This window comes from Olea europaea, unplaced genomic scaffold (assembly GCF_002742605.1).
Source record: "Olea europaea var. sylvestris unplaced genomic scaffold, O_europaea_v1 scaffold1727, whole genome shotgun sequence".
Lineage (NCBI taxonomy): Eukaryota > Viridiplantae > Streptophyta > Magnoliopsida > Lamiales > Oleaceae > Olea > Olea europaea.
Genome location: NW_019234972.1, coordinates 12,998 through 83,424, shown reverse-complemented (window position 1 = coordinate 83,424; position 70,427 = coordinate 12,998). Strand labels below are relative to the sequence as shown.

General features: G+C 33.6%; 8 protein-coding genes across 10 annotated transcripts in view; 4 read left to right on the top strand and 4 right to left on the bottom strand.

Moving 5' to 3' along the window:
- Nucleotides 1–1,457: 1,457 nt before the first annotated feature.
- On the top strand, nt 1,458–8,587 carry LOC111377818 (UDP-N-acetylglucosamine--N-acetylmuramyl-(pentapeptide) pyrophosphoryl-undecaprenol N-acetylglucosamine transferase). Of its 2 annotated transcripts, none has more exons than XM_023000946.1 (5): nt 1,458–1,824; nt 1,935–2,810; nt 3,067–3,175; nt 3,830–3,965; nt 5,200–8,142. In XM_023000946.1, the coding sequence occupies exons 1-5, from the start codon at nt 1,757–1,759 to the stop codon at nt 5,274–5,276; spliced, it is 1,266 nt and encodes a 421-aa protein (XP_022856714.1). In that variant the 5' UTR covers nt 1,458–1,756; the 3' UTR covers nt 5,277–8,142. The 2 variants fall into 2 exon arrangements, with proteins under 2 accessions (XP_022856714.1, XP_022856713.1); XM_023000945.1 differs by lacking the exon at nt 5,200–8,142 and adding an exon at nt 8,164–8,587 and having other exon boundaries at nt 1,462–1,824.
- A 1,270-nt stretch (nt 8,588–9,857) lies between these two features.
- On the bottom strand, nt 9,858–13,120 carry LOC111377817 (E3 ubiquitin-protein ligase MBR2-like). The gene is made up of 5 exons (XM_023000944.1): nt 12,453–13,120; nt 11,740–11,895; nt 10,691–10,789; nt 10,393–10,548; nt 9,858–10,263 (listed from the first exon to the last, which is right to left on the bottom strand). Exons 1-5 carry the CDS (start codon nt 12,930–12,932, stop codon nt 10,120–10,122), a joined length of 1,035 nt encoding a protein of 344 aa, XP_022856712.1. The 5' UTR covers nt 12,933–13,120; the 3' UTR covers nt 9,858–10,119.
- An 8,206-nt stretch (nt 13,121–21,326) lies between these two features.
- LOC111377822 (protein FAR1-RELATED SEQUENCE 5-like) lies at nt 21,327–23,301 on the bottom strand. Its single transcript, XM_023000950.1, has 5 exons — nt 23,103–23,301; nt 22,123–23,054; nt 21,658–22,041; nt 21,449–21,580; nt 21,327–21,359 (listed from the first exon to the last, which is right to left on the bottom strand). The coding sequence occupies exons 1-5, from the start codon at nt 23,299–23,301 to the stop codon at nt 21,327–21,329; spliced, it is 1,680 nt and encodes a 559-aa protein (XP_022856718.1).
- Nucleotides 23,302–25,377: 2,076 nt separating this feature from the next.
- LOC111377816 (reticulon-like protein B9) lies at nt 25,378–28,143 on the bottom strand. The gene is made up of 5 exons (XM_023000943.1): nt 27,954–28,143; nt 27,620–27,800; nt 26,398–26,539; nt 26,218–26,287; nt 25,378–25,701 (listed from the first exon to the last, which is right to left on the bottom strand). The coding sequence occupies exons 1-5, from the start codon at nt 28,051–28,053 to the stop codon at nt 25,532–25,534; spliced, it is 663 nt and encodes a 220-aa protein (XP_022856711.1). The 5' UTR covers nt 28,054–28,143; the 3' UTR covers nt 25,378–25,531.
- Nucleotides 28,144–31,678: 3,535 nt separating this feature from the next.
- Nucleotides 31,679–37,913, bottom strand: LOC111377815 (kinesin-like protein NACK1). Of its 2 annotated transcripts, none has more exons than XM_023000941.1 (15): nt 37,770–37,913; nt 36,698–37,093; nt 36,520–36,609; nt 36,348–36,448; nt 35,775–35,891; nt 35,598–35,679; nt 35,455–35,522; nt 35,298–35,357; nt 35,080–35,204; nt 34,209–34,407; nt 33,979–34,089; nt 33,795–33,884; nt 32,732–33,679; nt 32,294–32,616; nt 31,679–32,188 (listed from the first exon to the last, which is right to left on the bottom strand). In XM_023000941.1, exons 2-15 carry the CDS (start codon nt 36,933–36,935, stop codon nt 31,861–31,863), a joined length of 2,880 nt encoding a protein of 959 aa, XP_022856709.1. In that variant the 5' UTR covers nt 36,936–37,093; nt 37,770–37,913; the 3' UTR covers nt 31,679–31,860. The 2 variants fall into 2 exon arrangements, with proteins under 2 accessions (XP_022856709.1, XP_022856710.1); XM_023000942.1 differs by lacking the exon at nt 37,770–37,913 and adding an exon at nt 37,548–37,638.
- A 2,620-nt stretch (nt 37,914–40,533) lies between these two features.
- On the top strand, nt 40,534–48,178 carry LOC111377814 (protein NPG1). Its single transcript, XM_023000940.1, has 7 exons — nt 40,534–40,819; nt 41,278–41,516; nt 43,259–43,511; nt 43,671–44,881; nt 45,576–45,723; nt 47,247–47,777; nt 48,098–48,178. The coding sequence occupies exons 2-6, from the start codon at nt 41,343–41,345 to the stop codon at nt 47,564–47,566; spliced, it is 2,106 nt and encodes a 701-aa protein (XP_022856708.1). The 5' UTR covers nt 40,534–40,819; nt 41,278–41,342; the 3' UTR covers nt 47,567–47,777; nt 48,098–48,178.
- Nucleotides 48,179–56,354: 8,176 nt separating this feature from the next.
- Nucleotides 56,355–58,958, top strand: LOC111377813 (guanine nucleotide-binding protein subunit beta-like protein). Its single transcript, XM_023000939.1, has 2 exons — nt 56,355–57,311; nt 58,698–58,958. Exons 1-2 carry the CDS (start codon nt 56,433–56,435, stop codon nt 58,797–58,799), a joined length of 981 nt encoding a protein of 326 aa, XP_022856707.1. The 5' UTR covers nt 56,355–56,432; the 3' UTR covers nt 58,800–58,958.
- Nucleotides 58,959–62,244: 3,286 nt separating this feature from the next.
- LOC111377812 (peroxisome biogenesis protein 3-2-like) overlaps nt 62,245–70,427 on the top strand; it is a 10,979-nt gene continuing 2,796 nt past the window's right edge. Inside the window, exons 1-6 of the mRNA XM_023000938.1 lie at nt 62,245–62,458; nt 62,807–62,968; nt 63,068–63,267; nt 63,358–63,488; nt 65,267–65,394; nt 68,790–69,020. Of these exons, the coding sequence (XP_022856706.1) occupies nt 62,454–62,458; nt 62,807–62,968; nt 63,068–63,267; nt 63,358–63,488; nt 65,267–65,394; nt 68,790–69,020 (857 nt within the window). The 5' untranslated portion in view covers nt 62,245–62,453. The remainder of the gene's footprint in view (nt 62,459–62,806; nt 62,969–63,067; nt 63,268–63,357; nt 63,489–65,266; nt 65,395–68,789; nt 69,021–70,427) is intronic.

Genomic DNA, 70,427 nt, shown 5'->3' with positions numbered 1-70,427 from the left:
CTACGTTTTTTTATCTATTTTCTTATCTTTATTTTTATTGTTTTCTTTTAATTCTCTAATTTTAATTTTTAATATATTTATGTCATTTATTGTTTCTTTTACTTCATTTCTTAAATTTTGTACATCATTTATTAATATTTTTATTAATGATTTTAATTCTTCCATATATTCACTCATTGACATCTTAATTTTTTCTTATTTCTAACTCATAGATTAATTTGCATCTCTTATCTTCCTTTTCGTCTATTATTTTTTCAAATCTTCTCTCAGCCGTATCTGAATCTACTAATTCTTCTTTTACTATAATAAAATATCTGCTCAAAAGTCTTAATTTTAATAATTGTCTATTATTGGATATTCTCATTTCTTCTGATATTATCTTTTATTTTTTCTATTATTAAATTTTATAATATTTGTTCCTTTATTTCTTTAGGCATTTCTTTAATTATTGTTAGTATCATTATTTTTAATTTATTATGAATAGGTTTTAAAAATATATAACTACCTCTTTCTTCTTCTAAATGTCAAGAATTATCTATTTTTCTTATTTTAATTTTCATGATCTCTATGGCCCTGATACCAATAAAGGAAGTGCTACTTAGAGCGAACAAAAATCAAATAAATTGGTAATCTATTAAAATTCAAGCAATATTTAATTTTTTAAAGACTAAAATGAAAGATTTATATATTTTATTAACTTATTATTATAAAAGGGGTATATTGGGTATCAAAATTAGCCAAATGCCATTTTGGAAAAATGGCCTCTTTGTTTGGGTCATTTCTATGTATTTCTTCATTGCCTGTCACATTCTTCAATTCATCTACCTACTTAAAATTAATTTTCAATGGAAAATCGTAGATGGAGAAATAAAGGTTGAAAATAAAATATATGAAAGAAAATATAAATTAAAAAAATGAACGGCAATTTTCTCGCTAATATTTAAATCACTCCCTTGTAATTCATTGCGTAATATTAAAAAGTGACACAATATAACTTTTTACAAAATATATAGATATAATGTCACTTTTAAAAGTTAAGTGTCACTTTTATTAACAAGTGGTATTTGCCACTAAAAAAAGTGATAGAAATCAAGAAGGTGACAAACACTACAACAAATTTCAAAAATAAATAAATAAAGTAACAAAATTTTTAAAAAAAAGTGACAATAACTTTAAAAAAAAAGAAAAAGTGATAAAAAATAAAGTGGCAAATTATAACCCACAATTTTCAATATAGCCAAATTATTCAATAAGTTCACAATTGATACAATGAACACTGGTAGTTAAATCACAAGCGCATCAATAACAATATGAACATAAGAATTTATAAGTTGGAAGTGATGAAAATTCAAAAAAGTATCAAACAATAAAAAAAATTAACATAATATTTTACATCTGTAGGATGTATTATTTTAGTCGTTAAGCCATCGTATTTCTTGATAATACTTGAATGCGTGGTCCGTGTGTCCTTCGTTGCAGCCTTCATTATCCCTCTCTTTCCGTAAAATATTTAAGGAATCATTTTGTATATCAATATTTTCAAGCCATCGTGTTCTTTCGTATCCTCTCTCATAATTTCTTGATTTTTTCTGTGTTTTTGGCCTGGACCAGTATATTGAGCCCGGAATCTTGTCCTAAATTTTTGTAATATAATGAAGTTATTGATGATGAAGTACTAAGATACCCAAGAACAACTTAGGCATGTGACACGTGTACCTCCATCTACAATCCCATCTTCGCCTTCAGCTTCTCTGTAATGGCTATCATTTTCCACTCTTCGCTTCCCCCAAGTCCCCATGCTCAATCCCGCATCCCCCTTTCAAGGCAAGCATGCACCTACCCACCCCACCTCAACCCTCCCTCAGATATGTATGTATATGTGTGAATATATAAATGTTTTCTACTTGTATTTAACTGTTTTCGCGTGTTTACAGGAACGTTAGGATCTTCAACTGTGTCTCTCTTGACCAAACAACCAGTGCTTCCTCCACCACTGCCTCTTCCGCGGCAACTGACAGCCTGCGGGTTGTATTTGCTGCCGGGGGCACTGGTGGTCATATATACCCAGCGTTGGCTATAGCCGATGCGCTCAAATCGCTGAATCCCAAAACCCAATTTCTCTTTATCGGAGCCCCCAAAGGAATGGAGGCAAAGGCTGTGCCATTTTCCGGCTACCCTTTTACCGCCATCCCTGCGGCCCCTTTGGTCCGCCCTTTATTCTCCCTCAACAATTTTTTCATCCTCCCTTTCGTAATCACGAAATCCACATTTAAAAGCTATAAAATTCTCCAAGAATTTAATCCCCATATTGTCATTGGCACTGGCGGCTTTGTTTCATTCTCCACCTGCCTTGCTGCAGCCCTTAAAGGTGTTAAGCTCGTAATCCAAGAGCAAAATTCTGTGCCTGGGATTGCAAATTCCTTGCTTTCCTTATTTGCTGATATAATTTTTGTGGCTTTTGATTCAACCGTGAAGTCTTTTCTGCGGAGGAGTAAGTGTGTGGTGTGTGGGAATCCAGTGAGGTTGTCATTGATGAAACAAGTTTCTAAGACTGTGGCCAGGCAGCAATTTTTCCCAAATGTGGCTGCAAAAGAAGGGTTGGGGGAGGCCGTGGGGTTTGGGGAGGCGAAGGTCGTTTTGGTGCTTGGAGGGTCATTAGGTGCCCAGACGATCAATTTCACACTGTTGAATTCATGTTATCAGATGCTAAACGAGTGTGAGGACTTGTTTATTATTTGGCAGACAGGTGTAGAAGCTTTTTCTGAGATGGAAAGCCTAGCGAGGAACCATCCCCGAGTGGTCCTTACTCCGTGAGTGGTGCATAACTTTGACATAAATGCAGTTATTTCCTAATTGTCAGTCTATTTAGAAAGTTTGTTCCCTCATTTTATTGCCTTTAAACTATGTGTATAGTGTGTATAGTGAGAAAGACTGAACACACATCAAAAAGGTGTATAAACAAAACTTGATCACTTGTATATTCATTAATATATGCATATTTTTCATTTTAAATTGAAGATATCTATTTTTGTTATTTGGAGCTGATATAGCTCTAACACGATGCAGGTTCTTGCCTGCTTTGGATTTGGCATATGCAGCAGCCGACCTTGTCGTTTCAAGAGCCGGTGCAATGACATGTTCTGAGATCTTGGCCACTGGGAAACCTTGTATTTTGGTATTGAACTATCTATATTTCTCATGTGTGTATTATTTGGAAGCACTGTGCCTCATACTTGCTGTTTTTAAATTCGGGAATACAAATATTTTCATACTAGTGATCCATTTAGTAGCAAGATAAGATGGAGGAATGAAAAATCTATCTGCAAAGATTTCTTTTGGTCTACAATCTGAATTTAATGATTCGGAAAGAGAGAGAGAGGCAAGTTTGCCTATGTTTACCAGTTTTTATATCCATACAGTTTATAAATCAACTATAATGCATTCCCTCATATCCCAAATTGAGTTCCTTTTAGTTTAATACAAATTCAATAAGACTCAAAGGCATTTATCCTTCTATATTTCTTTATCTCTATCTGTGTATGATAATGTCAAATATGGTGCCACCAGTTTCCATATTGGACTATGTACAGCATTCATAAAGTTGGGATATATATTTTAATATCCTAAAGATCTAATTAAATTACTTCCACCAGAATGTTTATGATTGAGTGTACCCAGGAACTGATAATTTATTTGGCACTTCAAAAGCAAAGCAATCATTCATCAATTCTTAAGAATCTAGATCTCGTGTGCCATTATTGCGTAATACGCAGTTATTATGGATCTGACTACCTGATTTGATGATTTAACTTCCTTTGGAATTATGCAGATACCATCTCCTAATGCTGCTGAGGGATATCAATTCAATAATGCTTCTCTAATGGCCGATTTAGCTGGTTCAAGGGTAATAATGGAAGATGAACTTGGCTCGACAACTCTTAGAAATGCTATTCAAGAAATGTTAGGTATGATAATTTTTCCGTCTGTGTCGATAAGTGTTGTTTCTTAAAACAATGCATCTTATATAGACTACATTAACCTTTGCTTGCATTGGTTTTCCTGTGCGCTTGTTTCTCTCATTTTTGACATTTGGGAATACAAGTTCTCTGATCATGCACTTATTTTTCAAGGATTTCATGTAAAACAAGTTCATCATTTTCACCATGGTAGAAAGACCATTTTACACTCATATTTGATTATCTTCTGATGTTTCCATTATGAATTTGCTTTTTGAGTTTCTGCTCAGGTCATAACTGTATTGTATTTTCATTGACTTCTGAAATATGCTTCAAACTGTTCCATGAATAAGATAAGAGTAAGGGATACTTAACTTTGAACCCTTGCAGAATGTTGGGCTCTTGAAATACCTTTTCTCTAAGCTCTTAGAAAGAAAAAATCAATTATTTGATTGAAGGTATTTCTTATATATCATATTCAAAGGGTCCTCTAGAGCGGGAAGGTCTCAGAATGTATATATCATGTTACCATTTTGCAAAGTCCTAGAAACTTCTGGACAGGCGTCATCAGATTATATATCGTGTTTCCACCTGGCAGAGTACTCTAAATAGTGTGGAAGGGAAGAGAGAAAGCAATAAATAGTATGGATGGTTCGGGGATTTCTATGACCTGAAAAAAATGAAATCAACGAATGCATAAAAATCTTAATATTTAAGTGTGCCGGTTGTGCCCTGTTCCATTTTTATTTCATGAGACTGTCTGGGTTCCATGTTAACATATTTGTTATATGATAAACGCGTATGCATAAATTCTTCACTAGACCAACAGAATTAACCAGGAAGAGGACAGAAAATAATTAAACAGATCTCTGTGCCCTGTCAATGTTTGGTCTGATTGTACCACGTTCGAATGACCAGAAGGTTTGATCCCACTTGAACCATTTTACCCTTGACCCTCTTTACCTTGTCCAGTTCAATGCCCAGGTTGGTTTAAAACATTGCAAAAACATTGAAGTTGGTAACAATGGGAATTACAAGTTGCATGGTTGAGAAAAGGAGAGAAGAAGGAATGTTGTCCTGAAGGTATCCATTTATAGGATCGATTTTTTGATGTTCATAATAAAATTACAACTTCTAAACCATTCATTTGTGTGCCATTTCTCTGCAGTTTGTGCTTGTTTTCCTTTACCTACAGCTTGCTCAACCATCATCCTGTGTTTGCTCTTTTATCTCGATTGCTTAGCTCTGCAAGCAGAAACAGGACAGTTCTACTCTCTTACCAGATTTGCGGGTGGAAGCTATTACACTGCTGCACGATAGATAAATGAAAAGAAACTGCAATAGTTTTGGAGAGAGATAAGCTTTTTTAAGTCCACAAAGACTTAAGACACCTTGTTTACTGTGTGGGGCCTAATCAAACTGTACACTTTTCTGATTGTCCTCCTTGAATCCAAGGTGAATATTTTAGGTGTATTCTGGGTTTAGAGGTATATAAGGTATTTTACATTTGTAATGGGTCATCCTAACACTCCTATTATCTATGAAAGATATTTAGGTGGCTGTTTTATGTGAGACACAAACTGAAAGGCATAAGGATCAACCTTGTGATTTTCTTTGTATCAAAAGCCTACATAGGTGAATGGTAGATTTCACATTAAGGGTGAATTACTTTAAATTTGTGTGGCTTGCTTGTTTTGTGATTGCTTTTCTGATTATTATTGCTGTAGAAAGTAGGAAGTAGGGTTTAATCCATAACATTCCTACTAACAGATTTCACTAGAAAATGTGAAAGGAGAACAGAAAACCAAGGCTACCTTAGTGCCGTAAGAAGAAAATTCCCTTGGTGGGTATCTTAAATCCGTTTATACCCGATGGCGCCCTTGTTGGTCCATGTCACCTGGTTACGTTTGTTATTCTTTTTTTTCCATCTGCTTTGGCAGGATAGGACTCATTAAGTCTATTGGTCCCTATAGGAACTATAAGTCCACTTGGAATTTTATTTCTACCTAGTCTGTATTCAAGGATTCTCCCTGAATTTCTTTTTCTAAGAACGACAAAGGTAAGGGTATGGTGCAAATGGAGATTAAGAACAATGTCTGGTTGGTTCACAAAGCAATAATTGCTTGGTTAACCCTCAACCTCGCTGGATAATGCTAATGACCATTCTCTCAAATCTAGTTAAGGAATCTTTTTGAAACAAGTAAATAGAACTAATATGAGGGAAGATCACACTTGAGGCACTTAATAATTGTCATGTATTTCTAAAAGATATTGAAGGCAAAGAAAGTAACCAATACCATGACGATGAATAGGGGGTCCCACATAAAAATCTAACTAATTGTAAACAAAATAATTAGCCAAAACTCTAGCAGGCTTATCAAGAGCCTTATTAGGAATCCTGGTTTTCCTGTATTACTTTGCTCTTCGTTTTCTTCAAACAGCTATTGCGCGTATTCTATGCTTTGAAAGGGACCTAGCAGTCCTTGCATGATTAAAATAAAATAAAACAGTTTTCTGTTTGTGATAGGTAAAGACATATTGATTAAAATAAAATAAAATAAAATAGTTTCCTGTTTCTGATAGGTAAAGACATATTTGTATACGCTTGTATACACGAAGAAACATAAACACACACCACATGCACAAAATAACATTTTTTAAAGCCAGAAAGCCATTACAGAGAACTTTGCTAGGATGTTTACTGTTCACAAGAAGCTGTGTAAAGGATAAGAACAGGAAATTGAAAGACATAAAATACTCAAATAGTACCTGAGGTCTCACCTTCTGATAAATGAGCATTTGGGTTCCCAACCTGGCAACCTTACATTTCGGTAGCACTCGAGTCTCCAACAATTTTTGACCAAATTAAAAAAAAGTAACTTGTTGTACATGTGACATACTTTTGGAGGGGCAAAATGGTAATTTAGAAAAGAAATAAGAAGCACGAAAATGTAGGAATAAAGGATCATCTTCTCTCCATACCCCCTCCCTGGTGCCCGTCTTGGTACCCTGAGAGGGGAGGGGCATTGGGAAGGGAACGATGGAGTGGCAGACAGTGTGGGAGGAACTGAGGGGTGAGGAGCTATAATATAGTTCTTTTATAATTTCCAGTGATGTATGTAACATGCAAAACACTTGACTTTCTAGTGTTTTTTTTATGGAATTCGACAATTTGTTAGTGGGGTCTGAAAGGTTGTGAACCAAAATGCTCATTTATGCAAAGGTTGACCCACACATGCTCTTTTTTGCATGTGATAGGCAAGAACATATTGCATACACGGCCATACAAATATACAAACATACACTTGCAAACTGTTGTTATACAATATAGCCAGGACAGTAAACTTGGCTATGATTCTGACTATTCATGAAGACCATATGTAGGAAACAATGAAAATTGAACAAAGTGCTACTAGTTTCCTTTTCCAATATTTACTCAGTTGAAAATTCTTGTGTGTGTTTTTCGTTTCCTAAGATTAATATTTAAATGCAAATTATCAGTTTCCACCTTAATATGGACTCCAACTTTTCAGAAAACAGGGTTGCTGTGTAAGATGTTCGCAAATTCTAAAAAGCAACATACACTTCAATAACATTACATGCATGTTTGGCGCGTGGTACTGAATAGTATAACGAACAAAATTTTAATTTCTATTTCTTCCATGATACTGTCTAATACTATTATATCATTTGTACCAAACATGCTACAAATGTTTAATATTCATGAAAATATTTGTGAGTTGGCCCAGACTTCAGATAGTGACCAATGAGCACAATTACTGGGGAACATGTTGAGATGGTTTAGATACATTTGAAGAAGGCGACTAGAGTCACCGATTAGGAAATATGATTGTGGTTAACCTTGAGGTCTAGGTCGTTTTAAAATCACACAGACCGAGGTTATTAAAAGAGAATTTGGATCCTTGTTGATTTAACTTTGGAGATGGCCATTATTGGAGTTGATTGGATTAAGAGGATCCATGTTGAACATGGGGTAAGTATGGGGTGAGGCTGAATTGAATTTATGACTCACAAACTTATTAGTTGGACAGAACATGATTATCGATTTTGCTCCATCTATTTAAACATAATGGGGAAGTTTTTAGTAGTAATAATTTTGCCCATTCAAACATGCCATGAAAGTTTTAGATTCTATTATGATAATCTTGCTTGTTGCAGCACTAATACATTACATAATCCTTGACAGAAAACGAGACTCTTATGGCAGAGTTGTCTGAGAGGGCTTTAAGAGCTGCAAAACCAAATGCCTCGGCCGAGATAGCTCAACATATTATCTCTCTTGTCGACTTATCAACAGCAAAGAAGTAGAGTATAAGTATCATACATTTGTTCACAAGTGGACAGAACTATCAGCAGTTTCTAATTCCGACCTGCATTCTTTCTGTCACTTAATCCGACTTCGACGTGCTTGATAGGTTGGATTGGATTGGATTGGATTGGATTGTTTAGCACTGTCCATTGATGTCATGTACTTTTAAGTCGATTTTGATGCAGTAAATGGGAGATTGTGGAAATGGTCTTGAACTTCACTTTACCTAAGTGAACATTTTGGTACATAATGAAAATCATGTAACAGAATTAGACTGTTATTACGTTGTTCTTTACTTTTATCTGTCTTTTTTCTTGTGAATCTGTTCATAAAATGCAAGTGATCCCCCACAAGCACGGAATTTTCCTGTTATTCCATTGGGAGCGTTATTGCATCTCTTCCTCAACTTTTCTCATGGTTGAAATCTCAAGTTTCTGCCGAGAATATGATGCATCCTGCATTATTTCAGAAGCTTATGTCGAACAACTTTTGTGAATAGCATATGGTAGAGAAGGTTGGTCTCCTTTTCCAATGCTTTGCCCACCAGCCGACCCTACTTTGCTTGGAGCAAGAACAAAGTCCCTAGACGGAACTAGGAACCTAGTAGGTTAGTTGGGTATCTAATCTACAAAGACGCTTTTGATCGAATATCTTAGATTAAAATTGCTTCTGCAATTTGTCCTATTTGTGGCTTGATCTTATCGTGTTTTATTTAGATAGGAATACTCCTCCATGTTTAGGCCCACAAATTAATTTACTTGTACAATTGTTGTTGACAATAATGGATGACAACATTGATGTTGTCAAAATATGGTTCATTAATTTTAAAATCAATTTTTGAAATGGATGAATGTGATGTTGACAAGTATGATTGTCAATCAATATTAGAAAAAATGATTGTTCAAGTAGCATGACTCATTTCTGTTTCGTCACGATCAATTTTGAACCTCTATTCACATAGTGATCAAGAGTATTGCATCTTCATAAAGTCCATGCTTCTAGCCTCATTGCACTTATATTTTTACACATTTGAAATATAGAAGACCCAAGATTTGACAAGAACCAAGATTAATTTGCCTATAGTCAAGTTTTTTGTAGAAGATGTCCCACAATATTTGTTCTATTTGGATTTCTTCTTGTGCTAATAATATTTATATGAAATCGTATATATGAATTTATTAGCACTGCTTACCGATTCTTGAATACAACTTTTGGGTCTTTTTCTTCGTCATTTAGAACCCATAACCATACTAAACCAGAAGGTTGAGATGGTGCTGTAGAAAAAATTGGTTGAGGACCAAATTATAACAAGGTCCCTTTTTTGAGGACTGATGGTGCAAAATTTTCCTTCGTTTCTATAGAATTGGGAGATAAAATCACACACTTCATTTAACCTACCCAATTGATGTTACAAAACCTAGGTAAAAATGAATATTTTTCAAGAAATAAAACCCATATTTATTTTCAGGAGAATTAAAATTAACAAAATTATCTTCTCTATTCTAAGCCAAAAATTTGCAGAATGCCAAAAATTTATATTCTGCAAGCAGGAGAAAAAGAATTGAGAAATAATTGAAAAGTTGTATTCAAATCAAGTGTAATCAAAGAGAGTGATAACAAAGTTAGATCTTCAGCTTATAGTGATCTCAACCGGAATCTTAGTTTCGACTTTTAATCCACACCTCGGTAGCCGACCAAAAACTGGGATGACTCGATAAAGAAAATTATATATTGGAAATGCCACATCAAAGATTTACCTTTCTATAAAGGATGTTGAATTCAATTCATTGAATAAAAATTGAAAAGCAGAAGGATATATGAGAACTGCCAGTATTATGTGGTCTTGGTTTGAGGCATAGCTGATTTTTTGCATATAGGGCAAATATTTTTCTGCACAAGCCACTGCTTTATGCATTGAATGTGATAGAAGTGTCCACAATTCAGTTTCCCTGTTTCATCATCTGTTTCGTATTCCTCCTGAGAAGAAAAGTCGAAAAAGTAATGCACCCGTGGTGGCCTGATTAGAATAACATGAACAATCGAGAAAAAAGAACAGAGAAACGGGGGAAATCAAGAAAATGCTAGAGATGAATTCTTGAAACGAACCTGACATATACTGCATTTCCTTTCTGTTTCTGTGGGGAAATTTGATGATAAATTATTCAACATTGAAACATTAGTCCTCCTCAAACAGCAGGATATCTCGTTCTCCCTCAGTCCAGTGCTCACATGCCCAATTCTGTCACCAAGTTCTAGTAATTCCTGTTCATTGCACCAAAATAACGACATTCCTGACGAAGTTAAAATACTGGGGGGACCAAACATGCACAAAAATGATGAATGTCTTAAAGAAGCAAAAGCAAAACTAGATAGAACAACGGCATTCATAAAGTTACTGATATACCTCATATGACATGTTATCGACATCAAGTCTCCAACCCCTGTATTCATCGGGTTGTTCCGATCTTCCTTCCATTAGCAGACTACTTTGGAGCATTACAATCTACAACCAAACGTAATGGAACTGTAGAGAGTCAAGCCAAATCCAATCCACAAAGTAATTTGATCTATCCATACCATTATTGTAGTAAAGATCACAATGCTCTATGAATCATTACTGCTAGAGTGTGAGCAGAAGAATCTATTCTGTAAATTCGATTTTCAAGGGAATGAAGAAGAAATACATGGTAGAAGAGCACGATTTTAGTCACATAAGCATAAAGATAACCCACAGATAGAAATTTTTACCAATGAGCAGCATTGCTTTCTTGGTTCTTACCTAAGTCTTCTAATTGAGGATGAAAAAACATTTCTTTATATTTGCTTCAGAATCTTCCTAATCGACCACAATGTTCAATGTAGAAGCAACATGCAAATCTGAATCATCCACATTTCAATCCATTCTAGTTTTAGCATAAATCTGGAGAGCAGTCACCATGCTCAACCTCAAACTATTAGTTCAAACGGTGTTCAGTACACTCCATGATGAAAAAACTCTCTATGAACTTGGCAATGAATCCAATGGAGTGGGGGGAAATGTAAACTCCAAATCTATTGGAATAGGAATTTTATTTTATTTTATTTATTTTAATTTTTTTTAAGGGGTAAGTATACCGAGAGATTCGTTATACAAGAAAACACACTACAATGATATAAAACCAGCAATTCACGTGCTTCAACATAACTAGTCAATTGTAAGACTCTTCCGAGAACTTCCTATCTCAATTGCATAACTTTCAGATCCTTCATATAGAATACAATTTAGGAAGTGGCAATGCAAGGCCGACTCATATTAATGGAGAATCTTAATCTTTAAGCATAGCATGGGTTTTGGTGCATAAGATTTCATGAATTCAATTTACTCAATAATATGAAAAATTGAATCTAAAATCTAAATGCTCTTAAATTCATTAAATAGGATAAGGCTCCCTATGAAAATAAAATTACACTAACCTCTGCAAATCCATCACGAAATTCATGTCTGAGATGGTGATGATATCTAGATCCCGAAAAGTCTGCCCGAGAGCGTTGCATTCCCAAGGCAATGCCAGGATTGCGGAAGGGGATATCTTCAGAGGTCACCATTCTCCTCATATTATATGAAGAATGCTGAAAATGAACAAATAAATTCAGGTTGTCGAATGCATAAAATTACCAACCATATTATGCATAAATAGTTCGAATGAAAAATGTCAAAGTGGGGTACAACCTTAACGTTTTGAAGCAAGTAAAAGGTGAAGAACACTTGAAAGCACCAAAATTACAGCAAACAGAAACTCCTAGATATAACTGAGGAAAGTCTAAAAAATGAAAAAAAGGACCATCCTTACAAATTTATTTAGAAAAATTGTCTTCAACATTTCATTAAAGCCTTGTGTGCACAGAATTTGGTGAAGAATACGCAACATCGAATCAAATTTTCAAAACTGATAAATCGAATTCATTCTAAAGTCTAACTTCAGCCAAACAAATCAAATGACAAAACAAATGTACCAATGCAATCTCGAATCCGAAATTACTCTAATCATTGATACTAGATCAAGATAAACAATTTTTTATTTCTCAAGATTAAAACATTAATACACAACATTCTTTGAACTTCATTAAAAAATCAAGAAATAGATTATATTCGAAATGAAATGATTATAGATCAAATGTAAAATTACCTCCCTCGGACTATGAATAATTCTATGAACCCCATCAGCTTTGTTTCTGGCAGAAACTGCAGGCCTTCTTGAAACAACACAATTCTCAGACGCAGCATCCCCGGTGAGACTAATCCCAGGACCACACCATACATCAGGTAAACCAACACAATTCGATGATGATGAATTTGATGATTGGCCATTGTTATTTTTTACGTTACTTGTGACAGTAACAGCAGCAGTAGAATTATTAGTGTGTAATTTGCTGTTATTATTGGTGATTTTCTTGTTCTTCACCTTGTTAGCATTCCAATTGGCCGATGTTCTTATCACTGCAGGATCTGAGACCTTTGAGTAGGCAGTGCAGCCCAATCCTCTGAATGTTGCTGTTGTGAAGTTCTTTATCTTGGTGGAGGACGTGGGAAGGTGATTTTGGCTTCTGGGCTTTCTACATTTAGTGTGTTCTGCCATTTTTGAGGTGTCTGCAACCGACGCAGACATGCGGCACAGTCTTGAGAGAGAAAGAAGCAAGTACGTGAGATCTTGAGAGGGAGAGAAATTATGGAGTCTCGTATGGAGAATGAATTGTGCGTAAAAATGCTAACAAATTTCAAGAATGCGAATTTGAAGAGTAATACTCCTGAAGGAACGTGTGTGTGAGAGAGGCGATGGGGGTGGAATTTTATGTTCTTGACTTGCGAAGTGATAAATGGAATTCTTGAATGGAAAAGTGAGAATTTGAAGAAGGGAATAAAGAATTTTATTATTATTCCTTTTTATTTTTTGGTACATAGTACTCCACATTGTAGAACTAATTATACAATATATTGAGGTTAATAAATCGTTTTAGTAATTTTTGAATATATAAAAATAAAATTCGAGAGTCGTATACGTGAAGTCATGTCACTATAAGTTAGTAAACAAACACAATATGCAATAAATACATAGAAAAATATGTTGTCGAAAAATATTAAATTATTTTACTAAGGATTTTAATATGTTAAATAAACAAGCAGCAAGAAGCGAAGCAGAAGATCTTATAAATTAAGAGTATGATCAAGAAGTATGTCATCACATAAATCTTCTCATTTTTATAATTAATACAAGCAAAGACTAATAGATAGAACTCTTGTGTTAAGATAAATCACTAGAATTGAATAGTGTAATAAATTTATAATATTGATTTTCTCTTGTTTTATTGAGTTTATATTTTTTAATTTCACATTGATACTGTGGAAAAGTGTCCTTAATTGGTGGAATAAATTTGAAAAAGTTGGAAAAATAACATTGCACCTTATTCTTTAGGAAGAGTTATAATAGTTTGGATCCCTAACGAATTGGAGAATGTTGTATATAGGTACTTAACCTATTGTTTTAGCAGCTGCAGTCTCCAACCTTTTATTTTTGTAGCATTCAGGTCCCAAATAAACATTTTTACTCTTATCCTTGATTTAAATTCAATACCTCATTTGAAAGAGGATTTTATCCTTATATTTAGTTAAAAAGTAAATAAAATAAAATAAAACTTTAACATTTAACATAAAAAACAATTTTTTACACAAAGGTAAAATTGTGAATAGGAGGTTTACATACTACAAAAATAAAAGGTTGGGGGTTGAGAATGCTAAAATATTAGAGTTTGGGACCTACTTCCTACTATTTCACTAAAATGGAGACTTCATCTGTAAATTTTCCTATTCTTTATTTTATTTATTTTTGATGGGTGAGCAAATTGTCATTTGGATTGGTTAGGTGGAGTCTGTTATGTCTTCTTGCATCCTGTTTGGGTGACTAATTGAAACATGAATTAAGCTAGTTATACAACTAGTTTGACATCCTTTGAGGTGTCAAAATCGATGTAACTGATTTGAATAAGTGTTGTTAAAATTGACGATAAAATTGTGTGTCATGTCAAATAATGTATACAAAATTGTCTGCAAAACCGTTGAAACATTGATCTAAACTCTTAAGTTTCACATAAAACTTTTTCTTTAATTTTTAGAAGTGATAAATGGAATTCTTGAATGGAAAAGTGAAAATTTGAAGAAGGGAATAAAGAATTTTATTATTATTCCTTTTTATTTTTTGGTATATAGTACTCCACATTGTAGAACTAATTATACAATATATTGAGGTTAATAAATCGTTTTAGTAATTTTTGAATATATAAAAATAAAATTCGAGAGTCGTATACGTGAAGTCATGTCACTATAAGTTAGTAAACAAACACAATATGCAATAAATACATAGAAAAATATGTTGTCGAAAAATATTAAATTATTTTACTAAGGATTTTAATTTGTTAAATAAACAAGCAGCAAGAAGCGAAGCAGAAGATCTTATAAATTAAGAGTATGATCAAGAAGTATGTCATCACATAAATCTTCTCATTTTTATAATTAATACAAGCAAAGACTAATAGATAGAACTCTTGTGTTAAGATAAATCACTAGAATTGAATAGTGTAATAAATTTATAATATTGATTTTCTCTTGTTTTATTGAGTTTATATTTTTTAATTTCACATTGATACTGTGGAAAAGTGTCCTTAATTGGTGGAATAAATTTGAAAAAGTTGGAAAAATAACATTGCACCTTATTCTTTAGGAAGAGTTATAATAGTTTGGATCCCTAACGAATTGGAGAATGTTGTATATAGGTACTTAACCTATTGTTTTAGCAGCTGCAGTCTCCAACCTTTTATTTTTGTAGCATTCAGGTCCCAAATAAACATTTTTACTCTTATCCTTGATTTAAATTCAATACCTCATTTGAAAGAGGATTTTATCCTTATATTTAGTTAAAAAGTAAATAAAATAAAATAAAACTTTAACATTTAACATAAAAAACAATTTTTTACACAAAGGTAAAATTGTGAATAGGAGGTTTACATACTACAAAAATAAAAGGTTGGGGGTTGAGAATGCTAAAATATTAGAGTTTGGGACCTACTTCCTACTATTTCACTAAAATGGAGACTTCATCTGTAAATTTTCCTATTCTTTATTTTATTTATTTTTGATGGGTGAGCAAATTGTCATTTGGATTGGTTAGGTGGAGTCTGTTATGTCTTCTTGCATCCTGTTTGGGTGACTAATTGAAACATGAATTAAGCTAGTTATACAACTAGTTTGACATCCTTTGAGGTGTCAAAATCGATGTAACTGATTTGAATAAGTGTTGTTAAAATTGACGATAAAATTGTGTGTCATGTCAAATAATGTATACAAAATTGTCTGCAAAACCGTTGAAACATTGATCTAAACTCTTAAGTTTCACATAAAACTTTTTCTTTAATTTTTTTATTGTCTTTAAGCTCTTGTTTGAGCCACATTTTTTTCATCAAATTACATTATTTAACAGTGATTTGACCTCATTTCAACCACACATTTTTAATAAAATAATATTACCGGTAAATCCAAAAATTTTTCTTATTTTTTAACCGTACATTTTCTATCATAATATTATTTCAAAATGTATTTTTTGAAAAAAATGGGGCTCAAACAACACCCAAGTAATTAAATAATTAGTTTAACAAATATTTTTAACTAAAGAACCCTCTCCATCTTCCCTTTTCATCTTTGATAATTGTACTCTTTTTTACAGCAAATTGATCTAATATTAGGTCCATGTTTGGTGTAGTTAAAAATTAATTTTCAGTAAATTTTGATAAAAATTGATGAAATGTGTTGTGAAGGGTTGATAAAAAGTCTTGGTTTCAATGTAATGTGTGATTAAAATTAATTGTTGATTTTAATTTAAATTTTTATCAACTTTTTAAGTTACACCAAATAAGTTTATACATGTCATCGTAATGTGTCTATGATAAATAAAGAACTTTAGGACTATCCTTCATTGGAGGTTGACAAGATAAAGACGTGTGAAAATAATTTGTAATCTCTCATTGTTACTCTATGAAAAATCTATAGCACCAAATGAACGTAATTTTCATATCGAGGATAAACAACTATTTATATATTTCTAATTTTATTCTGTTTATCATTAATCTCAAGTTCAGGGCGAACAATTTAGTCCACAACAAATTTTTCTATTCGAAATCAACTTATTTTATTCCTATTTTTCAACTTCACTTAATGCTTCAGTTATTATTAAGTCAGTAACTCGAGAAAAAGGAGATAAAATTTATGTTTTTGTCAACTAGAGAATATAAACAAGATTACATTGAGATATGAAGTTGGATATTACTTGACATGCTAAGATGCATCAAGGTCGTCTAGCAAAGATTTTTACTTGAACCTTTGCATCTACTTTTCCTCGAAGAATAAATTTGAAGCCATTATTATGAATTAAATTTTAAAATAATAATCAAAATATAAGCAAAGCGTACATAGAATTATAGTGATTCACTCGCTACACATACAAATTGTTCCTCAGAACTCTTAAATCAATTTATTATCGAGAAGATAAGTGTAGAGTTAAATTATTTGTCCTTTGGAGTGGATCTCGAACTTATTACAAGTTTGCAATAGGAAGGGTTTTTCTAGGAAATAGCAATATATGTTTACGTTAAAAATAGTTATCATCATGTGAGGAAGTCTATAATATGTAATTATAGCCCCTCGGGGCATAGTCCAGTGGTGCAAAAGATAGGAGTGAGGTTATCTCACACTTTGCTAGCAGTCGCAGTGTAGGGGTTCGATTCCTAAAATATGAAATTGGACTCTTTGTAGGCGGAGTGTATAAGCAACTCTTATTCCCTTACCTGTTGGGACACATCCTGCGATTTACCTCCTTCATGAAGCTCTAGAGATAAGACGGTAGGGGCTCTCAAGATTGGGGTTCAACCTTTATAATATATAACTATATATGATCAAAGTGAGTGGGGTCCATGAACCCATACTTTCCTTCAACACTCCAATTGATATTATAATTTGTGTCTGCATTATATTTATTTATAGATAAATAAGAATATTTCACAATCAAATACTTTTTCTTTCTTTTGCTACAAGTTACTTTTGTTTATTTTAAAAGTAACTTGTACCTGTAGAAATTCGGTCTATTTGTCGCAATATTGAAGTTTTTCGTTTAAAATGTCTTCTTTATAGCTCAAATAACTTTACTTTTCGCGTCATTTTTTTCCATAAAGACGTGTTCAACTTGATCAAATTGATTCCATGGTTAAAGTTGGTTGAATACGGTGTATTTAGTCGTACTAGACTCGACCCTTCATTAAACGTTCAAATTTATTAAGTTTTATAACTACCAGATATACTTGATACTAGTGTCTTATTTTCATCTTGAACAAATTCATTTTTTTGACTTTTTTCTCTTATGCAACTGTTTCAAACATTGTGCTTACGAAAATGTCTCAATATACATTACTAACTTCAAATTCATTAATATTTTTTAAAATTCGCAAACTAATTATTGTCGAAATGCTAAATTTTCGTACTGTGTCATCAAAATGAGTTTTACATGTAGAATAGTTTTTGAAAAATGAAACACAAATTGTAGGACGTGCCATTGAAATTGTTTATATTTTTAGGGAGGAAGGTACAAATAGTCGAAGTCATGATCTCTGTGAATACTATCATCCTTTAAAATTTGAAAAAAAATGAGGGCCAAATAGGAGCTAAAGTCGTTTTCACTTGACTTTCTTTCATTTGGTCACTTATCGGCGATTATAGGAATAACGTCATATTTGTTTCAAAATTTTCGTCTCCTGACGAAAATTTTGAAACAAATATGATGTTATGGAATATTATTTTTTATGAAGAATAGGTGGTTAAAAAGAAGAAAAGTTTTCGATTTATGTGTAATATTATTTTTATAAAAAATTGTGTAGTTGAAAATAGGAGAGAGAAAAAAAATAAAATTGGGCCAAACATAGGCCTAATTTTAAGAGGTAAAAAAAGTAACTAAAATTGATAATGAGGCCCCTAAAGGAAAATAAAAAATAAAAATCTGTTTCATAAGGCATGATGGCAGTTGTCAATGTAATAACTAATAACCATCACTTTCCGACATTTCATTCAAATCTTGACATCAAATTATGAGTCTTTCACACGTTCAACGACTCAAAATCTCCAAATCAAATGAAAGTTAGTCAATGGCATGTGACATTTTCTTTTTAATATCATCATTGAGTCATTTCAAGATGGTTATTCATCAGTAACGATTTAGATTACAATATTATTTCTATTCTTAAGTCCATGTACTTTACGAAATCTCGTTTGTAAAGAGGTGCATTTGTTAAACTATATTGTTCACTTATCATCTCGACTACATACTGAAAAGAATGTCTTAACATCATCCACTTCGTCCTCGCATTTCTCGCACGAAAGCAAGAATTTCCCAACTGAAAAGTCTTTGATGCGCATATGCAAAATGGCAAGCTAAAATAGGCCAGTATTTCTTGTCAGTAGGTCTGAAATGTAGTGTATTCACGATCAAAATGTTAAATTCGCACGCTGCATCCTCAAAATATGTTATCTATGTAAAAATCGCATTAGCCAAATGCAGTTTTGAAAAAAATGAAATACAACATTTCGGTTGGTTATTCATGAAGTTCAATTTAGCCCCTGTTTGGTTTCCATTCTTTTCTTATTAAAATGAAAAATATGACCGTTATCCATCACATTTAGCCACCAAATTTGAATTTCTATCTCTTGTGTGGGGTCTGTAACGACTATATTTTTCATTCTTCCAAAAATAAGAAACAAACAGGGGTTTAGATTGCAATTTGCGTCTATTGTCGAGTCCATGAACTTAAGAAATGGTCATTTACCACATATCAACCTAGTTTATAGGAGTATACTAAACATTCATATTTCTATTTTCAAATAGTCTTCATGTACAGAAGATTTTCACAGAAGACTTATCAGGTTTCAAATTTGCTGACGTGGCAAGGCAGGAGGAAATTTTTTTAAAAAAAATAGATTAAAAGGTCAAAAACGTGTGAAAGACCATTTCATTTCCAATTCTCTGTTTCTCGCCTTTGAAACCCTAGTGGCAATTTAAATCTGCTTGCCTCGCCGATCGGCACATCCAGTAGCGACCTGTTCTTAGACTCTCTGGTGACCATTTTCTTAGTCGAACTCCCACCATTTCAGTTCTCCGCCTGTGATTGCTTCGTACAAACACTGTAGAAGAGATCTCCGACGAGAAATTTGAACAAACGGCGACGCAACAGTGAAGAACTATTTTGTCCAGATTTACCCCAATCATTGTTGTGAACAAGTAGCATTTTTATGTTTTTTTACCCTTTTTTTACCGTAATCCCCGTTTGAGCTACCATTTTACTGCCTTTTATTCGAACAATGTTGTTCTTTAACAAACCCAGATTTTACTGCTGTAATCATGGTTTGGGTTTCCATTGTCGATTACGAATTTTTTGGCCTGTCTTAATTTGTTTCACATGGAGTTAAAATTTGTTTGTGTTTCTGTGATGGTGGAATATTCGAACAAGGTAACACTTTTATGATTTTGAATCTTCAGTAATTAATTCAGTTTTAGTTTACAGAAGTTGGCATCAGTGGCCGTGTAATGGTGGAATATTGTTTGAGTTCGTGTCTGTTGATGTGTAATGGTGGAATATTGTTTGAGTTTGTTGTGTCTGTAATGTAATGAGTCTTCAAGGTATTGAGTTTGATGTGCAGTTCTGTTTGTAACTTGTTTCTTGTCAATCTCAGAATTGAGGTGCAGTTTCGTGCATAATTTTTTCATTTTGTGTCTATAATGAGTTTATTCTCAATCTCAGGATGAGAGTGCCAAATTTTGGTATTTTTCACAGTTGTAAAAGCACGGCGCATTACTTCAGGGATTGCCCGATAAAAATTCGATACCCATGGTGTCCACGTGGAATTTAAATATATTTTGAGGTTGCAAAGGACACCGATAACCAGGGGAGATTATTCAAAACTTGTAGTGACAACTGTGGCTATTTTGACTGGGTTCAAAACGAAGGATCAAGTGGTGAATCAAGTACCGTTAATGAAGCGGTGAATGTTGTGGCCAACAAGGAAATCGAAGACTTGCCAAGCATGTTTGACTCTCTTGCTGTAATAGCCAAGAAACGAGGCGTCGAGATTTCAATGACCTTGACGTCTCGTAACGAAACAGGACACGCGGAGGAGTGTAAGAAAGGAAAGGGCCCGGCACGGCATGCTTGATAGTTAGTTGTCGAACAAGTTGTATTTGTTTTAGTTATAGAACAATGGTATCGTTTTGTATTTGTATTTGTATTTGTATTGTGTTCGTGTTGTATTTTGTATTAGCTATCGAACGATGGTACTTGGCAGCTATTTACATCATTGTGCTATAATGAGAATTTGAACTGCCTTTTTGTCACAATGTTGTAATGAATTCATGTTCATCTACTATCACTTGAAGTATACAATGTCAGGTGCAATTCCCTACATCCTGCATGAGAAAATGGACAACAATTTGCCATTTTTTTCACAAGAATTTGAGCTTGTTTAATTACATATTGTAATGAATTCATCTTCCAGCGTGCTTAATTCTAGTGAGATTCTTAATAATATTTGTAAAGAGGTTGCTATCTTCTCCAACACCAATAAAGTAAAGTGCAAGTAATACACATGTTAGCATTTCATATAACAATAGTACTTCCAGTAAATAAATGATAAATCTCTCTATCTTGACAAGCAAAGATTTCATTTACTTTGTGCCAACTGGACACAAGCAGGAAAAAAGAGACAAAAATGAGCCAGAATAAAATCAAAGCTAGTCTTTAATATAGATGAAGATATTAAGGATGGTGGTAATACACAAATTGGTGAAACCCCAGCGCCTAAAGTCATCAGCTTTTACAAACGATTCAAACAACCCATAATGAAATCAAAAGCCCAAAATAAAATCAAAATCTTCAACGTTCAAGTGCTAGAATGCTAAAATGTGAAATCCACAAGTTGTTCATTGTAATTCTTGTTGGCGGCCACTGTCACCCTACATTACATAACACCCCAAATAAGGCTCCGAGCAAATGAAATGAATGAACTGAAAATATGAACCCAACGGCCTAGAAAAGTTCATACCATAAAGGATTGCGAACATGCGAACGATGTTAAGGATAAAAACTGTTGAGAGGCGTCAACATCTGATACAACTTCTTCCGCAGTACTATGTTGACCTGTCGGCCGCTTGCCTTTTGTTGACGTCGAAGTTGCCTATATATAGATGAAAATTAATATTAGAACTCCAATTGAAACTCAGTTGAAAATAGTAACGAAATAAAATATAATACCTTTGCTTTCTTTAACGTTAACTCCAACAGTCCTTTTCGTCGAAGTTTCCTTGGCGCACCACTTCGTTTTGATGATACGGGATCTAGTACATTGACGCCGGAACGATTCTGAGAATCCGTCCCGCAAGAGATTACATGACTAGGATGACTACCACAACTCGACTTCAGCTCCTTCGCTTGAAGTTTTATCCAATCCATTACTGCAGAACTCCATTCTTCATCATTCGCAACAAGGTCAGCCACCTCCGAAAATGCTCGACACATATCGTCGTACCTCAATTGTGCCGGAGAACTGACCAACCCATCGTAGTACACTGCCACCCTCGTGTGTGCCCTACTAACATCCCTCCTCCATCTTCGTAGAATAAACTTGTCCGACAAGAACTTGACATCATTACGGATCAAAACAATGAATGCATGCCTACAAACTATCCCTCAGAACTCAAATAAGTGACAACTACAAACAATGTCACGTGTCTCCCTCGTAAATGAGACGAAAAAGGTCCTCTTCGTCCGATGCGCTCCATATAGTAGGACATCCTCCAGAACCTTGTAAATCGTCCCTGAACATCCCTCCGAGATAGATATGATGTCACAATAAACCTTCCCGATGAACTCGTCCTGAACCTCTCTGAACTTTGATATGGTGTACACCTTTTGAAATTGAGTTTCCATATCATAATTTGTGACACACGGCACCATTTGCGCATAAGACTTGAAGTCAGCCTGAAACTCCTTCTCAACCTTGCTCCGCAGTGCTCTTTCGTATTGTTTGAAAAATTGTTTCAATGAAGTCTTTGAATGCACGTATCCATCGAAGAATGCATTCATGCTCTCACTTCGTTGTGTTGTCAACATTCCGGCCCAAAATGTGGTTTTCAAAAAATATGGAACCCAACGACATCTACTTTCAAACAATCCAGACAACCAATCACTATCATACAAGTTGTACCTATCAATCATCCCTTTCCACCATTCTTCAAACTCTTCAACGATCTGTGAATCATACACTAATCCATGTATAGTGGAAAAGATCGACGCTTTATCAACATGATAGTCAAACTTCTCAGGCAACTTCTTCAAGATATGCCAGAGACACCACCTATGCATCGTATGTGGAAATACAATCTGAATCGCATTCTGCAGAGCCCTGTCCTGATCAGTAATTATTCCTTTTAGTGTTTGACCGTACATGCACTGCAACCATGTCCGGAATAACCAGACAAATGTACTAGTGTCCTCATTAGCTATCAAGCCACAACCAAGTAGCATTGATTGCCCGTGATGATTGAGGCCAACAAATGGAGCAAACGGCATGTCATATTTATTTGTCAGGTATGTCGTATCAAAGGTGACAACATCACCGAACTCTTTGTAAGCTTGCCTACACCTGTTGTCTGCCCAAAACACGTTCTTAAGTTGGGACTCCTAGTCTAAATCCATACTGAAGTAAAATCCCGAGCGTCGTGCTTGCATAGTCGCAAAATAAGCTTTTATTGCGGCGACATCTCCATCTCCGAGTCTTAACCGTCGCACTTGTTCAATATAATTTCGACAATCTTTCTCAATGAAAGTCATGGAATCATAACCACATGCTTCCACCATTGCGGAGTTGTAGGTTTTGTGCAAAGGAATTCCCGCCATGTCATTCACTTCGAGCTTTCTTTTGACATTTGCAGTCAGCTATCGGTTGCATCGATACAACCTAGACTTCGAAGGACTTGTTTTATGATTGTACTGCAAGTAGGCTGTATTGACTCTCCATTTTCCATTACTCAATAAAGACGTCGAAATTCTTGCTTTACAATCAATTTGACTGGTTGGTTGTTGCTTCAAAGAATTGCTTGTACCATAACTTCTTCTGCCCTCACGACTACAAGTAAACGTTGCAGATCTCACAACACTAGCATGTCCCTTTTTTTGAATTTTGTTTCCTAACTGGAAAACCCACTTCATAAGTATATTTCTTATAGAACTCAAACACTTCTTTCTCACCATCGAACATCATACCCACCTCGGGCACACTCACACCATCTCCTTCGAACTTATCATTTTCACCTACGTATGCATTGTTCGTGACATTGTCATTCTCAATTTCAACCAATAAATCATCGTTCTCCTCTTCCATAGATTCTAGTCCTGCAATAACATATGCATCACAGAGACATTAACGCATAATCGCCAAAACTAAATGAATTAGTTTATATTGTGAACTTTGAACTGTCGAACAGTATATAATTTGTTCTTTAACTACAAACACGACAAAAATTGTATCTTCACAAAATGCACTTCCCATAATAGATGTTATCTTCACAAACACAAAATTTTTATTATTTAGTTACAGCAACTTCCCTGCCATTTTATGCTATCTATCTTCACAAACACAAAATTTCAAATTTCAACTGCCCAACAAAATTTCTTGCCTCTATCTTTGATTTAGTTCTTTCTCATACTATAATTTGAGCAAATACTCTAAAGGAAAAAAATTAAGGACTGAGTGCAGTCGAAGCCAGAAGTTAGGAACCATAAAATTTTCGCATAAAAACTATCATTGTTGGAGAACGGACAAGGGGACTGGAAGCATCATCAGTTTCTGTTGAAATGGAGGCAAAAGAAATTGACAAAGCTTTAGTAAAATAATGAATATACATTTCCCCATTCTGCCATCCAACTCCATATCTCAAAGCTGCCGTCGATTGATTGGTCGAAGATAGAGAACGGACCGAGCAAAGGAGAAGCTTCAGTCGACGCAGTCAATGATGGGGGAAAACAAAGAAACAGCTTCAGTCAACGTCGTCCATGCTGCGGGAAAACATTGTTCAGAGATGGAGAACGGAGGAGAACAACCGAGCTTCAGTCCACGCCGGCGCGGTGGGGGATTTTTACGGATAAATTTACTGCTGTTTTCAAATTTTCAAATCTGCGTCAGAGATGGAGAACGGATGGCAAATGTCGGAGATGGAGAACGGACGGCAATAATTTTTGGTCCATGCCGACGGGCTGCAGAACGGGCGACTGATAGGGCACCGATTTGGTGGAGGGAAATGTGAGACTAAAGTGTAGTTTTCCCACGTTTTGTTTCACTTTTCCCCCTTTTTTTCACTTGCCATGTCAGCAAATTTGAAATCCGATAAGGTGCCTGTGAAAGTCTTCTGTACGTGAAGACTTATTCTTCTATTTTAGGTCGATCTAGTTTCCTACCGTAAATAGAGGAATCCAAAGCCAATTTTTTGAAAGAGATAAAGACAGAAAATGTGAGAAAAATCTTGTAATCTTCTTCTCCACGACGGAAAAATGTACATGAGCAAGTATACATATACAGCTCTGACATTCATGCAAACCATATAAAACTTAAATAATGTTGCGTGTGCAGCTTTCCCACATTAAGAAGGACAGTGCTGGGTATACAGGCCCAGCACCTTACAGGTCACATGGGGTGGGGTCGATTTTTCATTTCTCTCTCTCTCTCTCTTTTTTTTAATGGTATTTGGGCCCGCGTGGGGCCGATCCCATGTGAGGGGTCGGTAAGACCCCTACACAGGGCTTTGTTGCATTAAGAATGACATCCTCTTTGTTTTCAAAAAATTGTGGGCGGAAAAACAGTTTTTTTTTTTTTTTTAACTATCTAGTGTTACCATGTGGTACAATGTGAATAATGATGTCAAAGATAATTTACGTGTACCATGATTGATAAAACTTCGAGTCAAAACACTTTCGAAGAAAACAAAAAACAGACAAAATAATTCATTTATTGCTTACATTTTTAAATGACAAATTTGATAAAATCTCGTGTTTAGTTCTTCTTATTTCATCTAGTAGTGATAACTATATCAAACAACAGAATAAAAATGTGGGAAATCATCTTGACAATGATTTATTTGATTTTTTTCTCTTTCACTGGTCCTCTCGGAATTTTCCCTAGAACTTCAACGTCAAACTTCTGGTACCGTGTTTTCATCCGTCCGTTAATTTTACTTGCAAGATCATCCACTTCATCCTCGTATTTCTCGTACAGAAACGGAAGAATTTCCAAGCAGAGAAGTCCTTGATGTACACATGCAATAAGAGGAATTTTGCGAGATTCGAAACCGGCAATGATAAATAGATATAAATATAGCAAAAAAGAGGGAAGAAAAAGTCAGCGGTGATAAGTTATAGCGAAATAAGTATTAAAATATATTTGTATTTGTCAAAGTTGAAAATAAGTAAGTTACTTATTTTGGGAAGTATTTATAAATATATTATATTATGGATCTCAAGAAATGTGCTAATAGTTTTGCTGTATTATAAACAATTTATAAACATTAGCTAAATATGAGCTAATTTTGATGATAAGGTTATTTTCAAATTAACCCTTTTACTCGAAAGAAATGAGAAAGCAACAAATCCAACTATTTTTTAAAAATAAGTAACTTTTAAATTTGGCCCTAAAAGTATTTTTTTAGCTTCATAAACTGGTGCATAAAGATTTAGCCTACCCCAAAAGTCTCCATGACTAGCCAACTTTAAATTTTAGCCCACCCTAAAATCTAATCCTAGTTCTGGCCGATCTTTACTTACCGAAAAACAGAAGATTTAAGGTGCTGACAGAGCTTCCAATAACTGAGATTACCCAGAGAGAAACAAGTATCTGTAAAAAAAAAAGTGAAAACATGATTATAATTAGGATAAGTTAAGGAGAATCTGTGGAACGGTTAAGTTGGTTTTGTTTTGGAGAAAAATATTACTTAATTTGCATACCAAAAAGAATAGTTTTGGATTATTTCCACTTGCAACATAATGAAGCTCTGATAAGAAGTCGTTAATTTTTTTGTGAAATGTTGAAGCAACATCTCTGATTGCAGGCTCTTCTAAGATGGTTTCGGGAAGTCTGGGTGGCTTCCTGAAACAAATCAATGAATTGTTTAGAGACGTAATTTAAATAAATATGTCTATATTTACTCGACTAACTTGACGATAAGATGATTTAATGTGATATTAGAGAAGATAGAGATGTAAGTTCCAAATTTTGTTGTTATCCATTTACAAAAGTTGAACGTATGACCTTTAACAAAAGTTGAATTTAGCTTACACGTGTGTTGAAGACATGAGCATATTTGGCGATAGTGCTTTTCAAATAACTTTTTATTTTTAACCATCTTCAGATAACTTATTTTTTCTTTCTTTTGAGTAGAAGTAAGTTTTTTTTTTTTTTTTTTTTCAAATGTAACGCTTACCTTGTTATCAATGTGTAAAAAGAAGCAATTTATCTTTAATCTTGATTAATAAACTACTTATTTACTTCTCATTAAACAAACTTACAAATGAACTTTAAGCTTAGAAAAACATGCTTATAATCTTATAACTATATTTGTCTCGTCTATAACTGCTACAACTAAAAGAAGTTTATTCCGTATAAATCTTTAACATAAAGATTTGGAGAGATGGTTAAAAAAAGATATATTTCAAGAAACTATACAATATTGGACAAGATAAAGAACAAGAAAACTAAGAGTATGTTTGATTGACATGGAAAATATCACTTAGAAAAGAAAATATTTTCCATCTTTTGTGAAAAATAAAAACCACCTCTACCCAAGAAAAATATTTTCCTTAAAAACAAGGAAAATTAGACATATTTTCAAAAGTTGGAAAGTATTTTCCATGAAAAAAATAGCAATCTATTTTCAAAAGTTGGAAAGTATTTTCCATGAAAAAAATAGCAATCAAACACTCCAAGTAGGAATTTGGGTGGAAAGCTGATATTTTTCATGGAAAATAAATGTAATTAAACACACTCTAAATGTTATCTTCTGTAGAGCTATCTATTCTTACCAAACCGACGTTTACTTGTGTAAAAATTAAAATTATGGACAAGAAAATTCTGTTGAATACAAAGTCTTTTATTGGGATTTACTTGATATTATCCAATTTAGTACAACCCTAATGATTTTTCCTATTTTTCATTATTAGATTGCCTTACCATTTGAAAAAATCTGCCCCTGCTGACCAAATGAAGACAACTAGCATTGTAGTGATGAAAATGTGACAAAACAGCGTCACAAAGGTGTATTCCACAACCTCAAAAAGAAACCATATTGCTGCACTTCCAAAAAGAATTGCAGCAGAAACTCTTGTGTCTCTCCATAACAGCACATCAGCAACTGTAAATTCAATTCATAATCACTTATGACAAACAAAAATAAGCAAGAAAAAATTGACATAGTATTAGAGTACATTTGGATACTTGTTTCTAGTTGTTTACAAAAGTCAAAAAACCCGTGATTTTGGTCAAACAACGAACCATAGGATAGTACCTTTTCCTCCTCCAAGAACTGCATGTATCGGCCTTTCCCGACCAAATAACCTTGTCCTTTGCGCTGAACCACTGTCAGAACCATACGAGGAAGAATCCATGGTGAATTTACGAGTTAATGATACAAGACGAATAGCATTTTGTAAAGAATAGATTTGTTATATAAGCTATCATGTTCTGAACTTAGTAGCTAAGAAAGTTGCAAAGGGAATGAAGAAAGGTATGGCTTGAGCAAGTTTTCCAAGTAAACTATATATGCTTGCTTTCGCAAGATCAGATTACCCTTTTGGACCTTTGTTTATAGCATTGCTTTTTGCATTTCATTAATTAATAGGCTGCTTTTTTTCTTTGATGTCTTAATTTTCATCCTTTCTTAAAATATAAATTTTCGACACAGTCCGACCAAGATTTTTGCTATTATTTTATAGCACCGTGACATGGATACTTTTAAAACATGTTTGTTTGATACGTTATAAATATAATGTACAAGATTTTAATATTTTTTTCTTTCATGGAGGTGTGGTACCATCGAGGGTCGATTTTTTGTTCTGAATAACACAAGGGAATATAGAAAGTGCAGAGGAAAGGGTACACTAGCAAGGGACATGGAAAAAGATGGAATAGAAGGTATGGGGCACTAAAAGTTTGGGGTACCTCTCTTGCAAAAAGAAAATTTAATAAATATTTGAAATTTCTAGAACAAAAAAAATTTGACAATATTCTAGAACTATTTTGATGCAACATTTTGTAATAATTTGCATGTGTTCCATTTGACACAATGGATAAGACTAATATTTGATACCTTCGAAAATGAATTAATGTATCCTGTAATATCGAGTATGACATAATATTACACATAAAAGTTTTCGTGCAACGTTGCATGGTAACATGAATAATTCAGCTTTCTCGCTTGAATATCAAAAACCACTCTAGTATTACACCGTTCCAATCTTCAGATTCCAAACTTTGTCAATTTTCACTCTTGAATAGGCTTTTTTCTTTACTTATAAGTAAAAAAAGATTCTTATTTTTTATTGTAACAATAAGATATAATTACTTTCAAATATATATATTTTTTAATTTTAAGATTTTCTTATTTCTTATATGTAAATTGTTTAAACTCAATAAAGTTGGTAGTTTTTCGTACTAAGAACCAACCTGGGCCATCTGATTCAGCAATCTTTCGAGGCCAAATAAAGACAAGTATTTTTATTTATGGAAAGTTATCCCTATAATGGAGTGAAGAGAAGTAAATTTGAACCATGTATGATACATTAGACTAATTACTAAAGATTAACTTTACTAATCTTATTACTATTCCAGTTGATCGAATTTCCGACTCCCTGAAATTCCCATCAAATTTCAAGAAACCCTTTTTACGCCTGCATGGCAGCAGAGGCACCAGCTGTAACGCCGTCTGCGGTTTCTGAATTTAATAATTTGATGGAGACATTCACAATTCCCACAGTAGTCTCAAGATGTTATCTCTAACTAAAAAAAGTAAATGCTTGAACTTGATTGAGAAGGAACTCCTCTTATTAACTTGAACCTACTTCTTATTGCACCCCAAGGCTTGAAAAAATGGGAAATATGGACTTTCGGATGTTAAGGGATAAATTCCACATCGATTAAATAACAAAATATAGACAACGTATGAGAGTTTGGATTACTCTTCTTAATAACATTAACATTTTAAGATGAAATTTCGATCTTTAATATGGTATCAAATCCAAACTCCAATGAACAATTTGATCTAACGTGCAAATGAATTTCAAAATTGATCTACTTAAACAAGCCACCATCTTGTGGGACTTGCTAAAGGATAAATCGTACATCAGTTAAACGCTGAAATATAGACCAACATTTAAAGGATTGTATTACTTCTCTTAATAATATTGACCTTTTAAAATGAAACTTTAAGTCTCAATATTGAATTGAATTGAATAATGTGTGTGGGGTGGGGGAGGCTCCAATTCTTCCGTGCATTAGGGCATCTCCAATGGATGCAACAAAACACCAAATGTTACCAAAATTTGGTGCAAAAACTCTCCAATGTAGCATCAAAGTTTGCACCATTTTGCACCAAACAGTGCAAAGTTATATTTGCCAATTTTTTTCTATTTGCCAAAGTAACTGATGCAAGGTATTTTTGTCATTCGTGTTATATATTTTTTAATACAATAATTTTCACCATCATTATTATTCTCATTATTTGCATTTTAAATAAATTTTAAATGTAAAAAATAAAAATTAATGAATTAATTAAAATAAGAATATAAAAAAATAAATAATTTTTCAAACAAATAAATTATTTAGAATCAAAAAAGAGAATAAAAAGATTAAACACTGTTCATTTGGTGTAAGTTTTGATGTAATGGTGTGAAGATGATTTTTAGTTTGATCCAAAATTTGGTATACAAAATGGTGTGAATTTTGATATAGGGTTGGAGATGGCCTTACGGCTAATGATCAGCATACTGCATTAGCTAAAGTTACAGACAACTGTGAGTCTCTGAAGGAGTCCTAGAAAGCCCTTGAAGCTGGCTTTGCAAGAGAGTGAAGGGATTCTTCCCGACATGCATTCGCTTCTATGAGTAATAAAACCCATTAATTTTAGGAACTTGTTTTAATTACTTTCTTTAGTGTGATGAGTTCTTGCCCAGAACTGAAATGCTAAATATCTTAATTACTGCTGTCCATGCAAATAAAAGGTTGCTTGTTAATTAGGCTAAAACTAACTTGGTCTATTCCCTTGATGCTGTATCCGCAGATAAACAAATTGGACTTGATCACTCTCTATGGTAATTTTCCCATTTTATTTGAGTCTAACAAAAATAATCCTAATCTGATTGTACCTACGTCTATACTGTCATGTTGTTATATACTCGAACACATGCATGATCCGTAACATTGTAATAGCGATCATGTTGGTACCAGAGCAATCTACGGTCTTCATTTCAAATCTCACAAAAACTTGTTTATTTGAATTTTGCATATCGCGACTTTGATTAAATAGTGATTCTGATGCACACTTGAGGGTTGTATCAATATAATACTAATTAATTAATGAAAAAAGCCCCCCTGACCCAAAAATGAACGACAGAGGCTTTGACAGCCTCTTACAAGCAACGGGCCCCACATGAATAAACAATTCCAACAAAAATGTAACCCCCACCCCTATTGTGAGTGTTGGTCAGAGCTTTTGTCAGTTTTTTTGGTCAATGTAGTGTGGTTGTTAATTAATTTGTTTCTTCTCTAGTCTCTAGCAAATCCCAAGAAGAGTAATTATACCAAGGAGAACTTATGCAGCAGAAACAATCGACATTTCTCCTAAGTACAAGTTTATTACACAATAATGGACATGAATAAACATTAATGAACAAGCTTCTATTTCTTTCGTAATAGTGTTAGAATATCCAATCCTCGCAAACATATGGAACCAGCCTCGTTTGGTCCCCATTAATTTTCATTTCATTACATTCCATTTTTCTCTTTTCTATTTTCAACCACACAATCTTCTATAAAATAATATTGCGCGTAAACCGAAAAAATTTCCTTCTTTTTCAACCACTTATTTTTCAAAAAAAAAAACACTATTCCAACCATTTTCATTTCCATAAAATGGGGGCCAAACGGGGATAGCCATTCACTTCATGCAAATATTTGTCTCCATATGGAGTTAACTGTACTGCCCTCTCCCAAAAGCTACAAACTGAAAACAGATCATTCATTGTAAAACTTTCTTATTCGAGAAATTGATAAGTTAATGATTCGTATACTTCCGAATCAGTCACGTCATAATAATCAAACAACCAAAGGGGATTCTGAAATCAGAAGCCTTCGAAATTCATATACATATAAGGGACATGAAATTGTAACAACTTACTCACAAAAACAATTGTAATTTCTCACAAATGAAGCAGATCTGATATCTGGTTCCATCCCGCAAACCATGGCCTCTTATCAGATGGAAGCACAAAGTTAAGCTCAAACATTTCTTTCGATATATTTCCACCTTGACTTAATCCAACAAGCTTTGCAACTATTTCAGCACTCTCTTGTATATGCTTTTCGTCATGAGGATTGGTCCACAGTTTATTTATGAACTGCATCTTCCTTTGTTTTCCTTCCAATGGAACTTCCCATTTTAGGTATAGTTCATCTCTTTCCTCCACTGTCAAACGATTTGTCAATCTCTTTGCAAGAAACTCTCTTTCCCTCTTCAATGCTTTAAGACTGATAACATATCAAACTACTCGTTAAAATAGATTGTTCAGCATTTATGATCAAGAACGGAAAAAAAAAAAAAAAATCATTTTTGTTAAAGGAAGAAGAAAGGACCTTGAAGATAATGAGATTGTGGGCTCATTTTCCACACGAGCTGGACTTGCATCTCCAACCTCCTCCAGGTGCTGCTGCAGCCATGCTAAGCGCCTCAGCTCGACTTCCATGTATATCTGGTCAGAAGGGTCCCCCTTGAATAGCAGATAAAACTGTGTTCTGTGAATGATGGAGACATAGCAAACATCCCATAACTCAATGATTTGCTGCCTTTGCTCCCTGAAAGTTACATGCCATGAAGCCGGGGACTCTTGTATATCGACCATGTTCTCATCATTCTCCAAATTGTATCCAGCTGCTTCATTTGCTTCAAGCTCAAGCACCTGGGAATAACATGGGAAAGATTCGATATACGATAAACTACGTAGGACACAAAATGGTTTTCCATGAACAGATAAAATCATCTTTGATACAGTTTGAGGAGATCTCTTAGCTTACCTGACAAACAAGAAGCTGTTTCTGGTATTGCAATTTGGCAACGCGTTCTTTAAGTTCAGTGACGTACGCTTTTATGCTTCTAACATTCTCTTCTGCTGCATTTTGAAACATCTTCTGCATTTTCCTCATGTTGACTGAACTTGAACGCCGATATGGAGTATTTTCCTTTGATGAGACGTCTCCACCTTCACTCTTTGTAGGAGTCTCTTTCTCAGAGACTGGCTGAGTTTCACCAGACACAGCATCGTCAAATTCTGGAGCTCTATTTTCAATCTCAGAATCCATTACTTGCCGAGAAACTGACAGAGGTGAACAAGGAGATTTCAAGAAATTTTGCTTGTTGAGGCTATTACTCGAAGCTAATGGAAGCGACTTCTTCTTTTTTGATGGATTCTTGGCCTTTGGCATTGCATCAGCATTAGATTGTTGATCGTTGTTTACTGGAAGAGACATTACTAATTTATCTATTGACCTCTGAACATTTTCTAGCTTCTCTTCAAGATCAGCAATGGTACTTCCCTGAGAGTGAAGCCTGCTTATCTCTTCCTTCAGGTTTGCACTAACACTCTTGTTAACAGAGACAACATTTTCAGCTTCAACTTCTTTTGGGACAGGCCGAATAGCCCGCATTTCTCCTATCTCTGCTTGCAGCTTAGCAAAAGTCACTTCTGCGTCTTGGTTACCTTGTCTATGATAGGCTACCTCCTTCTGCAGTACCTCGAGGGCTCGATGGGCTTCTTCACCTAGCTGTTCCTGAAGATGTTCAAGTTTCCGAATTTCATGCATTAGTGTGAAAGGTGCGGTTGATGATTGCCTCAGTGTCTGCCTTCCCACTGTATTTCTTGTTCTGTCACAGAAACCTAGCTCTCTTCCTTCAAGTTTTGGTAATAAAGTCGTAGAAAAAGAGAGCTTCTTTGCAACCGGACGAAGTGACTCTGATTTTAACCCCTGAATAAGGCAAGAGTTCAACAGATTAATTTTTATTACTAAGACAGATATGCTGTTCATTTCTAAACTCAGATTGGTATTTTTTTTATCAACTCCATTTGAGAGAGAGAGAGACCTGATCCTCCTGAAGTTTTTGTCTTAACTCATCCGCCTGAGATTGTGCAAGATCCCTTTGACGCCTCAGTTCCTCAATTTCCATCTCCATCTAACCAAACCAATTGAAAGTCAGATAAGTAGCTTAATGAAAATCATCCATTAAACAAACAAACAACTATGTTACAATTACACCGCTGGCTAACCTGCCGAATTTTGGAATCTTTCTCATTAGATGGATCTGGTGTGCGTAATTCTGCTTCAAGCCTTGCTACTTCTTTCTGCAAATGCTTGACAAGCTGTTTGTCTGAAATTACCTGATGGAAACATTCAAATGAGACAATGAAGTCCAAAGTAACTGTGTTAATAAAAAGATGGAAATATCATTCCTCCTATGGGCAACACCTCTGTACACAAACACTACACTTAAAATTACCATATTCACTCGAGCATTATTGGTCACTTCCTTTGCTCGGCTAGCGAAGTACAGAGTGTTACGAGATTGTTCAACATGACTTGATGCTGGACTCAATGTGCATATGATGGCAGTTCGTGCATTTCCTCCCAGTGAATGCTGCAATATGCGTGTGAGCTTTGAGTCTCGGTAGGGTACATGGCCACTTCGTTTTCCCACACTGAGAACAAACAATCATGAAAATAAGCAATTAACTAGTGCAACTACGGATGTACATGATTTTTCATATATAATAATTTCTGAATGTTTTTAAGGGAGAAAAAATCTGCGGCTTGAGAACCCATTCACATCCTTACAATGTTTCAAAAGTAGATTGACAGAATATCTCCTATGACTGTTAATTATGATTAATCTCTGATCTCTAATCACAGTTCATAATTGGCTTCTGTTTTAAAATCTTAAAGAAAGATATGCATTCCAGTCTGTTCAACGTACACAACTCATTAATATTCACTCTTCACCTTTACCAAATTAGAAAAGGTAAGCTATTATATTAAGTCCAGTCACTCTGTGAGAAAGAAGAACGAAAAGACTTCGCACTTTCCTTGCTCATGCAGCTATTTTGTGAAGTGTTCATAACCTGTACTCGTCCTCATGTTCCTCAACATCAATATGATGTAGATGAAAAACAAGCGACTAGAAGAATGTGGAACGTGAAAGTGGCTGTTTAGCTAAGCTTTAGAAAAGGTCAAAGATACTTTTTGGTTTCCTAAACTCTTAGTATCAAAATAAATAACTTTTATTTAACCAATAAAACAAATATTCATTCATAAGTAAACTTTTTAAGCTTAGCCAAACATATACTCGTGTCTAAGTGAATGCAAATACTGACCTGAGCTTCCTAATTACTGTTGTAAGAGTCATCAAGCTAAGATTGATGTGGCAGCCTTCCCTAAGCCGGGCCCCATCTGCATTTGTCTGTGACGCCCTTTCACTCCCAGCTAAATCTACGAAGTTCTGCAAAACATAAACAGGACAAGTTTAAGAATAAGGAAATTGCTCCTATTGCTAAACTCAAAAGTAAATAAAACAGGAGTTTTTTGTTTTTACCAAGCTTGCACCATAAGATCTCACGGTGTCCGAGTTTTCTCGAAGTGTACTTTCTATTGTCTGCATTGATAGCAAAATAATTCTAACTAGTGAATAAATAATGTATCTTGAGGATGCCTTCATGTGAATCCATTAAAAATATTTCAAAGATACGAACCAATCTTATTATCTGGTGTGATCGAGAGCTAGTGTCATTAAGAGCAGTCTCGCCTACTTGTCTTTGACCTTTATATACAAAGTATCAAATAAGTTAGCTACTGTCAATTCCGTAAACCAATTCATGCCAAAGACTTTACTTACTATCACATATATTTATTAAGCGTCTTAAGTGTTGATCATCATTTGCATCCTCTTCCACCAATTTTTCCACCACAGTTCCTTTCTGCAATGAAGGAGTTAAAATTAAAGTCAGTAAGGTTAAGAAGGCAAATTCTACTCAACTCTAATATATATGGCTTTTAGCCAAGATTTTGACACCTCTGGATCATCTAACAACTTGAGATTGCGGCCAGATTCCGAATTCAGTAAGTCCCTAACATTCTCATTGTATATTTCCAGGCCAGATATTTTTATTCTGAAATCTCGTTCGGGAGTCTGCAATATAGTTAAATTTACATGAGAATAGATCAACATCAGAATATTAGCCAAAAAAATTAAGTTAGAACAATAATTCTCCATTGCAACTATATTTATACTCAGTTTTTATTTTTTAATTTCCTGCCAAATTGAATAATGAAAATAAAAAGGATATAAATATCAGGAGAACGTGTATATATACCACCATTTAGATTTAAAGAAAAGGATACTCACATTAAGGACATAGTTAAAAATGTTTTCTATATAATGATATATTTTGCTAAAATCTTGTTATTATCTCTAGAAAACACAAATTATCTTGCCTTGAAAAACTATTTATAAGAGTGAAATTAAATATTTTTATATTCACCTAATGACTGAAATCCTCTATTTTTATCTCCAGTTGTACATTTAAGGAAATGGGATGACAATTGACCTTTACATAAAAGAGTCAACCAGGTTCTAAAAGCTTACATTCATTATGTGTGTGTATATATCATTAACAGCTTTCTCTGTAATTCCTCTCATCGTGTAAGTTTTTCCACTGCTAGTTTGGCCGTATGCAAATATGGTTGCTGCGAACAAAAAAATTAAAAAGATCAGTAACCAGTTTCAATCATTATCAGGAATTTAGGATAACAATTACCATTGATTCCCATGAGAGCAGATAAAGCTACATTCTTTACTCCATCCTGGTATACTGTTTCGGTTATACAGTCGGGATCAAAGACTTTATCTGAAAAGAACATATACATTGCCAACTAAATTTCTCTGGTATCTAAATTATATTACATATAGATTGTTCAGAAGCATCGATTAGTTACCAAATGTGAATGAGCTCGGTTGAGCTACACGCTCACGTAGGGAAGGTTTATATACAATTGTGTGATCGTCAATGCATTCCCACGCGACATGGTCTTTGGCAGATTGTTCCCTTTTGTTCAATGGCCTTAATCGTACAGTCACCATGATTTTCTCTTCCCTTGGTCTGTTCCCACCTGGAGTGACTATAGGTGTCTTGTCTATATTTGATCCAGGCGTGCCGGGTGTTTTAACCGTCATCTTATCAGGATAAAATTATCACTTCCTTGCTTAATAAAATGCTTCAATGGAACAAAACAGACAGTTCGAATTCTCTCGAAGAAGCTAGAATAATTTAACTGAAAGTAGATGATACTTCTGTTACTTCGATTGTGGCTACCCTTGATCCGCTGATAAATCTGTATAAACAAGTTAGAAGTAATGATATCATAATCTCAAGATAAAACAGAATCAGATTCATAACACATTACAAAGTAAACAGAAGAATAAATTAAACAGAATTTTTGTCTGCGCAAAAAGTAATTTGGTCATTCGCAAGTCAAATCAAAGGGGCTCAATACAAAGACTGTATTTTAAGCGCAATATTTCAATTTTCTTCCAATTTTCTTCCTGATTCACTATAAATGATTCCGATTCAGTATCATTTCCCATATATTAACTGTGGATTATTAAACTCCCTGATCTGCTTCACTAAAATCGTTACATATCTTCACAAACGAAAACCCTAAAATCTAATCATCTCAGCAAAATTTACACTCACTCAACGCGGAATAGAACATCCATTTCCTGATTTAAAAATAACATCGAGAGTATTTAACAAACTGCATATCGAATTTTACTTGCAAATCATACATCTTTACAAAGTAACGGAAAATCGACGGCCAGGCCAAGGTACAACCCCTTTAAGCGTGTTAACAAACATATATATCGTACATCGTGCATCAGCTGTAGCACCTTTCCCTTATCATAAAAAGGAAGCTTTGAACAAGTAGGAGTAGATTTAAACAACCACCTGAATAAAAAACCACCAGAAAATTTGACAAAAATAATCTTAAGATAATTCGAGCAATTTACCTGAAAATTGAGATAGAGCAGAGTTTCAATCAGATCTAAACAAATCCAAACCAGAGAGAGAAAATGAAGGAGAAACGGAAATGGAAATGGAAATGGAAAGAAGAAAGTACACACTATTGTTTGTGTCTATTTGACGTTTCGGATTTTCAATTTTGAGCCTGCAACGGCTAGTTTAGTTGTCTCGTAGATTTAAATTTCGTCACGACTAAATTAATAAATTTGTGGGGCAGCGAGTGCGCGTTACTTGCTTGAGACAATTGTCTTATACTACTCCGTTTGGAATTCAACCCCGTTTGATAGCAATTTTTCACCCTCAAAAATCAATATTTTAATCTTTATTTCAATATTTCAGTCTTTATTTTTTACTTCTTCACTTACAAGTGGGAATCACTTCTCTCTTAAACGGTCAAAAAATCAATTCTCATAATCACTACCGAACAAACCTTCATTAATTTTCATAAAATAATATTACACGTAAATAGAAATTTTTCCTTTTTTTCATCCACTCATTTTAATAAAAAAAAACACTATTTCACCAATTTTCATTTCAAAAAATGGGGGCCAAACGGGGGCTTAATGTTGGTAAGTTTATGTTAGTAAGCTCGACACGATTGTATAAAATTAAGCCCCCATTTGGTGGTCATTTTTTTTTGAAAAAAAAAAAATATTGTTTCGAATAGTGAATTTTTGAAAGATCTGTGATTAAAAAAGTAGGAAAAAAAGTTTTAGTTCACATGTAGAAAATTTTATTATATGAATGTGTGGTTGAAAATGAATAAGTAGAAAATAGAATTTTGAAAGAATGTGAGACAAACATGAGATAAATATATGAGGTTCCTCACCTTTAATTCTTGACAGTTTCATCTCTATTGTTTTGTTCTAGTTGCAGTCGAGGTCGTTGTATATAAAATCTGTTCAATTTTGAAACTAGCATGTGAGTTCTCTCGTCTTATATTTTAGGTGTAAAGGATAAAAATTAAGCCCAAGTTTATTTTCTTTTTTTCAAAGCTCATTTTTTTTCATATTAATTTTCAATCACACATTCACATAATAAAGTATTTTATACGTAAATTCAAAATTTTTCTTAACTTTTTAATCACGCATTCTATGAAGTGCTTCAAAAGAGGACGAGACTTCCTAGACTTAGAAGAGAGAGAAATCTTAAAACAATGAAAAAAATGATAAAAATAACAAGAAATTGATTAATATAAGAGCATGTTTGGGAGTGATTTTAAGAATTGATTTTTTGACCGTTAGGAGAAAAGTGGGGTCCACCTGCGAGAGAAGAAGTCAAATATAATGGTTGAAATAGTGAAATAACGGTCAAAAAATAATTTTTTTGGTAAAAAAATCGTGCCCAAATAGGCTATAAGTAAGATAATCACTAATTCTCTTTCCATAAAAAAATTTTTTAAAAAAAATCCTAAATTCATATTTCTATATATGTTCTTGTTCCTTTTTTGAATTTTCGGTTTGCTTATTGTAAACTTAATTTCGTAAACAATCTCAAGATCGAGAGGGGCAAATAGGACAACATATTTGTTCAACGTCCATTTTTGCAAATTTTCTACATCTTTGGTTTGAGTTTTTTTGGTTCATGTTTTGGTTTCATTCTTCAGTTTGGTGATTGAAGTTTACAAATTATTCTAAGTTCTCATTTATCATTTTGCATCTTTTGTTAAGCATCAAAGAAGGAACAAGGGATTTCCAGGTCCCATTCATGTAGGTTTAAAGAGCAGTTGGAGACTAGTCCGATTAAGAAAATTGAGGACATTTTTCTTGTTCTAATCATAAGTATTGCAAATTGAAATTACTTTCAAATTGAGTATTTCTTATTTAAAAAAGACTAAATATGTTTAGAGATAAATGATATATTGCAAAATAGGGATAACAACGGTGAGGGGGTGGAATGCGAGGGGCAAATCGGACAATCCTCCCCCATTTACGTCCAGCCAAGAATTTTCAAGTAGGACGGGACATGAATTAAAATAATCAAATTCTGTTCATCCATCTATTTAATTAATATTAACTTTTTTTATATTTAAAAAAAATGATATTTAACATCAATAGTGCTAGAGTACTCGTCTAGCTGGTCATACTTGATATATTTAATTAATAAATCATGTGATATTACATTTAAATAAATATATTATTTAATGTCATGCATTTGTCATCTAAATTTGAGGTTAACATCAGTGATATTGAATAACATTATTGTTTTTTAAATATAGTTTAAATTTCAAACTGGTATAATAATCGGGAAATCGCGGTGAATCATTTTTCCATCCCACTATCCTATCCATGTATCAAATATTAAGCTCATGTTTGGTGAAAATTAAAATCAAAATTTAAATTTAAATCAAAAAACAATAATTAAATTTATCATATACTTGGCATTAATGAACTTTTATCAAAATATACTAAAAAATTAATTTTAGGTCACGTTTGAGCCACATTTTTTCAAAAAATTACATTCTTAAACAGTGATTTGACATCATATCAACAACATATTTTTCAATAAAATAATATTATAAGCAAATTCAAAACCTTTCTTTATTTTTTACCATATATTTTTTATTAATACGCTATTCAAAAATGCATTATAAGAAAATAATGTGGTTCAATCGAGTGCATAATATACACAAATGGGCCTAAATACAATCTCTAAAATTTTAAAAATTCTTGCTTGTATAGTAACAAAATAAAATTGAAATTTCAAGAATCAATCCTTGTATGGAACGGGTGATATCGATGAATTATATCCCATAGTAAAATAATAAGAAACCTGCACCGTTCCGTTGAAGCATCTTCCAAGTTTTAAATTCTCCGATATTTGAGTCACAGGTCAAAGTTCACCCTTTCGCCATTCTTCCTCTGATCCAGAAATATATATTTATGTTTTTCTACCCTTTTTCCCTCATTCTCCAATTTGTATACACCTATGCAAAATTCATTTATACGAACATTTCTGGCCGGCCCAGCAGTTTTTGTCCGATTTGATTGAATTTTTCCATGAGAATCACAGACCCAAATCAACTGCATTGTTAAAGGTGATTCCCCCCCCCCCCTCTTTTTGCGTATTATCTTGTTTAATTTCACGTTATTTTGAGGCTCTTCTGGATTTTTGTTTCTGAAATAAGAAATGAGTATTTTTGGTGTGATCTTCTTATGCTTTGATCTAATTTAAGATCCTTCCTTGATATAGACATTGCGTTCCTTTACTTATCCCAAATTTAAGCTTAATTTGGCACCAAAATTCTTAGCTTCACGAATTTAATAATTTACCATGCTTTCTTCTTCTCCCCCCCCCCCCCCCCCCGGCGCGCTTTTGATCATATATCAGCTGGGATTCTATATATCCAAGACTGTGTAGATGTATCTACTTAAAAGAATTTATACTTTTATGTATGGATTTAGGAGTTAACAAACTTTTTTTTTCAACTTTGTTTAATTTTTGAAATTTCAATTTAATTGGGTTTTTGGTGCATATGGATGTGAAATACTGTAGGGAGTAAAAGTGAATGGGGCGTTGGTGTTTTCATATGCTCTAGTGAGGATAGGCAGGCGCTAGAGATGTCAGAAAGTGAATCAACCCGCTCGACCCGGGTCGAGGGTGACCAATCAGTTCGCCAAGTTTGTGCAAATGGGGTTTGCATGAAGACAAATGTAGTTGAAGAAAAGCTAGATGAAGGAAATATTCAAGAGGCCGAATCTGCGTTACGTGATGGTTTATCGCTCAATTTCGAGGTTGGCTTTGTCAAAACATACGAGTTTAATTATGTTGGTGAAGCTATGTTTCTGTAATACTCCATGACTATTTTGATTAGTGAATTATATTTTTCCTTATGTAGAAAATTTTAATTATGTTTCTTGCATGGATTGAGCAAAAGTATAAACTTTTTAAAAGAATGCTTTACATAATATTATTCTGTTGGTTGTCAATACAGAGACGTAACAAAGCTTGTGAGGACAGCGGTCATTTGAGAGACTCACAGATTTTAGTGATTTAAATTTTATAATTGCAGAGATGCCACATGTTCTAAATCAAGCAAAGAAGTTTATTTTTGGAAAGTTCGTTCATCTAAGAGACACTACATCCAAAATTTTCCACTCATTGGGTGCCACCTTCTTTGAACCATAATATATAGATGATTATACTTATATTTAAATGAAGGTGAAAGTTCTAATAGCCATAATTGCACTGATTTACTGAAAACTGCCAGAAATTGCTTTTCTTCTTCTGTTCAATGAGTTTTACAGCCTTGTTCCACTTTTATTGTTTCTTAACCTGGTTTTACGTTAATATTACCCCTTAGCAGGAAGAGATATCAATTTTATGTTGTAGGAGCTGAGACCAAGTTTTAAGAAGGGGCTGGCTTAACTTTATATTACTCTTTGTGGGTACTTACTCTGACATGACGTCAGTATATTTGTTTTCTCTGAAGATTGAATTGCTAAAGGATGAGGTTTGGCTCATGTTAACATATATCCATGCATTTTAACATTTCTGTCAATTCTTTCAAGCTTAATGAATGACTAATGATTCTTGTACCGGTATTTTTTCGTGAAAGTATAAAAGAGTTTCTTTCCCTTTTTGTGTTTTATTGTATTAAAATTGATGCTCCATGCCCAATTGAATATAATCTCCGATTTTTTATGTTCCAAACGTTTCCTTCAACAGCTTGCCTTTTAGTTTTCTTTCTTTCCAAAATTTCTAATCGAAGAATACGAGTATATTTGACAGGACTTTGGATAAAACAATTGCAAATAACAGATCTACTAAATCCCACTCAGTTTATTTTAAACTCCATCTTCATTGGTATATCCTCTATTCCTGCTTTCTCACGGGAAATATCCATTTCTCTTCATCCTCTTCGTATGAATGACGGATTGGTAAAAACTAGAGTCGTCCTTGTTCTTCATGAAACATTGATCAAAGCAATTTGGAGGGACGCTTGTACATCAGATAACTCAAATGGTAGATATATGTCAAATATATTTGGCGCGAAGCTTGATAGTGGCTTGAATTCATTTATGGTGGTAGTTTGATAATGTGCTTGTGGCAGACATGGGTCCAAATTTGGTTGTTCGTGAATGTATCCATCAAATTAGGGCAACTGGGATCATAACTGAGATATATCCACAGGAAGACGCAACCTTAAGTCTTTTTATTACTAAAATAAATCCTCTTCATGGATTCATTATATGTACTAACTTCTTCAAATGACTACTTTAGTTGATGTTTCTCACGTTGTAACATTAACTCCCAAGTCTCTTGAGTATCTTGATTGATATGAGATCTAACTATCTTTTTTGTTTTGTTTTGTTTCTGAATATTAGATGGTTGAATTGCTAAAACTGAAACATTTTGATTTCCATTGTTATTTTTTATTCTCTCGTCGTCTCTAAATTTGGCATAAATTTTAATATCGTTTCGCTAATGGTTCAAGGATATACACCAATTTGACAGTTCATTAATTTATATTCAGGAAGCACGAGCTCTTCTCGGAAGGTTAGAGTATCAACGGGGAAATGTGGAAGGTGCTTTACGGGTGTTTGAAGGTATTGATCTTCAAGCCGCTGTACAAAGGATGCAACCTTCTATTTCAGAGAAACAGCCTTCTAAGAAGGGCCGTTCAAGAAGTGAATCTACACATGCTGTCTTACAGCATTCTGCCAGTCTTGTGCTTGAGGCCATATATTTGAAAGTCAAATCTCTTCAAAAGCTGGGAAGATTGGCAGGTGATTCTTTTTATGTAAACAATTTAAGAGTTCTGAGAAAAGTTGACAGTACTTTCTCATTCCCACCCTTCCATTGTTTGTTGAGCTGCCACAGCAATATTTGTTCACTGCTTCTTTATTTGGTTACTTACAAAATTCTCTTTTTTTGAGTTGTTGCAGAGGCTGCTCAAGAGTGTAAAGGCGTGCTTGATGCAGTGGAAAAGATATTTTATCATGGCATACCTGATGTGTTGGTAGAGAATAAGCTGCAAGCAACTGTTAGCCGTGCGGTCGAGCTTCTTCCAGAGTTGTGGAAGCATGCTGGTTGCTATCCTGAAGCAATGTCTTCATATCGAAGAGCCCTCCTAAGTCAATGGAATCTCAGTAATGATTGCTGCGTGAGGATTCAAAAAGCATTTGCTATTTTCTTGTTGTATAGTGGAGTAGAGGTTGGCCCACCGAGTTTAGCGGTACAAATTGATGGATCTTATGTTCCTAAAAACAATCTGGAAGAGGCAATTTTACTTTTGATGATTCTTATGAGAAAATTTTGCCTTGGGAAGACCACATGGGATCCATCAATTCTCGAGCATCTTACTTTTGCTCTATCCCTATGCAGCCAAACTTCTGTTTTAGCTAAGCAACTTGAAGAAGTCATGCCTGGAGTAATACATCGAGTTGATCGTTGGAAAGCATTGGCCCTTTGCTTTATTGGAGCCGGACAAAATAAATCTGCCTTATATCTACTCCGGAAGTCTCTACACCAACATGAAGAGCCAGATGATATTATGTCACTATTGCTGGCTGCAAATATTTGCAGCAAGGATGTGTTTCTTGCTGCTGAGGGAGTGAAATATGCACAGAGGGCAATTGCTAATGCACAGGGAGTAAATGAACATTTAAAAGGTGTTGGTCTTCGCATGTTGGGTCTGTGCTTGGGAAAGCAAGCAAAAAATTCTTCTTCAGACTTTGAGAGATCCCGTCTTCAGTCTGAAGCTCTGAAATCATTAGACAGTGCAATAGCCCTGGAGCGTGAAAATTCTGATCTAATATTCGAGTTAGGAGTTCAATATGCTGAGCAACGGAATTTGAATGCAGCTTTGCTCTATGCCAAACAGTATATCGATGCAACAGGAGGATCTGTGTTAAGAGGTTGGAGACTGCTTGCTTTAGTTTTATCTGCTCAACAAAGGTTCATGGAGGCTGAAGTGGTTACGGATGCTGCTTTAGACGAAACTACAAAGTGGGAACAAGGACCACTGCTCAGGATAAAGGCAAAGCTGAAGATTTCCCAGTCTCTTCACATGGATGCTATTGAGACTTACCGATCCCTCCTTGCATTAGTCCAAGCCCAAAGAAAGTCTTATGGGCTGCTTTTAAGTTTGCCTCAGGTCAAATTCTGGATTATCTACACACGGCCCATTAAATAGGATGGTGGAAGTTCTTTTCATTATTATAGTTATTGCCTTTTCTTATATTTCCACATTGTGTTCTAGAGCATGTCTGGTGAAGCTTAAAAAAAAGTGAAATTTACTCTTAAATTTATTTTTGTATTCAAACATATTTGGATAACTTAATTTATTTTTATAAGTGAAAGTTTACTTATTTTAAAAGTAACTCTTACCTTTACTATCAAACTATATTATTTCCACCTTTCACTAATAAAACAATTATTAATTGTAAATGTTAAATATTTACTTATAATTAGCTTAGCCAAATGTGATCCTCGTACTATTGTGAAGCTATTAAAAGTCGTAAGATCAGAGTAATAATTGTTGGCACCTTATAATTCTTGAACAACTTCGGTCTATGTTTGAGCCCCATTGTTTAGGAGAATGGATTTTGTAATAGTGATTTTGTAGAATACATGGTTAAAAAGTAGGGGGAATATTGGATTCTATGCAAAACTGTTTTATTTGAGAGAATGAATGATTGAAAATGAGTTTTTACTTTTAAGAGAAAATGGCTCAAACAGGGGCTCAATAGAGTAGACATGACAACAACTAGTACACGGATGTTATTCTTGTCATTTAGATTTATTATTCGTATTTAACAGTTCTTTGGATCATCCCTTTTCCATTACAGTTGGAAGATGACAGAATAAATGAGTATGACGTTTGGCATGGGCTGGCGAACTTGTACTCTAGCCTAAGTCATTGGAAAGATGCAGAGATATGTTTGGGAAAAGCTAGAGGTCTTATCAAATATTCTGCAGAAACACTGCACACTGAAGGCAAGGACTCAAATGCATTCATCCTCTCTTTCTTTTTCAAATCATGAGCTAGTTGAATGGCTTTTCAATTCAAACCAATTTTCTTTTTGAGAAAGTATTAATTTCTGAGTACTTCTAATTTTCTAATCAGCCTGAAAAACAATCAACAGTTTGGCTAATTGCTTTATTATGATGAGCATGTTTGGTTAAGTTCTTTAAAAAAAAAAAAAAAAATGAAGTTAAGTTACTCTTTGCTTACTTTTTGTTTCAAGGCATGTTCAGATATGTTGAGTAATTATAGTTACTTATTTGGAAAGTAACTATTGTGATACGATCAAAATAAGTAACTTACTTTTAACGTTGACATATATAAAATTTATTTTTAAACTTCTGTACTTATTAGTATACTTTTTAAGCTTAGCTAAATATGCTCATATTGGAAATTCACACAAACACGCACACGGAGGTGTAGGAATTCTATCGCAATCTATGTTATCCTGACATATAAGTTGTATAACTATGTCTGACGTGACAAGACTCTCAACACTATATATGGGTCCAACCCTTTTGAAGACTGACTATTACTTTGCGATACTTTATATGTCTTCGATATTAGTATACAACCACAACTTAGTAACAAGGTAACAAGACCTTTCTTCACTTGTGTTAGTTTTTGAATTTTAGGAAAAACTTTGACTGCATTCTCGAGTCCTGACAATTTTACAACTTCATTGTCGAACACTAGATCCATACCCATGCATGACACTGTACTGGGAAACAGATTTCGTCGATTGGAAGTCTAATTCCATTTGAAGAATACCTAATTATGTACTTGCGTAGATTGTTATATCACAAACTTTTTGACTCACATTACGTTTATTTTGTTGTTTTTTCGTATGATGCACAATGTGCATTTGCAAGTCATATATTTTGGCACTCCTTTTCCCTATATATGTCATCTAAATTCTATATTTATAAGATGTTCTACGCATTATAATAGAACAATGAATAAATTATTTTACATGAAGGTGATTTGAGAGATTCATGGGCTTTCCTGATGATTAATTACATTTGTGAAAAAATGGTGAGTTGTTGATTATCAATCTGTTCGTTCATGTAATGAAGGCATTTTCTGATGGTCATTCTTTGGTGGAGAAAGGGTGGTATTTAAAGGTTAAATACTAAGAGAATGTTTGGCTAAGCCTTAAGAAAAAGTAAAACTACTTTTTTGAAAAAAAGTAACTGTTACTTTTTTGGTGAACGTGGTTGGCCAAAAAAATTACTTGTTAAGCGTATAGATATGTTTGGCTAAGCTTAAAAGTTGCATTTACTTCTCCTTTTTTGAGGTTCAGACAAAGATGCTTTAAACCATGTGGCAGTTTGTAGGTAGGAAATATTGAAAGTATTATGATCTTGCAGTTGACAAAGTCCATAATTAAAATGCCTTCAAGTTTTCGATGAGAAAAGTAAAATGGTTAATAAAAGGGAATAAAAGTGATAATTGAAGAAGCAGATTCTTATCTTTATTTGTGATTCTGTGCCAGGCATTATGCATGAAAGACGTGGACAACATAGTGAAGCTTTAGCTGCTTATATCAATGCCCTTTTGTTGGAACCAAACTATGTACCTTGCAAGATCTTAATCAGTGCACTGTTGGTTAAGATGGGCTCCAAGATGTTGCCAGTGGCCAGAACTCTACTCTCGGATGCTTTAAGAATCGAACCAACCAATCATATGGGTTGGTATTATTTGGGATTGGTTCATAAGGGTGATGGACGAATAGCTGATGCTGTCGACTGTTTCCAGGCTGCTTCCATGCTAGATGAGTCAGATCCAATTGAATGTTTCAGTTCCATTATTTGAGCCTTTTCCTCAGTCGAAATTTCATATATTTATTCTTTAATTCTTTCTCAAGTTCAACACTTGTGTACACTCTTGTAATAGCTGGCGTTCTATATAACATTTGTTAGGAAGGATTTTAGAGTGTGTTGCAGTTATTGTTTGAAAACATTCTATTTAGCTGCTGTATTTCATGACTTTAGAACAAGTAAACTTGGTCCAGTTCTAGGTAAAGGTCAAAGTCCAAGGGTGATGGACGAATAGCTGATGCTGTCGACTGTTTCCAGGCTGCTTCCATGCTAGATGAGTCAGATCCAATTGAATGTTTCAGTTCCATTATTTGAGCCTTTTCCTCAGTCGAAATTTCATATATTTATTCTTTAATTCTTTCTCAAGTTCAACACTTGTGTACACTCTTGTAATAGCTGGCGTTCTATATAACATTTGTTAGGAAGGATTTTAGAGTGTGTTGCAGTTATTGTTTGAAAACATTCTATTTAGCTGCTGTATTTCATGACTTTAGAACAAGTAAACTTGGTCCAGTTCTAGGTAAAGGTCAAAGTCCAATTTGCCTTGCATGGATTATGTTGATGAAATTCTGCATTATTTTGTGTCAATTGGATTCATAGATGGATTCTCAATGTTTTTTGCAATTTTTATAAATATCCTACAGTTATTCTCATAATTGTAGATTACGTATTATTGTGAGATATCACCGTTTATATTCGTATGCAAGTCTGTATTTTCATACTTCTTATGATACCCTAATGGTGTTTCATAGTCGTGGATTATGTCCTTAATAGAGGATGTGTGTATTTTGTAGTAGAATGTAAGTTTTCTCATGATACCGCGATGATGTGTTTTGATTTGGTTTTTTCCTTGTAAGCATCAGCGTAGAGGTGTCAATATGTGTTAGACAGAGTGGCCTAACCGTGCAAAATCCCAATCCACGTACAAGGTGTTGTGCCAAAGTGCTAGGCCGTTCCTAGATCTGTGTCGGGCCTAGATAATTTTAAGTGTATGACAATTGTCCGGCAACCTCAAAATTGGGTTGTGCAAGCTCCGTTAGCTCAATTAACATTTCTATCTTACTATACGGTTGTTTGAGAGCCTGTGACGGCCTTATAGGTATAGGAAACAACGGGAATGGCTAAGTGCTTAGTTACCTATTTCTCTTAAACCACTTAGGGATAAAAGCTTTAATGGGACAATCTTATATGTACACGTAGTAAACCATCTACTTAAATCACATCTCACACATCGAGCCACTTGAATCATGAAATTTCAACGTCCAAGTTTGTAAGAGAGAAATAAAGTAGGTGTGCGATGTTGAGGAGTCACATCTTGACTGGCTCGAGATTTAAGATGTCGTGATTTGAGTGAATTGTACTATCACATTTGCTATTGAAACTTCTCTCCAATTCAAGGTCGTTGTAATACAGAGTAACATGTACGAATCAATTTTTCTAATTTAATAATTAGCATCTTTGACAAGTATTGAATGGAACAGTCTTGTAGATTTTAACATTGTTTAATAATGTACAATCCATGTTACTAATGAGCGAGTTTAGATTGTGCACAAGTTAATCGCATATCTAAAGAATGATTGAATCGAAATTGTGGGGCTTTAACAAGAGAAGATGACAAATTCTGAATTGAATAATTTTATTTACTCTAAAGTGCATAGACGAGGATAATATAAAATTGATACTTTAAAACGGAACTCGAAAGACATCTTTTGTGTAAGTTTGATGCCTTCGAGTAGTATTTTGTAAAACATCATTATGAATTAATATTTGACCATTCGTGTGTTATAATCTGAAACAATTATCTAATGTTTCATAATCATATAAGATGTCACAAATTGTATACTCAATGGTTTGAGTATAGTAAAACACAATTTGTGACGTGATCAAAATATATCGTACACAATCAATATATAAAATTGAACGCTTTATGTTGATAAAATTGCATTGTTCTTATTGAGATTTGTCTAGATTTGGGAATAAGAACAATAACGTATTTTGATACATATTGAACGGGACCATGTATATGACTCATTTGTGGCTGCTTCGAATGAGACTCTGCGCGATTATCAAATGAGTCACCTAAATCCTTAGCGAGTAATATACATTTGACTGTTAGTTCAAGTTCTTTGAGGTACCAATAAGTTAAATCTTAATTAGAAGATTGATCTAAGTACTTAGGGAATGGGGCGAAACAGTAAGAAATCATATGTTTACAATAATGGAATCCGTTAATCATCACGATGAGACGATCGTGACTCTGAGACATGTTCTACAAGCATTTGAACCTAAATTCAGTAATCAGATGATGGGATCATTGGACTCTATATTGTGATTAGTTCACTATGGATTATCCTTATGAAAATGGAACTTGAGGGCCAATACATGTTGCAAGGGCAAAACCATCGTTTTGCCAATTTCAACATATCAACAGTCAAATGGGGTTGATTTGTGGAATGATAAGCGGATGATATTGTTATTGGATCATAAATTACTTCCATAATTACAGCTTGACTCGAAAGTGCAATTTTGACTTTTTGGTAAAATAAGCTAGAATTCATTAATATATCTTAATTGGTCAAGGTTGACTCAATTAAAAACAACTATTGGAGCTTGGGTCTTGTTAGTTCAGTTATGTCCCTCTCTTTTCTCTAATAAAGGTAAGTGATTGAATTTGCCTACTACAATAAAGTCCAAAGAAAATTGTGCAATTATGAAGTCCTAATTAAGTATTATAAATATGTTATTTGTGGGCACATTTCTCATGGTTTTAAGGTTAGCCACACCCTTTCATATTTCCTAAAAGGGAGGCACCTAAAAGAGAACAAGAGAGAATATTTAAGGTTGAAGCATTTGGCAAGACCATTAAAAGCTCATCCAATATTATTTTCTCGCCCTTATGTGTGAGGATTTAAAAACAAAGTCCAAGGATCTCAAGGTAATCTAAAATTCATTATTCACTTGGGTTATATTTTCAAAGGAAAACTGATTTCCCCTTGTGATGATTAAATCAAATAACCAAAATTTTATCTGTTTGAATGTAGTAAAGAAGAGATATGTATAGCAGTTTTTCGACTGTCCTAATTAATTTTGTCCCCTCCATCATTCCAAACATGCCCAAAATGGTTGTCCAAGCAAATGACTTCATCACCGTATGTGAAAATTGACAAGAAAATGGAGGATAAACATTTAGTCAAGAATTGAAAATTTGATTTCAATATTTCGTATTATGTGAGTATACAAAAGAGGAAATCACATCTAATCCTACTTTTTAACTTATCATTTCAAAAAATTAGATTTTGACTTTATTCTTTCAAAAATTAGGTATACCCTATTACCTCCACTTACCCCACTTCTCGACCCTACTTTTCTTCCTTATCGCTACAGCTTACCCCCAGCCCCAAATTTTCTCCATAAAAACGGAGCCCTGTTCGAAATCAGACCCTTCACTGTTGGCAAAGCTACAATTCCACCATTAAAAAGTGTCGAGTGCAGTGATGATGGGCATGCACCGCTACGCATTGCAATGACGCTCATCATCGTCGAGTGCTGTGCTCATCCTCTTCCGATCTACCTAGTCGCTACTTAGCTGAAATTTTGGGGTGGTTTTTATTGGTAATTGTTGGTGGTGGTGGTACAGGTGGTGCGACGTTTGGGTGGTGTCGGTAGTGGTGGAAGCATTCGTGACCTATTATTTGGGTGAATGTGACTAATAAAATGGGTAATTTGTAACCAATAAATAATATTTAACTAATAAAATGGGTAATTTATGATCAATAAATAATATTTTCAACTAAAAAAGTGATTGCGACTAAATTTGTATTTATGACTCACAATTTGTGTTCTTGTGATTGTGACTTTGACTTTGACTGTGACTTTATGCAATTTGCGACACTAATCATAATTGTATGTCATTTTGACCTTGACCTATTATCAAATGGTCACAAATGTGACTACCTGATATTTCAAGCTTTTTCAAAAATTTCTTATTTTTGAAAGTGTATTTTGAAACGTTTGTAATCATGCATTTTTTCCTATATGAAATTGTTTTGGTTGTTTGTGGGGGGTTTAATTTCATTAATGGTCACTGAACTTCCAATATAATAAGCTAATAACAAAATGCAACTTTTCGCACTAATCGAAAGACACGTACAATTCACGCGACCACGCTAGTTTATGAAAAAAAAATCCCACATACCACCATTGTTTGTGTATCTAGTAGTAGCAAAAGATAAATATGTGTGATACTATTTTTTTTTTTTTTTTATATCCAGATATCCACCTTACAATGACTAAATTTTGGAGTCTACACCTTGGCCCCTCAAGCTGCAGACAGGTTAAATTACAGGTTGTGTCCCAAACTGATCAGTACTTAAAAACTCTCAACTGATCTGCCAAAATGCCAAGGTGATACTATTTTTGGAATCATTTGAGTTGGACGGCAAATGACTTGTCAAGTTGCCTTACATGAACACCTTATATTACAGTTGTAACATGAATATAATAATCTTCTATATTTTCATATATACTAGTTTTCCACCTGTCATGTTTTATTTAATATTAAGTTATTAACGTATCAAAATATCTATTCAATTCTCTCAATAAACCTACAAATTTGATTAATTATTTAAAATAATAAATAGAAATGTAATCTTCATACATGACACACTTTTGACATTAAAAAAAATTAAAAGTTTATTAGGAAATTTTCTAAATGACGTCAATAATTTTATTAGATTATTTAAAAAATTAATTGACCGAAAAAAAAGTAACAATAAGAAAAAAAATTCTAAAGACGATCGAATTTATATTATAAATAAAATTTTTTCAAATGTTAAAATATCAAGCTGAAAAATTAGTGAATCTCAATTTTGTGTAGCTATAATTGAAATGTATTTTCTGGGGGATAGGATAAATGTTCCCTTGATGCATGGATTAAAAATCAAAATTATTGGAGCTCATAATTTATATATCAAACATTATTTTAGTTTGAGTGATTATTTTACATATAAAGAACTTATTTGATGATAACTATATTTAATATAATTAAATTGTGTAATTAATCGAATATATTTTTTTTATTGTTCAATATCCAATCCATTTAATGAATTCTTTTTTATTTACGTATAATATTATTTTATGAAAAAATTCTGCGATTAAAAATAAAAGAGAGAAAAATGAGGAAAAAATTAATGAAGCCAAACACAAGCTGAGCGACAGTATAATATTTTGTTACTTAAATAGGGTTGTGATTTTTATTTAATCATCCAATTTTAATATAGTTGAATTTAATCCTCCAAAATTTATATACATCTAAAATATTCAATATCGTCAAATAAATTAATCGATATCTTTTTGACTGAGTATTAAATTTTTTCAACATTGTGTTAAGTTTTACTTTGATTTGTCGCAACTACTTTTAGGAAATAAATAATATACATGATTTAATATACTTCGTGTCACGTTATATAAGGGTAAAATAGATTTGTATAAAAAAATATATCAATTAGCAAGGAAAAAAGGAAATTATATAAAGAAAATTGTCGCGAAAAAATAATAAACATTAATAAAATAATTACTTTTTTTTTAAAAAAAGGATGAGTTATATGCATTTTTTAATACACACGTTTCATGTACGTTTAACTATTTTCGATATTCATTTAGATCATTCGATATATCTATTTTATAGTTCAGATTTATAAAGATTTATGATAGATTTTTATAAAAAAAAAAAAACTAAATAAATCACCTAGTGAAAAAATAATAATAATAATTGATACTAAAAAATATCAATCACCCAATAAAAAAAATTTGACACTGAGCATCACCTCAATAAATAAATAAATGTCTGATGGAGCAACTCCATGCATTCCTGGCAGCCAGGAGCAATTTTGCTTTGGCATCCAAGAGTGCTATTGGATGCCAGGAACAAAATTACTCGATTGGTTTTTTTTTTTTTTTTTGTGTCAAATTTTTTTTTCACTTGGTGATTTAATTAGATTTTTAAATAAAAATCTACCATAAATCTTCTATATTCTCTCGAAATTCATTTCGAGAACTATATTATAAACACATTGAATAATCTAAATGAATATCGAAAATAGTTAAACGTACATCAAACGTGTATATTAAAAAATGCATATAACCCGTCTTTTTTCTTTAAAAAATCAATTATTTTATTATTTTTTCGCGACAATAATTTTTTACGCCATTTAGAAAATTTCCTAATAAACTTTTAATTTTTTTTTTAATGTCAAAAGAGACATCATTTAAAAAATTAAGAATTTCGATAACAAACTAAATTTATAATATGATTGTACGGTGGTCAAATGCATAAATCTTCTATATTCTCTCGAAACTCATTTCGAGAACTATGTCATAGACATATTAAATGATTTAAATGAATATCGAAAATAGTTAAACACACATCAAATGTGTGTGTTAAAAAATGTGTATAACTCGTCTTTCTTCTTTAAAAAAATCAAATATTTATTAATTTTGTTATTTTTTTCGACAATTTTTATAAAAAAAATATTATGTGGTATTACGTCAATTATTTTTTTTTTTGGACGTAAAAATTCAAATAAGGCAAAACAGTAGCACCACACACGCGTAGGAAGACCATTAGTAGTGATTTTAGGAGTGAAGTGGGATATTATGGAATATTCAAAAGTAAAATAGGAAAATACAAAATACGTCTTGAATGAATAGTGCTTGCTACATTCCCTCTTTCAACACTAAACATTTACAGTGGTTTTGATATAAAAATGATAAATATTATGATCAGTCAACGTCAAAGCGTGGAAGCAAAAAAATAATAATAATAATAAAAATAATAATAAAAATATATATATATATAGTTTTGCAACGAACTCTTGCGATGAATTTTGGAGGCCTTAGCTAAATATGGAGTCTCTCGCAAGCGCCTCACTTTTCTATAGCTTAAGCCAACTCTACGGCTAAGACATCTAAGTACTTTTTCGTTGTAATAGGAACAAACCACTAAAGTACTCAAAAAATTTAATGGTATAATATGACAGTTGTGGTTACTAGAATTATGCTTGAGCATTTTTCCTTTAGGATTGTCAAGAGAACTTTACACAAAATAGAATCTCAAAAACTATGAAAGAGCATAATACTTTCAAACCATTTCACATGATAACGAGAATAGATTTTCACTTGGCTCCCAGGGCACATCTCCAAGTGGTAAAAGGGGAGGGTGGAAAAATCAAACTTTACTTGAGGCTGCTGCGTCAAGGGTTCGAATCCTGAAATATGGATTTGGCTCTTGGATAAGTGTAAGTGTACAAGCAGCCTTTCACCCTGTACCCTTGGAGGCATAACCTGCGATTTACCTCCTTCACGATATTCCAGGACAGTGGTGGTGGGGGACCCTTAAAATTAGGGTTTAACCTTTTTTTGAGAATAGATTTTCACTTTTTAAGCCCATGCCTCAAGCATTCAATTGAGTAGGGCTGGGCAAATCTCCCGAACCAAACCGACCGAACCGAACCCGAATCGAACCGAACCGAACCCGACGGTTCTTGTCAAATTAAATACCCGAACGGGTATCTGAATTGAGAACCGACGGGTACGGTTCGGTTCTCGGTTCTAGACCAAGACCCGAAGAACCGAATAAGAACCGAATTTTTCTATTTTTTTTTATTTTGAGTAAATCAAATTATTTTAATTTCAATTTTTTCTAAACAAATTGACAAATTAACGATTTCTAAATCCAAATTTTTGGCCCAATAATTTGTTTCGTTTCTAATTTTTTAATTTTTGGTCCAATTACCCATTTTATTGTTTCATTTCTTAGCCAAGCAAGATCAAATACACTAAATAACCCTAAACACCAACACTAAAGTGCATAACGTTGTCTCGACTCTCGCACTCACTCTACAGCCTCGCTAATATTCCAAAACCTATACAATCATTGGTCGACACTGTGACCTCCAATCGAAGTTGTGACCTTCGCCAACCGAAACTTTGATCGTAGCGATCATTTGAATAAGGTAGTTTATTAGTCTTTGACATTCCAAAACCATTGAATGTATCATTAGTTGTATTTATATAATGTTGTTATAAATGTTAAAAAAATTTAATTATAGTACAGAACCGAACGGAACCGAACCGATCCGAACCGAACCGAATGGAACCGAACCCGAATGGTTCCATAATTATATTTGGACCCGACGGTTCCATTTACTAGATACCCGAAAATTTCGGTTCGGTTCGGTTCGGTTCTCTTTAGAACCGAACCGAACCGACCCGCGCCCACCCCTACAATTGAGTGATCTAGAGATATCAAACTAAGCGGATGAATCCTAAATTAGAAACTCTTGGAAAGAGCACGTATCAGTAATCGACCTCTAACTAGAATGGCCTTGTCCGTGGGTTGTCCTCTAGTCATTGTCGGGTCAATTCAATTATGAGGAAAAACCTACGATTAACCAGTAATTCTAATCATTTTGATTAAGTTCATTTTTTTTAGTACTCCAACTCTCATAATCTTTTAAAATCTCCACTTTTAGCTATAATGTTATGAAGACCAACAGTATTTTATAACATTTCTAGTAGTTATATATAAGTGTTGTATTTTTTTCTTAAAAAAAAAAAATTGAAAAAGAAATATTGCATTTATATATTTCCAGAATGAGTCCAAAAAATCCGAACCATATCCCAACCCAGTTGTTTACCCACCCGCGTATGCCTAACTAACCAAGATCCATCCCAAAAGTCAAAAACCCTAATCTCGGCACCATATATATACACTCCCCAAACCTGGAACAGGGTTTCACCTTCTTTTTCTGTTCCGCTTCGCAAATCAAAACCCTAATCCAAAACACACAGACCAATTCACAATGGCGGAACAGCTAGTTCTGAGGGGTACAATGAGGGCTCACACCGACTGGGTGACAGCCATTGCCACTCCAATCGACAATTCCGATATGATCGTGACATCGTCTCGTGATAAGTCCATAATCGTGTGGTCTCTTACCAAGGAGGACCGGACTTATGGCGTCGCCCGCCGCCGCCTCACCGGGCACTCCCACTTCGTTCAGGATGTGGTCCTTTCATCCGATGGGATGTTCGCTTTGTCCGGTTCGTGGGACGGCGAGCTCCGCCTCTGGGACCTCCAGACCGGAGCCACCACCCGTCGGTTCGTTGGACACTCCAAGGATGTTTTGTCGGTTGCTTTCTCGATTGATAACCGTCAGATCGTGTCTGCTTCTCGTGACAAGACGATCAAGCTATGGAATACTCTCGGAGAGTGCAAGTACACGATTCAGGACCAGGATGCCCATTCCGATTGGGTTTCTTGTGTACGGTTCTCTCCCAACAATCTTCAGCCTACTATTGTGTCGGGGTCGTGGGACCGCACCGTGAAAATCTGGAATCTCACTAACTGCAAGCTGAGAGCCACTTTGACTGGGCATTCAGCCAACGTGAACACTGTGGCCGTGTCCCCTGATGGTTCCTTGTGCGCGAGTGGTGGAAAAGATAGCGTGATTTTACTCTGGGATTTATCTGAGGGGAAGAGGCTGTACTCATTGGAAGCAGGTTCAGTTATTCATTCTCTTTGCTTTAGCCCTAACAGGTACTGGCTCTGTGCCGCTACTGAGTCCGGCATCAAGGTTTGGGACTTGGAGAGCAAGAGTGTGGTCATGGATCTCAAGGTTGATTTGAAGCTGGAGAGTGAGATGGCTGCTGAAGACACTACACAGGCCACTAAAAACAAGGTACATTTGAGATTTATGCTTGTTAGAATTTGTATATTGATTATGTTTTTGTTTAGAATTGACTTTCTAATAGTTATTTTGACTGTTGGGCATTTATTGCATGAGGAATTTTTCCAAATTTTCTACTTATAAATGCAAAAGTTCAAAAACTATCTTCTAATATTAATATCAATGCCTTCTATACAGGTTAGTAGCTGATTTATCCTTACTAAAAGTCACCACCTTTTGTCTTTGTTATTCTCCGTGGTAGAGTGACTATCAACTGAACTATTTGTTTAACTAATTCTTGCTCAACCATTTTGTCAAATTGGTTGAGGTTTCATGGCTCGAGCTTAGTTCTCGGCCAACTCAATCATCCGCTCGAGCTTAGTTCATGAAACTTTTATGGGAAGACTGCAACTTTATTAAAAAATAGTAGGAGAGGGTGTTAAGATCAGTTTTTTCCTGCTAACCTTTACTCCATCAGAATTATTGTTAGCATCATCATATTTAGTTGATGTTGCATGAATTCAGTCTTTTAACTTGAAAAAGTTTCACAGTTGGAGATTAAGATTTTTCTATATGCTGAGGTAACTTAAAAGAGTTGTACACTGGTCATATTTCATTTTCTTATACTTGGTACCTTAAGAAATTTCCTCTGTGCGCATCTAAGAACCTTAAATGTAATGATTGTGTTAATAAGTTGTGTTTTCCTTGTTGCAGTTTGTCCTTACTTTTATATTGTAACCTGTTTGAAGATTACATCTTGTATTTTAAGTGCTTATGACTTTGATTTGGTAAGTGTAATTTTTCTTGCTGTGCATGTGCTTAGGCTTCTATTATAACCTGGTTAAAGATTATATCTTTTCAGGTGATACTTGATTGGTTTTTGTGATTTTGTTGGAATATATGGATGTTACTCCAATATTATCACGATTTGTTTAAATTTTGCACTGTATGCATGTTTCAATAAAGCTACTTGTACAAAGTTGGGTTACAAAGTGTGTTGGCAAAATTCAGGCCATTGATCTCAAATGATTTAAAAATCTGTTTTTGAAATTATTGTTATGGATGTGCATAGCATAACTCTGTCTCTGTTCCATGATTCCATCTCAGATTGATCTTTTGATCACTTGATTGATTATCTGAACCTGTACATCTCTAGCACTGTTGAATCTGATGTAGGTGTTGGCTTTTTGCTGAACACTAGACAGCGAGCTAACATTTTTCCAACTTTTTATTTAACGTTGTTAACATGTCAATGTATTTTTACTGGATCTTGGATTGAATTCGTTAGTTAGGTTCACCTTTTATGCTTTTGTTGCTCTTATATTAATAATATAGCCCCCTAAACTGATTTTAAGGTGCTTTTCGATCAACATTAATGTTTCAACTTGTGAACTCCAGATCATATACTGCACCAGTCTCAGCTGGAGTGCCGATGGAAGCACCCTTTTTAGTGGTTACACTGATGGCGTCGTCAGAGTTTGGGGAATTGGACGCTACTAGGCCAAGCAGTCAAAGTTGCTTTTATTTGCAGTTATCCTTAGATTAAAGTTTAAAATGCTTGGAAAGATGTTTGGATTCTATGTTTTTATTGGTTTCAATTTTGGATTAAGTACATGTTTTGCTGAGTTCTATAATCCAGATTTTTCAATTTTTCACACCCCCTGCATGTATATTCTCTTAATCTCACTCTTAATTCCTATTGATGGCTAGTGGTGTAAAATGTGAACAAAGTTACTGTTGGGCGTTACTCGCCCAAGGTGGTTCATTTTGCGCAAGTCTATAGTCAGATCTGCCTACAGGCTGTACCAGCATTTTTTAAGCGAAGAATGCTGCAGGTACAATATGTTTTGACAGAAAAATCTTACGGACAATAAATAGTGTGATATTATTGGAAGATAGAAAAAAAAAAGAGATAAAAAGCAATTCAATCATCCTTTGTCACATCAGTGTTTGTACAAGTTCTTATAAAAGTTTTTCGTACTCGTGGCTTTATTAAAGGTTGAATCCCAATGATCCTCCATCGTTCTTGTTCTGGAGTAGCGTGAAGGAGGTAAATCGTAGGTTATGTCTCCAAAAGTACAGGGTGGAAGGCTGTCTGTACACTTGCACTTATCCAAGAGTCAAATTCTTATTTCAGAATTCGAACCCTTGACGCGACAGTCTCAAACAAATTATGATTTCTCCATCTTTCTCTTTTACCACTTGAATTTATTGTTAGGTGCAAAATGTTACTTGACAAATAAAAATTATGTGATTATAACAAAGATATTTATTTTTAGATATTCATTTTTAATTATATATTCACACAATAAAATATTTTGTATGTAATTTTTAGACTTTTATTTCTTAATTACACATTCTCCTGAAAGCACTATTTAAAATTATGGCTTTTCCCATTGAATGGCTTTAAAACATGAGCTAAATTCAATTTGTAGAATCAATGACACTTCATTTATTTTTATTTCTTTACAGAACTTCTATACATCAAGGAAAATTAGATTTGAAATTCAACTAGATTTAAATTTCGAGTATAAACAAGTAATTGTAGAGTGAGTAGAGTCGTATAAATTGTATTTGTGTTTTTAGTCAATTCTTAATTTATGGTATACGTATGACCACAATATTATATTTAATTTCTACATAAAGTATTATCTTACTAATTTATCAAAATTGTTTATTTATATCATAGACGTAAGTCAAGATCGAAAAATTCTATTGCATAATAGACGTTAATTAATCTGCAGATGTTATATATAATATTTGCTAGAAATCTCATCGGTACAAAATTAGCAAAAATAAATAAATAAATTATTGAGATATTAAGAATTTTTCTGTTTGTACAGAATCAGAAGTGACATAATTGTATCAGATGTTGATGTGGCAGTATCTGGTACAATCCCTTTTTTTTTTTTTTTTTTTTTTGGGTTCCATTGTTTAATTGGATATTGTCACGTATATTCTGTAAAAATTTTGACAAAGAAATTATGTGCACATGGCACTCCTGATTAAGAATTTTTTCGACAAAGAAATTTTGTGCACATAATCAACCCAAATTTAACGTAAATCCCTATGTAAGGTTGGACGACAAGACATTGCTCCACTATTTTATTACATGTTGGGTTACCGAATCTTGTTTCATCCTTTCATTTTTCAAGTGTAAATATTAATTTTAGCCTTTGACAGACAAATTTACCAATAGTTATCAACTATTTTAATTCTAATGATGAACAATTAATATCGTATAGCCCATGTTTGGTATAAATTCCATAAAGTTCGTGTTCTTTTTTCTTAAAATAGTTTTATCGATGAACAATTATTATTGTATAGCCTATGTTTGGTATCGATTCTTTAAAGTTCGTGTTCTTTTTTTTTTTTTAATAAATCATTTTCAACTATATATTTTCTTAGTAAAAAATGTTGATCAATAATTTTTCTTACCTTTTAATTATTGGTCAGTTTGATTTCCATTTTTTTCCAAATAAATTTTTCTCTCTCTTCTTTTTAACCACACATTTTTCATTAAAATAATTACTCGTAAATAAAAAACTTTTCCTTATTTTTCATCCAGACATTTTCCATCAATCTATTATTCTAAAATTCATTTTTTCATAAAAATGTGTGTCAAACTCTCTCTCTCTCTCTCTCTCTCTCTCTCTCTCTCTCTCTCTCTCTCTCTTTCTCTCTTTTTTTATATATTATGGGCCTGCTTGGTGTAATATTTTAAATAGATTTAATGAAAAATGATTATATATATATATATATATATATATAATCATTTTTCATTAAATCTATTTAAAATATTACACCAAGCAAGCCCATAATTTTGCCCTGTCCGATTTTAATAAAAATTATTATTTTAGTAGATTTTGATAAATTTTAATAAAATAAGTAATTAAATAATTGATAAAAATTGTGAATCTATGAAATATGTAGCCCTTGTTTTAGCCACATTATTTTGAAAAAAAAATATATTTTTAAATAGTATGTTGATGGAAAATGTGTAGTTAACAAATAAAAATAAAAAAATTTAGATTTTCATGTAATATTATTTTATTGAAAAATATGTGGTTGGAATGATGTCAATTACTGTTTAAAAATATATTTTTTCAAGTAATGTAGATCAGATAGAGCCATAATTAAAAATAAATTTTAAGAAATGAAGGTGAAATAGAAGCTTTGTGGCTATGGTCAAGAAGGGTAATTTTGAGAAATGTGCCATTATCTTAGGGCATCTCCAATGGTTGCATCATTTTTTGGTGCAAAGTTGTTCCAATGCAACACCAAACTTTGCACCATTTTGGTGCAAAATGGTACAAAGTGTAAAATATCTCTTTTGTCCTTATTTAATATTTTTCAAATAAATTTGTTATGGATATTTATGTCATTTGTGCTATATAATTTTCAATACAATAAATTATTATTATTTTATTAATATTAATATTATTTGCATTTAAAATAAAATTTAAATGTAAGACATAATAATTAATAAAATTAATTAAAAGACGAAAACAATTTAAAATATAACAAACACGATTATTTATTAAAGTTAACACGAAATATATTAAACAATGACATACATACGATAATCTAATTTGATCTCATATTTTCGTTTATTAATTGTTCCGTGTTTTTTATATTTATTAATGAATTTAATCTTTTTCGTAATTTAATGTAATTATTTATTTAGTAATTTATATATTTATAAAATAATTAAATAAATAATATTTCAAATAAATAAATTATAAAGAATAAAAAAAGGGAAGAAGATGATTAAATAATGTTAATTTGGTGTAATTTTTAGTGTAATAATTGAAGATGAATTTTAAATTGATGCAAAATTTGGTGAAGGGTTGAAAATGGTCTTAGAGATATTAATGTTATTGCTTATTGCCTAACAAGCAAACAAACCTAAAAAAATAATAATAATAAATAAATAAATTACCGAACTGTCAGCCAAGCTGTTCGAATTTCGAAGTACTGTTTACCATATTTCTTTCTTCTCCAAGGCGTAAACCCTCTCGCAAGTGTCACTTTTAGTGCGTGTTTTTGTGTTTTCATTGGAGGAAGAAGAGAGAAAGGAAGGCCCGGCCACAATTGAGGCCTGCCGTGTATTCAACATAACGCCCAAAGAAAAGGATAAAGTAAACAGATTGAATGTGGTTCGTTCTTCTTCTCTCACTCTCTCCTTTTTTTTTTTTTGGTTCAGAATTACCATGATAATGAAGTGCTTCTACTGTACTATTTTTATGGAATCTATTTTTAATAATTATTTTTATGGGATTTGAAGATTGGATTTTTTGAATATAAATGTTGTTGGTGCCATATTTCACGTTTCTTCATCTGGGTTCTTTATTTTTACAATTACCTGAAGTGGGTTTTTGCTGAAAGTACTTGTTTTGTATTCAATTTTGTTTTTTTTTAATTTTTTATATTGGTCTATTTGTTATTGTATTCTTTTCATAGAAAAATATTTTATTGGTGTTTTCATATTTTGTGTGTATGAACAGGCAGTTTTGGAGGAGGCACAAGAAGAAAGTGTATGTTACACTTGGAGTTTTAGGAAGTGGGTACTTCTTGTACAAACTCTATGATACTCACAGGCGTAGGCTATCTGATCTTGAGAAACAACTCGTCAATGAAAGGGGACATACTGAACTTATTAAAGCCCAGTTAAGCATCAAAAGATTACAGTTCTTCTTTATGTTGCTATGACTAAGGCAACTTTATGCTCATATTTATGTGACTCTTTCTTTGGTCTGAATTGATAGAATGCAAGCGCATTTTGAGAGCATTCAGGGAATAGCTGATTCAACGACATGTCCTCATGTAATGCACCACTTAGATGGTCAATTGGCTGAGAATTTGGACCTTACACACTTAACAGAGAGATTAATTCAAGGAAAGGGTCAGCCAAACACTCTAACTACCGCAGAGAAACTTGAGTTATGGGACAGACTCAAAATTCTTAGTACGAATGAACTTTCTTGTTTCATTTACAATGCCTAAATCTTCGTAATAGAATGGAACAGCAACCCTAATTTTTTTTCACATGTTCCAGGTTTTATGAAAATGGTGTTATCTCTTTGGGCAATGACAATGCTGAACCTCTATGTTAGAGTTCAAGTAAACATATTAGGGAGACATCTATATATCAACACAGCACGTGATCTTGGAAGTCCTCATCTGCTTGTAAGAATTATGCTTACTGTTCTTTTCTTATTACAGATTAACAGTTTTCTCATGCATTATGTATCCATTTTTAAGACAAGTTGATGATAGTTATGCATAGTTCTTTTTATGTGTCATTTTTAATGCTATGACTTGAGTCTAGCATGTTAGGAACAACGTTTAGTTTGTCTAGCCAATAGACGATTGGGTGCTTTTTTAAAATGTGATTACACTATGTTGCTGACAAATTGAAAAAATTTCATGCTTTATCGCATGCATTGTACGTCTCACAAATATGTTATGCAGTTGCTGAAGTTCAAATCAGCCTGAATCTCTTTTGCATAGGTTATGTAACAGAAATTGGGCACAACTTGTACAAGGATATCATGATTTCTTTGAGCTATCACAGTAGTTTATAAAATCAACCATACGCCATCTCATGCACATAACAGTCTTTCCTCTCATGTTTTTTTTCTGTATGTATGATAAAATCATAAAATATATGTGCAAATAACTGAATTTATAAACTCTCCACAACTTTAACCAATCAGTTCCTCGCATTTCTTCATAAAAACCCCACAAGATCAGTTAAAATAAGAAAAATTATCTTAAATAATATGGGCTGACTTATTCTTTTTCGTTTTATTTTATCTGTGGTGGTCAAAAACAAGAGTACATTTTCCAATATACGAACTTAAAAAATGGTTTTGGACACACTTCTTTGATAATTGAAAAAGTCGTATGCTTTGTGGGGCATATTTTTATTTTGGACAACAATTCTTTATCTTTGTTATCTTATTATTTTGGTGTGATGTAAAGTATTTCATTGGGAAGACTTGTTACTTGTGAATGAAAGAGGGCACGTTTGCCTTCTAGGAAAGAACAAGAGTTTCCTCTTTTTTAGAAGTCCAGGACTCCAATTAAATCGCATACTCTGTTTGACTCTTCAGGATAATTATAATTTTGTGGACTTCTTGGATTTCATATGTAGACCATGAAGAAGTCCCTTGTATTTGCTAGGCAAGACATAATATTGAAATGAGCTACTGAAAATTCATCCACTTCGTATAGTAAGTTTTATTTCAAGAACTGAGTTGCATTTAAAGGTTTGAATGAACTGCTTGAGATTTGCAATCCTCTTTTCCTCTCTTAGAGAGCACCAGTTAAGGGATACTAAGACAAAACTAATTTGTCTCAGTCTTTTCATGCCTCTTTTGGGTTTGTTTCAATGAATATTTCCCTCGGAAGAAAAATTACAATACATTTCTTTCTTTTTCATGGGAGAAAATAATTACAACATGGCATAATAGTATTACGCCTTATTATTTAGACATTCTGCTCTTTCTGTTTCTTAATTTTTCATTCTTCAAGCTCTCTATCTCTCTCTCTCCTTTTTTTTGGATGTGCACAAGGATACGTCTTCTCAGCCCTCTCCCATCGCATAACCACTTCCCTTTCTACCTGGTGTGATATTTATTTCAAATGATCTTCACTCCAAGTATGGTATTAATGCCTTTCCATAGCCAACCATACAAGGATGCGATTGTTGTAAGTAGGTTATATCATAAGTTTATAATATGGGCCATTAGAATTTCATTTAGGTTACGTATTGGACTTGAGGATTGTGATTAGGTTGCTGTATATCTTGGGCTATATTATTTAATGCGTTGACTTAAATTTTCGTCATTGACGAGCACGGCTAATGCTTTCCAAAAAGTAAAGTATATACTGTTATTCTATCTTCTCTTTCAGCATTATTTTATTGCATATTTGATGGATCTGTCATTCTTATGATCCAGGATGAAGCTGACCTAATTGACAGAAATGATGAGCAGCAGTTTCTGGCATATGCAGATCATCTTTCAAACTTTGGCCTGCCTGCCTTGATCTCTGATATAGAGGCGGCAACATCTGAAGTCCTTAAAGGGTAGGCTTATTGAGTTTCTTGAAAAGTAAAATCTGCTGTGGTTTGGACATCTTCATTCCAGAGGTCTTCTTTGGCCTTTTTCTTTTCTTTTCTATATTTTGTTTTAATAATATGTGTTGGGGATACGTGTAAATTTAGAGACCGTAGTACTTCTCTAAGATGTTGAATTGGCATCCCAATGAAGGATAGCTAGGCTAGAGCACAGCCATCCTGAACCTCCACGGTTCTTTTACTTCATCAAGCTTTGTTATTAAAACGACTGACCCTTCAAATTACCGTGGATAAATTGGCCAAAGCAGTTTAGTTTTTGGGCTGTCATTTGGGTTGTAAAAGCCTCGTTCATCACCCTTCCCAACCTTGTTTTCTGTCTTTCTGCAATGAACTTCTCAAATTAAATCATTAATTTCTAAAGCTGCTATTTTCATCTTTTGCTGTTACTTAGGTTTTGAACTTTTCACCTTTTTTGTCCTCATCAAAAAAATTTCAGAATCTCCTTTCAAACTATTTTCTGCAATCCATGTCTTCATGAAGCACAATTTACATGTATCATTTAATATTGGCTTGTCTAATTTAATAATAATGACTTTGTGGCCTTTTTTCTTTTTGTAACAATTTGCATATATGACTAACTCGTTCTTGTTTAGTTTGAGACTGTCTATATGTTTTAAAATAATGTAGTTTTTATTTTAACCTTGAGAGGTAGTTTAGTTCTATGTTCAGGCTTTGGGTTTGCTCATTAATGATCACCAGTTCGAGTTTTCGCAGGGCCACTAAGGTGAGTATCCGGTTGTAAACTTCATGTCCTCGTGGGATTAGTCGAGGTGCGCTTAAATTGGTCTGGACACCCATGGTCGTTAAAAAAATAATAATAATAATAATGTAGTTTTTATTTTATATTTAATAACCTAATTATTTTTGGAGTAAGAAGTTATTACCACAGCACAAGTAGGGGTGGAGTTTATTTACATTTTGAAAGCAATATATGTTTCCACAATCCCAACCAAGCATCATTTGATTCTTCATCGGTTACCACTGCTAGTAATATCTATAGGTTGAAAGAACAAGAGCCAACAGAACACCAAGCCAAAATGATAAACCAAGACAAATAATTTCTTCCCCCTCTATGGTTTTCTCTCCTCCTGTTTGATCTCTTCTTAGTTTATTGAACCCTCAATCCTCTAAAAGTTTTTGTCTCGTTTTTATCCTAGGCCTTTTCAATTCATGAACTTATTTTTTAATTGCTTACTCTCCCAGAGGACCCACATACGCTATTGATGCAATATGAAAAGTATATTCTAGGCGCATTAGAAATTAAATAAATTAGGATTTTATAGTATTTTCCATTATTGCATATTATTGCGTTTGGAAGACAAATTATTTTGTTTCCTTTGTAGAGGAAACTGTAGTTTTCCTTGTCGATCCTAGTTTAGACTATATAAAGTGGTTAATTTATTTGTAATGTGACACAACTGATGTCATTGAATGCAATTACAAGTCTCCCTCTAAATTTTCTCCTTTTCCTTTTTTTTTCTCAATCTCTTTCCTGCTCGATTGTGTTCTACCTCATGGAGACCCATTTATCAACTTGCTACTTTTCTTATTCAGATTCAATAAATTCAGGAAAATTTTCCCAATTTCTTTTAACCCTCTGCTGATTTGGTCGTCTGCTGTAATAGTTTACTCCCTGGTCCAGGAAGGACCAAGGCAGATTCTATCCCAACTTGCTTATGGTTGACCATCACCATCATCCTTAATATTTCGAATTCTTGCCCTGCCTCAGATTCTGACAATTTATTGGCTTACGTATGATCTCCTGATATCTTTGATGCAACTGCGTACTTCTCTTGTTAGTTATCACACAGGTTTCAGCATTTTGTGTGAAAATTGTAATCTTACTAATCGATGTCCATGCAGCTGGTTCTGACGATGCTTACCTTGTTGATCTCCCACGTCTAAATATCTGGCAAAACATTTATTCCACGTTCAGACTACAGCTGAAAATTTCAGGATTTATTCAAAGCAACATTTGCACGATTTCATCTTCTCTCTCTACCACCATGAAGGAAATAGATTTTGCGGCACAAAATAATGGTTTGGGATTTTTATTTTTATTTTTTTGCTTTTTATTTTGAGAGGGTTCTTGGACTATCATTCTCTCTTTTTCTTCCCCTTCCCTGTCTACAATTCTTCTTAGCTTTCTAATTCATTCTTTTCTACTTGAAATATTGCTCATGAAGTCAATTCATTTCCACAACACAATCAGCATCTTATTATTGTGAAGTGTCACCGTTTAAAATTTCAGTAGAACAGGTTAGAAGGGCAAGATGTAAACTAAAATTGATATGGTCTGTTGTTGTGAAAGAACTAGATACATTGGATCTTCAGTAGATGTAATGAAGAATCAAATGGCTGGAGAATAAGGACTTGCGTTTAAGGTGTAGTTGTAGTCTTATCTCAAACCATAACAGAGGTCTTTTTATTTTTCTGTTTTTTTTTTCAGCCTCTAACAAGGTTTTCCCTGCTCCTGTAATTTTCTGGATGATATCGGTAATTTTAAAACGAACGTGGGTTTCTGAACACTGGATAAATCTTGAATTGAATATTGGATCCTGAGAGGCACACTTGGTTTGTTTGATTTGCTTCCCTTGATGATTTACTTTCTTGAATGTAAAATTTGATCCTTAGAGGCACATTTGGGTTGTTTGATTGTCTTCCATTGATGATTTACTTTCCAAAAAAGAACGGGGAGCATGAAAAATGGAAAGGGAGTTGAGGTTTCAACCATTTTATGTATAAAAGAAAAATCGGGAGAATTAAGTTCATGGATTGAATGTTTATCAAACTCCATCAACGTGATCCATTATAGTTCATGAAGAACTACAAATTTTTATCCATTTGATAGACCAACAATTTTTATAGAGTTGGTTAGATCATAGATGGGCGAAGAAGATTAATTCTTCTCCCTCGATGTACTGGTGGTTCCTGCAGAGAACAAAAACTGTTTTACTGCATATAAGATTCATGTCTGTATTTCAACAAAATCATCTAGATATAGGCTTTGTGCAAATGTTGTTTCTAATTTCAAATTAATGTGCTAAGAAACTTCAAAGTAATTCATTTTCCTATCATTTTGAGTGATTGAAGGTGATTCAATAGCAAATTAAGTAATTCAATGCCATGGGTTGTTTCCAGCCTCTTCTATTGAATTCGAAAATGTGAAGTTTTTTGTGCTTCCTATATTCTAGTGTTCAATCTAACGTAAGCTCACTTGATTTACCTAAAGCTAAACGAGCTATGTCCTGTAGAATTTGATATTACGGGAAGTTCACTCTTTGGATTATTACTTGGAATTCTGATCCCCTGTTATTAAATGCTTATAACCTACGTGTTTACAGAAAGCAATTGAAGGATTTCTTCAATGCTCCCACACTTCATGAAACCATTGTTCAAATATTGGACACTTTTATGAGCATGGGGAGCCCTCATCACTGGGTAGGCTATTTGATGCCAGAAGATTCGAGAGCACATAACCTTGTTTCACCCTCCAGCAGCAGCAGTTATTCAGATCTTTCTTGTGCAACAAAACTCGATCAACTTATGAGCGAGACACGTGCAGTGTTATTGAGGTATGTTTATGTTTCGTCTGGTTCAACAATTAAGAAGGCTAAGTTAAAAGGATTGCAATCAAGTGTACAACTCTGTTTTACGTCTGCATCTTAATGCATCAATAGAGAATCCTTGTTAAGATTCCGAAGAATTCACCACATGATGCTTTTTGCCTCAAGTCACTGCAGTCAGCCATGGCTATCAAATAATTGAATTGTGCATTTATATTTTCAAAGCAATAGGTCGTGCAGGATTTCTGAATCTAACCTTCATACTGCAATGCAAAATAAGCACTAAATTCTAACTTTTTGCCTGTCATTCTGCTTCAAATGATCGACTTCTTATGATTGAAGAGAGAATAACAAAAAGAGAGAGAGTTTGGTTCCCTGTTGACCAAGTTTGGCTAAGCTTTAGCAACGTACTTAAAAGTGATTTTTATGCTAGGCCAACACATATGTCTAAGCTTAAAAGTTATTATCTATATATATATTTATTTATTTATTTATTTATTTTTTCGAAGAAGTACTTTTCATCTTTTGCGCTTAGCCAGCCATACTTGTAGTGGCCCAGGTGACAATGGTACATCCTAACTTTAAGTTAAAACTTATGTCTAGACTCTAGAGGCTCACACAGGTTGCATAATATCTTGATTTACTTCTATGCACATTAGCAATACGGGAAATAATTATATGTAGCAGCTAGTTTTATCTTTTTTCAAGTTATCCTGCATGCAAAGTATGTTACAATTTGGATAGATACAATTCGTGGTTACTATACTTTCACTCTAGTGTCAATCAAGTAAATCTACTTAAGTTTTCTATGTCCCTGTTTGACAACCATTAAAATGAGTAATTTATTTATTTATTTATTATTATTATTATTATTTATTTTTATTTTTTTGGGAAAAATGAGTTTTGTAATAGTTATTTCTTTTTGGAGAATATGTGGTTAAAAATAAGAAAAAGTTTTAGGTTTACGTGCAGAATATTTTATTGGAAGAATACATGGTTGAAAATAAGTTTGAGAAAAAATGAGTTTTGTTTTAATGGTTGTCAAACAGGGGCTATACTTCAATTTGATTTCAATATGGTAACTACACTTCAATTTGATTTTAATTAAGACAATTGTTTCCAATTCCACTGACAAAAATTGATCATTAAATGTGGTTGTTAGTTGGATATCGGTAATTTTAAAACGAACGTGGGTTTCTGAACACTGGATAAATCTTGAATTGAATATTGGATCCTGAGAGGCACACTTGGTTTGTTTGATTTGCTTCCCTTGATGATTTACTTTCTTGAATGTAAAATTTGATCCTTAGAGGCACATTTGGGTTGTTTGATTGTCTTCCATTGATGATTTACTTTCCAAAAAAGAACGGGGAGCATGAAAAATGGAAAGGGAGTTGAGGTTTCAACCATTTTATG

Bases quoted from the DNA above. Each gene is read 5' to 3' on its own strand.
- LOC111377818 (XM_023000945.1), top strand. From the start codon at position 1,757: ATGGCTATCATTTTCCACTCTTCGCTTCCCCCAAGTCCCCATGCTCAA. The intron at 1,825-1,934 runs GCAAGCATGCAC...GCGTGTTTACAG, and splicing joins TCCCGCATCCCCCTTTCAAG to GAACGTTAGGATCTTCAACT. The intron at 3,966-8,163 runs GTATGATAATTT...AATCCTTGACAG, and splicing joins TGCTATTCAAGAAATGTTAG to AAAACGAGACTCTTATGGCA.
- LOC111377817 (XM_023000944.1), bottom strand. From the start codon at position 12,932: ATGTCTGCGTCGGTTGCAGACACCTCAAAAATGGCAGAACACACTAAA. The intron at 11,896-12,452 runs GTAATTTTACAT...GTTCATTTTCAG, and splicing joins TTATTCATAGTCCGAGGGAG to CATTCTTCATATAATATGAG. The intron at 10,549-10,690 runs GTATATCAGTAA...TGCAATGAACAG, and splicing joins TCGATAACATGTCATATGAG to GAATTACTAGAACTTGGTGA.
- LOC111377822 (XM_023000950.1), bottom strand. From the start codon at position 23,301: ATGGCGGGAATTCCTTTGCACAAAACCTACAACTCCGCAATGGTGGAA. The intron at 23,055-23,102 runs GTATGGATTTAG...TGTTTTGGGCAG, and splicing joins ACGCTCGGGATTTTACTTCA to ACAACAGGTGTAGGCAAGCT. The intron at 21,360-21,448 runs GTATGAACTTTT...TATGTAATGTAG, and splicing joins CATGTTCGCAATCCTTTATG to GGTGACAGTGGCCGCCAACA.
- LOC111377816 (XM_023000943.1), bottom strand. From the start codon at position 28,053: ATGGATTCTTCCTCGTATGGTTCTGACAGTGGTTCAGCGCAAAGGACA. The intron at 26,288-26,397 runs GTATGCAAATTA...TTTTTTTTACAG, and splicing joins ATCCAAAACTATTCTTTTTG to ATACTTGTTTCTCTCTGGGT. The intron at 25,702-26,217 runs GTAAGTAAAGAT...GTGTACATCAAG, and splicing joins CTTAAATCTTCTGTTTTTCG to GACTTCTCTGCTTGGAAATT.
- LOC111377815 (XM_023000941.1), bottom strand. From the start codon at position 36,935: ATGACGGTTAAAACACCCGGCACGCCTGGATCAAATATAGACAAGACA. The intron at 36,449-36,519 runs GTAATTGTTATC...TTTTGTTCGCAG, and splicing joins TGCTCTCATGGGAATCAATG to CAACCATATTTGCATACGGC. The intron at 34,090-34,208 runs GTAATTTTAAGT...TGTTTCCATCAG, and splicing joins ATAATGCTCGAGTGAATATG to GTAATTTCAGACAAACAGCT.
- LOC111377814 (XM_023000940.1), top strand. From the start codon at position 41,343: ATGTCAGAAAGTGAATCAACCCGCTCGACCCGGGTCGAGGGTGACCAA. The intron at 44,882-45,575 runs GTCAAATTCTGG...TTTCCATTACAG, and splicing joins TGCTTTTAAGTTTGCCTCAG to TTGGAAGATGACAGAATAAA. The intron at 45,724-47,246 runs GCAAGGACTCAA...ATTCTGTGCCAG, and splicing joins AGAAACACTGCACACTGAAG to GCATTATGCATGAAAGACGT.
- LOC111377813 (XM_023000939.1), top strand. From the start codon at position 56,433: ATGGCGGAACAGCTAGTTCTGAGGGGTACAATGAGGGCTCACACCGAC. The intron at 57,312-58,697 runs GTACATTTGAGA...TGTGAACTCCAG, and splicing joins CACAGGCCACTAAAAACAAG to ATCATATACTGCACCAGTCT.